General features: G+C 36.5%; 1 protein-coding gene across 2 annotated transcripts; it reads right to left on the minus strand.

The window, feature by feature from the left end:
• Window positions 1-23,668: 23,668 nt before the first annotated feature.
• LOC145681998 (protein sll1483-like) lies at window positions 23,669-42,813 on the minus strand. Of its 2 annotated transcripts, none has more exons than XM_081753601.1 (2): window positions 42,695-42,813; window positions 23,669-23,978 (listed from the first exon to the last, which is right to left on the minus strand). In XM_081753601.1, exons 1-2 carry the CDS (start codon window positions 42,785-42,787, stop codon window positions 23,877-23,879), a joined length of 195 nt encoding a protein of 64 aa, XP_081609727.1. In that variant the 5' UTR covers window positions 42,788-42,813; the 3' UTR covers window positions 23,669-23,876. The 2 variants fall into 2 exon arrangements, with proteins under 2 accessions (XP_081609727.1, XP_081609726.1); XM_081753600.1 differs by having other exon boundaries at window positions 42,659-42,813.
• Between the last annotated feature and the right edge of the window lie 29,276 nt (window positions 42,814-72,089).

Here is a 72,089-nt window from a genome sequence, read left to right on the forward strand (position 1 = left end):
CGCTGACTCCCTGGAAGAACAGTTCCAGCCTAACAGATCACGTCTTGATCCCTATCTCAAACAGCACATCCGAACCACACTACATAGCCTAACTACACAAAACCCTATACATGACATCATCTTAGTTACACCTCGAGAAATAGAAAGACATATCAAATGTCTGCCGGCGAAGACAGCATCCGGACCCGACAGAATTCGATCTGATATCCTAAAACATCCAACCAGAAAACTACTGGTCTTCCTAACCTATTTATTTAATGCCATCTTTCACTTATGCTATTTCCCGAAGACCTGGAAGGAAGCTCGTATTATCACCATCCCCAATCCCGGGAAGAATCCACTTCTCCCGGAAAACTATAGGCCAATAAGTCTTCTGTCACATCTAAGTAAACTCTTTGAACGTGTGTTTCTCTGGAGGCTGAAACAGCATGTAGCTACTAGAGACCTTCTACCATTTCATCAGTTCGGGTTTCGTGCACAACATAGCACTACTACACAACTCGTGCGAGTAGTGGATCATTTAACAGTGGCTTTCAACAGAAAACAACACACCCTTGGGGTCTATCTGGATGTCTCAAAAGCCTTTGATAAAGTATGGTTAGCTGGACTTTTATATAAACTATACACGCAAGGTTTTTCAGATCGTCTTCTGCATTTACTGCGTTCCTACCTCATTGGCAGAAAATTCCATGTGTCTGTTGACGGAGTTAAATCCACGTCTAGACCTATTAAAGCAGGTGTTCCACAAGGCGCTGTACTTTCACCGCTTTTATATAATCTGTACACAGCAGATATCCCGACCTTACCCCATTGCTTTGTTGCAACATACGCCGACGATACTGCCTTTTTCACGACCAGTAGCTCACTTGCACAGTGTTACATATACATGCAACGCCAACTCATAGGTTTTCAAGAATGGGCAAGACGTTGGAGAATCAAAATAAATGCAGACAAAAGCTGTGCTGTCATCCATAGTCGGAGACGCATCCGCGTCCATCGAAATCTAACCTATGAGAACACACGCATTCCTCATGCTACGCACGCAAAATATTTGGGTGTAACTTTAGATCGTGGTCTAACGTTTGCCGCACACATCAGAGACATAAAACAGAGAGCATTACGAAAAATCTCAGCGTTGTACCCCATCTTGCGCTGTAGCTCCCTTTCTCATGAGGTCCGAGCTCACATCTTCAAAATGATAATCCTGTCTACCATCTCTTATGCATGCCCTGCCTGGCAACATGCTTCACATAGTCACGTACAAACTCTCGAAAGTGTGCAAACTCGAGCTGGTCGTATAATCACTGGTCACGACAAATATACACGAAACAGCCAGATCCTGGAAGACTTAGAGCTACCCACTGTCAGAGACGTACTACGGCATCTCCACAATAAGTTCTGGCGTACTTTACCCAGACATATAAATCCAGCTATAGCTAATATCGGCACCGATTGCGCACTGCGGAACGTCCATCGAACACCACGCATTTAAAATCTCTCCAGGACTGGTAAAGAATTCATAATCAGCTACTCTGCGACAGTTGCAGATGTAGTCTCCCATACATACCAAAACAATAGTAACATCCAACAAACCACCAGCACATCTTGATATATTCTTTCTAACATATTACTCATGGAGTCAGGGGCTCTGGCCCGATACTCTATACATAACCACAAAATTACCGTGACCGTGACCGTGACCGTTCATCATCGATCTTTCAGGTCGATAGGCATATCGACACCATCAGCTGTGACGTACCAAACGTCAACACGGCTGTTTTTTGTGTACCTGTCCTCGATCCTGGGACTTGCTCGTCAGATATTCGGTGAGCAACAGCTATCAGACTTATCTCAGCCAAGGGTAGCTTGTTGCGACACGTTTAGACTGGGGCATTTCCTCACCTAGACCACTATCCGAATGGGTGGTCTTTAACCTACAACCTGATACCCATATTTGTTGTATCATCTTTGTGTTTGCTCTCGCTATGTCTTCTACAGGACGAACATCTGTTGATGTAGACACTTCTGTTGTATCCACTAAGGTGGATAAGAGAAAAGAACGCCGTTCTAATCCAAGTCCTGAGCGTTCACGATCGCCTCATTCTAAAGAGGACCCCCAGTCTCTTTCACCACGAGCTAAACGTCATCACACACTTAGTGAATCATCTTCATCAACCACTTCTGGTCACTTCAACATGGATACAGACTTTCCATCACTACCTCGTTCGCAAAATCGATCTTCAGTCAGTAACCTACAGGCTCCAGCAACTACTTCCTTCCTACTTTCTAATTACGACCCGAAATATCAAGATCTCAAACAGCTTTACCTTCGTCTCACCAAATACGTTCCTCGTTCACAAATAACCCAAATCGTCTCGACCCGTAAGGGTATCATCATTAAGTCTCCTGATTCAAATCTGGCTGCTTCACTTCTTAACACCCACTCATATGAAGTCTTTGGCAGAAACGCAAATCTTACTAAGCTGGCTCCCTCTCGCACCAAACAACCACCACCACCTCGACGTTCACCAGCACTCTCTGTTGTCATTAGAGGAGTTCCACCTGACTACACAGACGACGAGATTGCAGAGGAACTCAAACTCGACGGGCACTCTATTCTTAAGTGCATCCGCATTAAAAACGCTTCTGGGAACACCTACATGGTCCGTGTACTCACAAATTCCTCAACCACTATTGACAATCTTCTCTCGCACGGAGCCTATATTTATCGCAAACGACACAGGGTTGAACCATCTAAATCTCCGGCACCCCTCCCTGTCAGATGTGAAACCTGTCAAACGTACAACTCGCACCATACTTCTCAGTGCCCGAACACACCCAAGTGCGGTTTCTGCTCCGGACCTCATAATACCAAAACCTGCACGAATCTTCAGCAACCTCCACTCTGTAGTACCTGTGGTTCTCATGAACATCCCACATACAGTTACAAATGCAAAGCCAGACCCACAGCCGAACCTTTCAAGCCAGAACTCGTTGTCCCTCTGCGTCCTCACGGCACTCAAGATACTACTGTTCCTCCGCCATCATCTGTATACCAACCAATCTCTATTAATCAATTCCTGTCTTTCATTACTGTTACTCTTCAGAATATCCAACCTTTCCTTCGACATCACATCTTACAACAGGTTCAACAAACAGCTAAAACTATCCTTAACGTCGACTTCCAAGCAACCTATTCCGGTCCAACTGTATATTTTCACTCTGATGTGCTCCAGACGGCAGTGTAACCATTTTAGGTATCCCCACCAGAAACTCAAATCTTTCATTGCCTTCATCATGGAATTGAACTTTCTATTTTTGAATATTCGTTCCTTGTGCCAACACCAACCTCTCTTTGAACAACTGCTCCGAGAAGAACATGTTAGTACGTTTCTCCTCAACAAAACTTATCTGACTCCACGTCTCCATCCCCGCATCTCTGGCTATCAGATAGTTCGCCATGATAATGCACTCCCGGCACGCCGTGCAAATGGTGGGGTTGCCATTGGCTTTCCTCCCAGCATTCCTTTCCGACAACATACTTCTGCTGTTGCCAATCTCCCTGAGCATCTCATTCTCACTCTCTATTTTAGAAATATATCTGTCACTGTCGCTACTCTCTATGTTCGCCCTGGCCATCCCATTCCGCACGACTTTTTTCACTTCATCTCTAGAAATTTCCGCTCTTTCATAATTATGGCCGATATCAACTTTCATAGCCGCTCAGCCCAACAACAGCAGGATTTTCGAACTTTTATTACCACTCATACTACTGGGTTTATTCATACTCTTCCGAAACCAACTCGCCCTGTCAGTAATACCACACCTGACGTGGTGATCACATCATCCAATCTCTCTAACCGTTGCACGATCTCAGTCTTAGATCCGCTTGGAAGCGATCATGTTCCCATTAAACTGTCTCTGCTCCTGCAACGCACTCCTGTCAATTATCAATCTCTTCCCGCTCGCACCACCCCTCGTTTCGACAAGGCCGATTGGGTTAGTTACCGCTCCCACATTGATATAGCTCTCGAACCTCTTCTGCCCCCGACAACCGAAACAGAACTTTATACAACTCTTGACACAATCACCGACACCATTCATCTTGCATCTACGAAATACATACCTCAGTCTACCATTCATCCACACAAACCGCCCCTCCCGCCTCAATACCTTCCTTTAATCAGGCGTTCTAGACAACTCTATCGTGATTTCACCCGTACCGGCAATCCCGAATCCCTTAGGCTCCATCGTCAATACCAACGTACTGTCCATAATTACCTAGTAGCTTACAAACGCCGAAATTGGATCAAAACTTGCAATTCTCTCTCTGATAACTCCCACCCCACCAAATTCTGGAAGCGTTTTCATCAGCTTACCGGCAAATCCACACGTACTTCCTATCCACTTCTAGATGATGCACTACCTCTTCCCGACGATACTGCTAAAGCCAACGCTTTTGCCACCTACCTCCAGGAAATATTCACTCCTTCTGCACCAGATCCAGTATTTCGCCGACATCCCACTGACACTTTAGATCTTTCGTCACCCGATCTTCAACCTCACCCCGATCATCCATTACCTCTTCACAATCCACTTACAGCTCCTATCACCGTTTCTGATATCCAGCAGACCATCTCCCGAAAGAAGAACACTGCTCCTGGGATAGACAAAATCACCTACCGCCACATCAAGGAAGGTCCATATGTCTTGCTTTACCTTCTCTCTATCATTTTTACTTTCATTCTTCGCACTGGCTTCTATCCTCTACCTTGGAAAACTTCTACTACCTTAATGTTTCTCAAACCTGGCAAACCCCCACAATCTGTCTCTTCATACCGCCCTATCCAACTCACCCTTGTGTTTAGCAAGATTCTCGAACGTATCCTCGTCACTCGCCTTCACACCCATCTTTCAGCATATAATTTACTCCCTCTCCATCAAGCAGGTTTTCGTCCTTCATTTAGCATTTCCGATCAACTCCTCCGCCTTACTACTTTCATCACTAATCAGTTTAACACATCCAAACCTTCCTGCCTCATCTTATTTGACCTCGAGAAAGCTTTTGATAAAGTCTGGCATCTTGGCCTCCTCTATAAACTTTTCTCCTTTCACCTGCCCTACTGTTATATTCTCCTCATCTATCAATTTCTCTCCTGCAGACTTAGCTATATATCAATTAATAATCACCTTTCCTATCCTATCTTCCTTCATTCCGGAGTCCCCCAAGGATCAGCCCTATCCCCCCTGCTCTACCTACTATATGTCGCAGACTTTCCTACACTACCCCCGAACGTTACCCTCTTTCAATATGCAGACGACACTGCCTTTTTAGCCACAGGGAATACGATTCAACGCATTAATTCTTCTCTCCAACCTGCCATAGATTCCTTTCTTTCTTGGTGTCAGCCGTGGCGTCTTACCATCAATGCCGCTAAAACGCAAGCGATTATTTTCTTACCACCTGGAAAGCGCTCCCGTGTTCATCGCAATCCTACCAATCTCCATCTCCGAATATCCCATACTCCTGTCACTATCAGCAAAACAGTCACGTATTTAGGCATTACTTTCGACCAACATCTTAAATGGACTCCATACCTCAAGTACATCTGTACCAAGGCTTACTCACGCCTTAACCTTCTTCGCCGCCTTACGGGCACTACTTGGGGTCTTTCTGTTGTCACTCTTCTTAATACTTATAAATCCTTCCTCCGACCAGTCCTTACCTACGGCTTTACAGCTTGGATCGACGCTCCCTCTTCTTTCTATAAACGCCTTCAAATTCTAGAACGCCACGCACTCCGACTTGCCTTTCGTATCCGTCTTCCCAGCCCTACTCGAGATCTGTATGACCGTACTCCATTTCCACATATTCTCTACCACCTTGAAACACTCCGCCTACGCTATATTTCTCAACGCTTCCAGAACCACCACCCCTTACTTTTTGACACCATGCACGCCGACGCCACTTTCCCAAAACGAGAACTCCTTCGTCATACACCGTTGTCTCTGCTTTTCTCACTGTATCAATATTCACTGCCACCTGACAGCATTGATCTTCCTCTCGTTTCCGATTTCATCACTCATCTCGATTCACCTTACATTTTCCCATCTACTGCACAGTAGTCCTACTGTCTCAACAGGCCTCCCACTGTCTTCATCACGATCCAGAGTAGCCCTGGATCAGAAGATAATCAGCATTTGTCCAACTAACCAAATACCTTGTGTTGTGACGTCTTCTGCACTTCATCCTCATCTCATCATCACCTAATAGTATGATCATGGTTAAAGGCCATGATGTCCTGCAGCTCCTCCAGTCAGTACCAGAGCTGAAAATTGATGCTTCCCCCCTAATGTTATTATGATTTTGAAATAAAATAAAGATTTAATAAATAAATTAAACCTCACTTAACCCATCTATCTTTCTCCTCACCCGAGATTTCCTTAATTCCTCATCCCCTAATAAAGGGTATGACCCTTTGGGCGGGGCTAGTCGTGCGCGGCTAGCAAAAAAAAAAAAAAAAAAATCGCTTTTCATAGATGGACGGTTTTCAGAGAAGTTATAACTTTTTGGAAGGAGTGCTGGTTGTAGTCATTTCGGTTGTTCCCAGCTCTTCTTAAAGCTCACGATAGGGTGTCAACATTGACATAAGTACTGATGGGCCGAATCGAATTCTTTAGCGAATCGAGTTGAGTTGAGTTGATTTTAGTTTAGCGTCCCTTTCAGCAGCGAGGCTATATGAGACGTGGACCTACTGATTAACGTGGAATCCGAACCACATGAGCTTCTGCCGGGAATCGAACCCGGGTCTCCCACGCCAAAGGCGCGTATGCTAACCGCTTAGCCACGGAGGAGCTCTTTAGCGAATCGAATACTTTAAAAACGAATCGAGTTCAAATTCGAATACTACGAATACACCCTATTATATATATATATATATATATATATATATATATATATATATATATATATATATATATATATATATATATGTGTGTGTGTGTGTGTGTGTGTGTCACCAATTAATATTGCACATTCTTAATCATCTTAAGGGATTTATGGGGAAATGATTGAAGAAATCTCAATAAATTATTTGTATTCAAACGTTTTCATGGTAGCTTGTGTACACATACACACAGTTGTTTATTATTGCTTCGCGATTCTTTATCAGTTTTCACAGCTGACTGGCTAAATAGTTAGAAAGTAGATGTAACAATATTTGCTGAATTTATTAAAGACAAGATGAGGTTGAAACCAGCTTTTCACTACAAGCTCTCATCTCACACTGAACCAGTGTTGTCAGATTCATAATAACAAATTTCCCGCTCAAACCCCTGAAATTTCCCGATCGCTCGCAAAATTTCCCGCCAAGGAAGAATATCAATAATTAATTTAATTAATAATAAATTATGAAATTATTAATATAATGATTAATTAATTAAAGTTAAAATCAAATAGCTATGAGCAATCAATCAGAAGTACATCTTTTCCTGCGGAAGGAGAAATTTATCATAGGGCTATTCTTCTGTTTTCTAACTGTAGTTTATTTGGTATAGTGAGAAATATACATTTTGTGTGTGTGTGTGTGTGTGTGTGTGTGTGTGTGTGTGTGTGTGTGTGTGTGTGTGTGTGTGTGTGTGTGTGTGTGTGTGTGTGTGTGTTCTACTTCCAAGCATATTCTATCTTCCTACCCCTCACTTCAACTTAACATTCCATTAATATATAGTAAGAGAGGGGTCCTCCCTTCTTTCTTTTTGCAGAAAATGGATATTGGCGCGATTAACATTCAGTTCCATTTGGTTCGGTTTATAAACCTCTCTTGCTGTTCTGGTTCTCTTGATCTTCAAAGACGCTTCCAATCTATGTATTATTCCAAGTAATGAGAGATAAAGACAAGGAGTGAGAAAGAGATGACATAAAAAGGAAGAAAAGTTGACAGAATTTCCCGTTTTCAACCAGAATTTCCCACATTCCCGCCAATGTTAAAAATTTCCCGTTTTGCGGGAAATTTCCCGCCATCTGACAACACTGCACTGAACTCGGATTCGGGCAGCTGGACTCAGAAGAACTCGATGAATTCGAATTCACGGAAAGAAATGGGGCCGAGGAAGAGGGTTCTTTCACGCGCGCAGTGGATTGGTTGGATGTTGAACTGTTGTTTCTTGTGCTGCACGAGAGTGAACCTTGCTGCCTTGGCAATAAGGGATAATTTTGCAAACAGTAGGAGACGTTGACAAGTAGGTCAAGGCGGATGGGAACACATGAATGAACCAAGTTCTTACTTCTGCTAGGCACCGCGCTTATTGTATTCGGTGTATTCGATTCAAGAAGCGAATTCTTTACCCGAATTCGCAGTCTTACGCTGGCGCAACGGGAGTATTACCAACGATAGATAAATTACAAAAGATAAAGTATAAGCCAAGAACAGTTCTTTAATTTCTCAATAAAAAGAGAGATCAATCACTGCGAAAGATTAGCATTAGGATTTAGATTTCTGGGCTTTCGGCATCTAAGGCCATTTAGCCCTTCACGATTTGAGGGATGACGTCCCTCGGCGAGCACACAATCCGGGGAAAGCGAAGGAAGAAAGGATTGGGGAAGGAAGGAAGCGGCCTGGGACCTATAAGTTAGGTATCACCCCGGCATTTGCCTGGTGTGAATGGAGAAATCCCAGGAAAACCTCAACGAGTACTTGTAGCTAAACGAAATGTAGAAAAGGTAAATTAAATAAACAAAAAAAAAAAATAAAAACTTAATTAGTAACACCGTAAGATGAATCGAAAAACACCATGCTTGACAGCGCATGCTCGAAATGTATAGTCAGTGACAAAAGTTCTTTCTCTTTTAAACATCCTCTTGCGAATAACTTTGGAATGGATTTGAGTACAGCTTTCACTATATTAGAGAGGGCGTGATTTTCTGCAAATTACAAAAAAACTGTACTCAAATTAGTCAATTCGTTCGAAACTTATAAACAAAAGAAATTTCACCGAAGGGAAAGAACTTTTGTACATCTGGACGCTAGTGTCACTGATAGGAGAAAAACATAATAAAAATATGTATGTTTCAACCAGATGAAATAAAAGTGATTTACATTATTTTGAAATCATTTATGCCAATTTAAAACTAGTCCATATAGCCTACTGTATTAAGTTCCATTTAGCTACATTGTTATAAAAATAGCAAAAATATTATCTTTGTAATCATATTCTCGGCATTTAAAAAAAAAAAATATTTCCTTACTAAAGCTTATAACCTCGGCCTCAGCCCGTCAAGTCTGATAGATTATGTCCTTCGGCGATTACTCTTTCCGGAATAGGGATGAGAAAGGCAGCAGTCTGAGCGTTTGTGAGATAATCACACTGGTGCAAATCTCGAGTGATGTCCTTCGGTGTGTGGTACATGTCCCCCCCCCCCAAATCTTGGAACTGTGGGGCTGTTCCCCAATAATCCGATTTGAAATGTTTTTTTTTGGGGGGGGGGTAATTTGTACCCAACTGCCACAAAGGACAGTGAGATGAAATTAATGAATCTCGCTTGTTTTATTTTTAGAAAAGAATCGTATTCTTTAATATTTCAAACTGAACTTCGTGTCCTGGCGTATTTAGGTCGCATCAATCTGTATTAATTCCGCTCCCGCTACTTGGACACAAATTGCAATAAGTGGCAATGGAGGATATGCCTCATGCTGGAAAATTGTCTCAGCTGTAGATACGGGCTCAAATCCCGGGGGAATGGGGGACCTTCCCCCAATATTGGAACTGGGGGACTTCCCCAATAACATCTCTGTTTCCCTTATCCTCCACAGCATTGTTTTCCAACTTCATAAATATTTTGAACATCGCTTAAAAAAAAGATTATAGGAACGGTCTTATGGGGAGAGTAAGAGAAAGATAGAAAGAGGGGTCCCAAGAATTAGAAAAACATTTCTAGGGGACCCAAATACGCGTATTAATGCTCGCTCCCAAGAAAAAATCTAAGTTACGGCGCTGGCTAAATATATAATGAATTTATATAAAATACAAACAGCGTAAGAGTCGGTAAAATTACTGTACAAGAGAAAGAGCAAGGAGCAATGTATATGTGTGTAACATTTTGTTTGTCGGATTCTTCTGCATGGAGTACGGCCCGGACCAAGGTTCGGCCTGGACTAGTGTATTCGGTGTATTCGATTCAAGAAGCGAATTCTTCACCCGAATTCGCGCTCTTGCGCAGGCGCAACAGGAACAATGTTGCCAACGATAGCTGCACGAAAAGGAAAGAAAGAAAAGACTAAAGCGAAGTCAGAAATTATTTGTTATTGTATGTTTGCGATCGTTTCTTTCGTTTTTGTATTTTAAACTAATGAGGTCTAGGAACCCTGTAAAAGAATAAAAGTCATCATTTCTTGTAGCTGAATTAAGATGTGGGATAAAATAGATAACCTAAAATATGACTGAATTGGTAACACTGCAGATAAATTCGAATACTAAAGTATCCAAGTCTTCTCTGTCTGCTTTGCAGCTTGCTTGCGTTACAGTCAACTTTAGCAGTGGAAGTCTGTTGCTTTTTCGGGCTGGAGGCAAGGAAATGAGATAACCGTGTAATTCTTTGTTATTTGTGATATTCTCATTATGCGTGGTACGGAATATTAAACAACAGCTTTTCTTCCGAAAATAAATTGTGAAAGAATTAGTACAGCACAAAGTAACAAAAGTAAATACAAAAAGAATTCGAATTCTTTTTCGTAGTACTCGCGGTATCCGAATTCTTAGGTGAATCGAATGAATCGAATTCGCTTTATTCGATTCGGCCCATCACTAGACATAAGTGATGGGAATTCTGATTCATTTTTGGTATTCGATTCCTTTGGATTCGTTGAGTTAAAGGAATCATATAAAGTAACGACTATTTTCGTTACTTTGATTACAAGGACTCATGTGTCCCTCTGAATCCCTGTACTCAGTTGCCTTTTGGGTTTCTTTCCCTCAGTTCTGATTACCCGTACTCAAACACGTTTTCAAAAGCTTGTTCATCGTTTTCGTCAATGTATTCAGTTTGGCTTCATAGTAGTTCGCATATCTTCGGCACCATACTATTCATAAAGCAATCAAGTACAATTTTGCTTCGGGTGAGCGAAAGGAACAAACGGAAAGTATATGCTGCTGAAGTCGTCTGCTGTGAATTTTAGTGGGCGCTGCCATATTGGTTACAAACAACCTGTTGCTAAGGCAGACTCAATAGCGTTGTATGTGGCAGCTGTGAGTCTTGTTAAAGACGAACTTAAAATCATGAATAAAAGGCTACATTTTCACGAATAGCAGTGAATATATTTACTTTATACGTATAGGAAGGCTATATTTATCATAATATGAAACAAAATTACTCCACATTTTAATTCCTTCAATCGCCAGTAACTGCTGGACAACAAGTGAGTGAGGATCCCAAGCATGTACATGAGCGCCCCTTAATAATAATTTTAGATTGAGTTTAATTAAAATTATTGAAAATTGTTATGCTATATACTTCTGTCATATTGTTTGTTTAGCTTCAGTGAAAATGTTTAATATGGAAGAAACTTGATTTTTATAAAATCAGTAATCCGATATTCGGAACAAAGGAGTACAGCGCTAGAATAACCAATGCATTTTAAAGCATACAATTACGAATTCATAATCCCAGAAACTTAGCATCTTCGTGGAAATAATTTCCTAATTTATTCTTCATTCTTTTGTTAGAAGGTGTCCATTCTTTGCTTGGCACTGGTAAAGTTGAAATGCATCACCAGAAATAATTAAATAATTTAAAAGGTATAACTCTCTAACTATCCTATATAATGTCCTAATGTTATCTGAATTATTTTCTTTGCGTCTACCACAAACAACGTACAGATTTGTAACATACCAGCATATACATGTATCAAAATTCATAAGGAGAACACGTATCAACTTACGCTGAATGGTCACTTCACGTAACACTACATCTATGATGATTAAGGGCAGCTTGAAGCTCGAGCGAATGTAACGATGCATCTGTAGGGAGCAGGCGGATCAGTGAAGTTGGGTATGCGTGAAAGAAAGACAGGTACGAAAAGCCTACAATAGCCAGGGCTAGCAATCACTAAAGTGGATTTGCATTTCAATTTCTTAGTAACCATGGTACATTTTTAACTAACGCTGTTTCTATGTTCTTCCTCTATATAAATAATTTTCTTGCACAGAAGTATTTTCGTGGATTAGACAAATTTTATACATAAATTTTCAAATAATGATCTCGTATTTTTCATGCGTTCTTAGCGTAGATCGATAGGATGGAGCAATTATATTTTATGTCAAACGGAATGAGACAAATTAAAAAGTCTGGCTTAAACTTTACTATATTGCCTGTACTATACTCTTACCGAATTTCATATGTGGTAAGGTACGGTTAGGTTAGCTTGTGATTACTTAAATGAGGTTGTCTTACATATATGCCGATTTACCAATTTTAAAATCATCCATTGCCTGCAAATCTCAATTGTATCAAGGGTTTCAAATTTTTACACATATGTGTAATCACAAACGTATAATTGTTATCAACTTACCCTGGTGAGGATCAGAAAGAGCGGAGACAGGCAGGCAAGTACACACTCCATGCTAGGGCAGGCACCGTTCGAAGGTTATATTATGACTTTAAACGTGTGATTCAATTATCAGTTCACTAAGAAACGATTTTACAGTGTTCTGAGTATTAATATATATTAAAAAGCAAAATTAGCCTAAAAATGTCACAAGCAAGCAAACAAGAAAAGATAGAGCAAGGGAGCTTTGTTAAAAATGTGTGTATTTTAATTTCTTTCCGGCAGAATATGCAAGGAGAGAAAGTGTTCTTCAAAAATATTGAGATAAATCTGTTCGCCCAATAAGTAATTAATCATTATATCGCTTGTTGTAGAGTGTGGCATTGTTTTTGTTTCTCTTTAATATGTTATATAGTACAATATTTTTATTTTCATTCTTGGGAAAACAAAAAGCGTTGCATGTACCTCTTAAACTGTTATGGTTATATCGAAAAACGAAACAAATCATTTTCATAGGCGAGTACCATGTAAACTTCTTCATATAGTCCGCTCAAAGCTGGTTTGTTTGTAACCAGCTAGCTGAACAGAAAGCGGAAATGACGTTTACTTCACCAGCGTATATTTTTAGGCAACTGACTTTAAAAGAAAATAGCACCTCCCGCTTCATCCTTTTTAGAGGGAGTGACACCAGCGAGCGGTGGAAAATAGTTATTTTCATTTTTCCTTCCTTAATGAACATCCAACGTAGTACTGCCATAAATTTGATAGTACTATTGTGAACAACTGTGGAGCTGCTAAATAAGACAAAGAATGAAGGGCTGTGTTTCACTGTATTTTAATATACTTTTTTCTTTAAAAACTAGTGTTGGTTATTTACATGAATTTGAAGTGAATTATCCTTCGAAAGTAAGGAAATATTGGGAAAATAGAATCAAATTTGAGATAACAAAATGTAGAACGCAAAACTTTCTGGGCTCCACTATAAATCAAGCCTTTACAAACAACAGCTACAAGCAGTGTGCGGACTGCTTGGAGAATACCTTGGAATTCCTCCCCCGGAAGAATTGAAATCTTCCGTGACTAAATAGAACTTGGGTTCTGTCCTCCCTAAATAAATTAATTAGCATACTGACTACAAGTGACAAATTCGACAAGGTTCAAAAATTTAAGGTACCGGTACAGGGGCGTCATTTAGGGGGCAGGGAGGGGAATTCCCCCCCTGAGTTTGACATTTATATAGATTTTATGAATGGAATAGTAGTAAGTCAGTGAAAACCGCGAAATTTTACTTATATCAGGGTGTCTTCCCCCCCCCCCCAAGCCAAATCTGAAATGACGCTACTGTACCGGTACTTTTTGCGCAAGCATTGTAAGAGTGGCCTCGCATAGCATAGTCGCTAACACTCTCTCGCCTTTGGTGCGAGCGGTCCCGGGTTCTATTCCCGATGGGGATACTCGGTAGAAAAAGTAAAATCTTTCTGAGGCCAGCCATCCTGATTGGATTTTCCTGTTTCTTCCTCATTCACACCAGACAAATTCCGGGATGGTACCCAATATATAGTTCCTAGGACGCTTAATTCCTTCCCCTTCCCTCGGTTAGCCGAGGACGTCATCCCTCGTACGTGACGGGCTAACGTAGCCATCCATGCTGAAAGCCCAGAATCCTATAATCCTAAGGATGAAATAGAATCTTTGAGAGCAGGTAATACGTCGAATCTGATAACATTTTAACGTTTTTGTCTTTTGTCTCTTAGTTTGTCAAGAATGAAAGCAACTACTGGAATGTGAATAACCATAATCATAGATAATGTTGTTATGCACCAGAAAAGATGCATAAAAGCAAGCATTAGCGTTGATATCTGTTGACATTTGCAGTGTTACCACAAATTACGATTCAAACAATCTATGTGAAGAAAGGGACTAGATCAATGAATTTAACGGCATTAAATGAGAAATTGTTATCTTTGAGGTATTTTTAAATATTATATCTACTTAATTCTAATAATTGTATTTCAAAACGATTTTGCTTATTACAAACGCAATAAAAGTACGAGACAATTAGAACACAGCCGTATATTTGACAATTAGAACACAGCCGTATAAGGATTCAAATTGAATTGGAGCTGCTCAAAATGGCAACAGATGGAGACATTATGTTTCTGCTGCTGTGAACTATCTGGTCCCTTAAGCCATAGCCGGAGAGGGGGCTAGCGTGTAGTTAGCCTCCTGCTAAATATAGCTTATATTTATGTTACTAAAGCTGATCAAACGTTAAAAATTGGTGATCAAATGATTGACAAACGTTGATCAAATGATTGACATAAGAAAAAGTCGAATCGGCGGTGTAGGAGGACTGACCCCTATTTTCTAACCATTATTTCTCTGTTAGTGAAGTTGATCAAACGTTGAAAATCGTTGATCAAACCTGATCGAACAATTGGCACAGGGGCGTCATTTAGGGGGGAGGCAGGGAGAGGCATTTGCCCAACCCTTAGTTTGAGATTTATATAGATTTTACCAATAGAATAGTAGTAAGTCAGTGAAAAACGCGAAATTTTACATATATCAAGAGGTCTTGCCCCCCAAGCCAAATTTGAAATGACGCTACTGCATTGGCATCGAAAAATTCAGAATCAGGCGTGAAGGGGGACTAGCATGTAGTTAGTCCCCCCTACTAAATATAGTTATATTTATGTTAGTAAAACTGATCAAACCGTAAAAATTGTTGAGCATACCTGATGACACGATTGACATAAAAATAATTTTATTTTTATTTTATTTTATTTTATTTATTTATTTATTTTTTTTTGTAAGGGGGGTGCTAACTGCACGCAGGTGATTGCAATCTTCCAAAGTCCCCCAAATTCTGTTTTTATATGCAAATATGTAAGAAAGACTGCCAGTGTAAATAGTTGTAAATACATTTAAAAACAATTTGTATATAACTAGAGAATAGACGGCACCACACTTTTTTTTATTACCTTGTTGTTTGTTCGCTTGTATGGTTAAAGCCGTGGATTCTGACCGCTGGATGTTAAAAGTTGCCGTGCCGTGAGAAAGGGAAGGGAAACAGTTTAGCTTCGTCGTCCTGTTTACGAAGCGTGCATAAGGGTGAAGAGGAGAGACCACTCAACAAGCAGAAGAATCAAGCAATGAAGTTTTTTTTTCTTAACTTATGCGCACTATAATAGCCAGGGATGTATTTGTAGCCAGGGAAGCTCGGGAATTTCCCCCCTTCTAAGTTTTGGTTTCCCTGTCTCTAGGTTTAATTTAATCTTCCCTGCCTGGGAAGATATTTTACACCTTTCTTAGGCTATACAATCTGTTTGGAAGTACAATAATTCAACTCCATATTTTAGTAACAATTCTTTACTTTTTAGTATATTTATTGTCGCGAGCTATGCTGGTCTTGTTTATAGAATTGTTTCCCGAAGAAAAATCTTGCAGCTGATACCACTGATTATCATACTTCATCTGAGTAGCACAATAATAATAATAATAATAATAATAATAATAATAATAATAATAATAATAATAATAATAATAATAATAATAATAATAATAATAATAATAATATTTTCAGTTATTAGTGAGCAGTCACTGCAGTTGTGAATTGGTAGTTCTTCGTTGACAAGCACCTTGAAAAGAACATAAGAAAATGGATATTAGACTATATTTTAGTAAAGGAAAAGCTCCTGACGATTAAAAGGCAAGTAATTCCGGTACACAAAGAAAGAGGCTCTCTTGTTAATTGTGAATGAAATTGGTGTTGAAAAGACAACTGAGATATTTAGAACTGTCTATGTTATTGCCCAAAATCGTCTGTCGTTTACCGTGCATCTTATTAAATAGTAAGAAATAAATGGAATGAACCTCGAACAAGTTCTCTACTCTAATGTTACGTGTTCAAATATTATTGACTTTGTAGCTACAGAAATGAACGAAAAATGACCCAGTATCTTGCGAATTCCTATGAACACTTCGCGCTAATGATGGACGAATCCTCCACTGTGTCTCATAAACCTGTTCCCATTGTGTATATTCGTACTGTAGTTAATCAGGTGTGTAGCAATATATTTTTAGGTTTATTTGAGTTATAGGTATAACAGACAGAGGGGTTTGTGATTCCATAGTTAAAATATGTGAAAGTATGAATCTTTCCAAAATGATATTACGGGAAAGACTTATAGCAGTTTGTATTGATGGCGCAAATAACATGCAAGGCGAAATAATGGTGCCGTTTCTTTACTCCAGCGAGAATTAGATACCAATTTATTCGTGTTCCACTGCATGAGTCATAAGCTGGTATTGGCTGTTCACAACGTTGTAAATACGATTTCAGATATGGTTCATTTTTAAAGCCTTGTAGAGCGATTGCACAGTGTTTACTCAATGTCCCCGAAGAACAGGAGAGAAATCGAATTAATATCACGAGAACTAAGTATTCGCTTCTATAATATTACTAAAGTTTTTGATGTACGGTGATTAGGCTCTTCATACCGTTCAGTAGAAGCATTGCGGAAGTCCTACCCTGCGATAGTGGAACACTTTCGAGAAGCTACTACAAACTTGTAAAGAAGCTTTTAGCAGCGTGCAATATTTTCAGATCTGTACGTAAAACTCACTAAGTGGGATTTTATTTATGAAATTTCCATGATCCGAGATGCGCTGGAACCGTTACATATCCTTAACCTGTTTCTACAAGAAAGGTCTGCATCCCTTGTACAGGTAATAAGCAAAATTGAAAAACTGTAAATGTTCTGGAAGAAAAAGGCTGCATGTCCATGGAACAATTACGTCAGTTTGAAGAAACTGGTCAGTTTTGTGGAGTTTCACTGGCAAAACCCTTAGACAATGCTCTTGTGAAGTACCAGAAAATAAGATTGCAAGGGTCTAGTAGATAACATACGCTCGAAACATTCAGTGGGGCCGAGGTTTTGCTACAATCCAATTGGCGAGAATAATTGTCTGCAAGAAAGTTAAACGGTGACAAAGAAGTAATGCAAATTTCGAAAATAAAATATAATAAAAAATAAAAGAATTACAATATTCCTCTAATGATTCAGCCAAAATTCTGCAGGAACTTCGAGAGCATAAGATGAAACCTAATATTGGCCCAAATCTACAAAATTTTACCATGGAAATCAGTATTCTTCCAGTTTCTTCTGTAGAGTGTGAGAGAGGCTTTTCCAACTTAAACTTCCAGCATACTGATACTAGAAAGCATTTATCTGTAAAAACCCTCGAATTTATTCTTTTCATAAACGTTAGTGAACCAGATATTACCTCGTTCAATGCCATCAGCTGGATAAAAAATGAACATCATCACATCATGCTACTACCAACAAACCAACTAGGTAAAAGACGGTATCTGATGTAAAACAATCTCGTATTGCTACACTATTCTAATGAGAGGTACGGTGTGACAGTATTGTTAATTTCTAAAGACAGTGTTAGATAATGCCATAAATCATGCTTCAGCTTAACCCTGTCTTTGTTCAATTCTGGATACATTTTAATGCCAGTATGTTTTGTTGGCCAGAAGTTTACTTTTAGCAGAACATTGATAGGTGCACACACCCCTGAATCTAATTTTAAGGAGCAAAATGGTACTAAAACTTATTTATGATAATGAAGAATGACATTTAGTAGCGTCTTTCCCCTTCTATTTAATAAAATTAGGCTCAAGTATATGTGCACCTATCACTGTTTTGCCCAAAGTAAACTCTTAGCTTTTGTTGTATTTATTGTTCGGGCGGGGAATTTGATCTTTAAGGACCAAATTAGAACAAACTAAAGAATTAATTGTCATAGCAAAATCGTTTTACGTAGGAGTGTGACACTTGTTATGACAAGGTGTGCAGATTGCAATGCAAATATTGGGCTTTTACTGGATGCTCTACACTTGTCCTCAGCAGTAGGACAAAAAGAGTAAGGTAACTAACGCATGCAATCTAATCTATCCAAACGCATGCAATCTAACCAAATCTTATCTAACGTACCTATCCGTATTCATCATAAAATTGTTTTTTAAAAAGTTTTAAAAATGATGAACTTTGGGGTCTCATATCAAATTAGTACCATAATTTCAAAGTAGGTAGGTTTAAAAATAACGTTGTCCCAACCCCACTTTAAAGTTGTTCTGTTATACAGAACATGATCTTGCATAAATAGTCCCCCCTTCTACAAAATCAACAAATAAATCACTGATAATAGCCATATGCTTCCAACGTGTCTTGTCTGTTTCGTGTGAGTATTCCTTACTAAATCTTGTCAATCTCTCCAATGCAGACGCGAATTGATTCCAGGAATCATATGTCTAACTTTAAATCTGAATCCAAATGAATACTTTGAGTCCTTGGATTCAAAAGATTCCGAAGTGAATCCGAGTCCTTTGAGTTGTTTTGAGTATTCGTTCCTTTGAGTACTCAAGAAGAGTCGTTACTTTGTAACGACTCCGCAAGTAACGACCCATCACTAATTGACAATATACCTGAATCATATGCCAATATCATTCTCTCTAAGAGAATGTGTCCTTAAGAAATGGGAAATCAGTCTTAATTGCCAAATTTCATCCACACTGTTAAAGTAGTGGTTTAACAATAGAGTACGTACTGACTTTTTGAAACTTTCATGTTTGATGAAAGACTTAATTTGATTACACAAAGAGTTAAAGAGTTGTACTCCTTTGTCGGCAATTATTTTTGAAAACGAAGTGGTGTTATGAACGAGGAACTTAGAGATGTGAAGGAACTTCGTTCTGGTATTATATCCATGTTTATCTGACTTCTTTTCGAGCAGTTCTTCTCTTTCTTTCAACCATAAGTAATGTTTCGTATGTATACAATGTAGGAAGTGGAAGAATATTTAATTCTTTGAATAGCGTTCTGCAAGAAGTAGAAAATAAAGTATTAGTGACTATTCTTGTCACCTTCTTTTGGAGTATAAAAATTTTCTTAAATTCACTGGACGAACCCCAAAAGGCTTTCCATATCTGATTTTGCTGCGGAACAGTGCACGGTAAGCTGTTATTACTCCTTTTCTGCTTAAAATGGAAACAAGTTACGTTATTAGGAATATTACAGAGAATAACTCATGTCATAATTTTGCAATGTGTTCAGACCAGGACAAATTATTATCTATCAGAAGACCAAGAAACTTGACCGTTTCGGTTGGCTTTGTTATTTTTTCGTCTGTTCGAAGTACTGGGTATGTTGTGAATTTAGCGTGGTTAGAATGAAAGTATAAGCAGGATATTTTGTCAGAGTTTAGAAACAGTTTATTGTTTGCAAACCAGGAAAAAATCTGCGACATTCTGTTATCTATTTTCTTTTGGATGGTTCTGATTTTATAATGATGTTTGTATCGTCTACATTTAAAATAAATTTGGCCTCTCTAAGTTGGTCTGGCAGATCATTTATGTAGAGAAGAAACAGTATAGGTCTTAAAATTGATCGTTGTGGAAAACCTACGTTGATGTATTCATGTTTTGATTTGTGCTTACCCATATTTCAAGTCTTTGTTTAAGTAGAATACTTCTACAATTTGTATTTGTTCGAGAGATAGGATTCTATCTACGATAATGGAATACCCCTGATCAGGGCCGGTGCGAGGGGCGGTCGAGCCGTGCCACCGCCCAGGGCGGCAAGCCTAATGGGCGGCAAAAATTGAAAAGGAAAAGAATACGATCAAAATATAATACTTCGTAATGGGCCCACATGCAAAAATAAAACTGTGTTCATCTGAGAATATAATTGAACTTACTTCACTCACTTTTAGGAAAATACTCACTCAGGGAATTCGGAGCATTTTTTCTCATTTTCAATTATCAAACAGGTATAGTTCAATATTTCCCTTGCAGCGACGTAGATAAGATTTTCAGCTAGGGTGAATAAGATTATCAAGGTATATTTTATGTTTTTCTATTCAACAATGTTCTAACGCTCCACTCCAAGTATGCAAAAGGTACATCCCCACTTGAGATCCATGGGAGGACCAAATAAATACCACCATTACTTAGAAAAAGATGTCCGAACTAGAATCATTCAGATTCTTAGTGAACAAATAAAAAGTAAAATACTGTCTTTGTTGAGAGTTGCAAAATATTATGGTATAATACTAGACTGTACGCCAGATATTTCTGGTACTGAGCAAATTACAATAATCGTTCATGTACAAATTACATACAGTAATGGAGAATGCCCTGTAAAAATTTGAGATCACTTTCTTGGTTTCGTGGCGGTAACAGACACCACTAGTCTAGGACTGACAGAGCTAATAATTAAACATATAAAGGAAATTAACATTCCTATCGAAGACATAAGGGGCCAAGGATATGACAATGTTTCCAATATGAAAAGCAAACATTCAGATATTCAGAAGAGAATTTTAGAAATAAATTCCCGCGTCTTCTATGTTCTTTGCAATAGCCATTCACTAAATTTTGTCGTTAATGATGCAGCCACAACATTTCAATACGCCGTTCCATTTTTTGTATAGCTAAAAAAGTTTGATTTTTTTTCTGCATCGGTTCAACATTGGGCTATACTAAAGGAATATATTAGCTATACTCATAATCTCACTTTAAAACCATTGAGCACCACAAGATGCGAGAGCCGAATTGATGCTCCGACTCCATTCAGATACGAGTCCCTCGTATCAAACAGGGAAAGTTTATGATGCCTTATTTCAAATAAGTAATGGCAATAGAACAGATAGAATGGTCGCCGTCGATGCTCTGTGTATAGCAAACCAGCTGCATAACTTCCCTTTCCTTTACCCACTAGTTATTTGGCATGATTTTTTACTCCATATGAACACAGTAATTAAAAGTCTCCAAAGCATTGATTCTCGTGTGTTGGATGCAGTTGGGGTTTCTTGACAATATATCTGAATACTTTGAGAGGAGCAGAAATGTTGCAAAGTTTCAATCTTATTTAGTTCATATGATGGAGTTGTCATCAGCATTAGACATGGATGACCCGCGGATAGGTAATACAGTGCAAGCTCGAAGTCGAAAGAGGAAGAGACAATTTCAGTACGAGGCAGAGGATGAAGCTATTGAAGATCCAGAAAAAAGATACAAGAGCGATTTTTATTACAAAGTTCTAGACGTGATTGTGTTAGCTTTAAGAGAAAACTTAAACATTACATCGAGTATTTCTATTTTCATTACGATATAAGTAATCTTAAAGATATATCACCTGAACTTTTGTCTGAAAAGGTACTAAACTTGCCGGCATTTTAACACACGAAGAATCGAAAGATATTAACTCCAGTGATTTGAAAGACGAACTAAAAGTGTTATCCGCTATAGTTCAACGTAAAAGTTCAACAAAAGAAACTTTAAGGAACATGACTCTACTCCCAATGTTAGTGTTGCACTTAGGATTTTGTTAACCTTACCGGTAACCGTGGCAAGTGGAGAAAGAAGCATTTCGAAACTTAAGCTTATTAAAAACTATCTACGTCTTCCATGTCTGAAACACTCTTGAGTGGCCTAGCGATGATATCAATACAACACTAATTAGCTGAAACATTGGACTACGCGAATGTTATACAGAAATTTGCTCATATCTAAGCAAGAAAAGTTTCTTTCAATTAAGGTATGTTAAATTCATGTATCACTATTGTGTTCTAGTACATCATAAGGCTTAGGCTAATCACTTAGTTTTGCCGTAATAGCTGATTCACTATTATTTTCATGCTTCATACTCTATTGGAAACACCTTTGGCGTGGGATACCCGGGTTCGATTCCCGGCGGGAGCTCATGTGGTTCGAATTTCACGTTAATCAGTAGGTCCACGTCTCATATAGCCTCGCTGGCGAAACGGACGCTAAACTAAAAATCAACTCACTCAACGAACTCGATTGGAAACACCTTTTGATATAAAATAAGTTCAAAAATTAAAATTCTTAGTTGTGACTAAAGCATTTTTTTTTAAATTTTATTTTCTATATGCGCTGCTGTATATCACAGGTATACAGTGAAATCGAGCATACTGAATATTGTGTTATATATGGAGTCATTTAAATATTACGTAATCATTCGAGAGAGGTAGTTCAATTTTTTGTTTACTTTTACATTTCATACATGTTTTTAAACGGGGCATCCTACTTTCTCGTGACACTTGAACGTTTTCTGTCAAAATAAGGTTGCGGATTAAAAGGGCGGCATGTGAAAGTACCGCCCAGGGCGGCAAAACTGCTAGCGCCGGCCCTGCCCCTGATACCGTATCTATACAACTTATTTAATAAAATCTAGTGGTCCATGCAATTAAATTCATTCGTCAAGTCACAGAAGACACCGAAAGAATAGCATTTTATATCCATGGCATATATGACGTACGTAACCAAATCGTAGATAGCAGTTTGAGTTCTTTTAAGCCATTTTGAGATGAGCAAATAATATTTTTACATTTTAAGTGTTGGTGTGACCTAGAAAGTAAACCATTTTCAAGTATCTTAGAGAACAGTTACCTAAGAGAAATTGGTCTGTAGTCTTACACTTTATCCCTGCCAGTAAGTACGCTAGAAATATTTACTTGGAAGGGTGTTCAAAACAAAAGAGGGGTGCTCTCAGAATAGTAATACACATTTTTAAACAAACACAAAGAAGACAGTATATTTTGTTACGCAACTATTGCAATACTACTAATGCTGCTATTACTACTACTACTACTACTACTGCTAATACTACTACTACTACTACTAATAATAATAATAATATCAGCTCTTCGGAGGGGTAGGTTCAATAAAGGAAGTTCACACATTTGAGCATTTATTATTATTATTAAACTAAGTCAAATCGCAAATGAATATATTGCAAATAAAAAAAATATATGAGAGAAAAAGAGTGCTTATCAAAAGTAAAACTGGTCATTTTGTGAGAAAAGATTTTCCACACACACACACACACACACACACACACACACACACACTTTATAATACATTTTATAATGCTCGGTAGTCGAATTTAGACTTACAAGTTGATTCCTTTCTAGAGAATATTTTTCTCTCGCAACTGGTTACTGTCTAGATGGAATCGAGTCCTGTATACGAATTTCTTCCCAACGCAAATAAAACATGAGAACTGATTCGAATAAGATGACATGTATCTAGTATATTGTTTTGTGCAAAAATTTACAAATATGAGAATTTTTATAAAATGCATTGTAGTTTTTTTTAATTAAACATAAATTTTGTAAAAGTGGCAGTGAGAGGATTTGAGGCTTTCTGTTTTCTCTTTCTGTTTATTAGTTTTATTCTTCTTCTTCTTCTTCTTCTTTTCACTCCGTTTCTTGATCAATGAAAACAAATACAATTCCCTTTGTTTTTCAACCTCGAAGATTCTGATCAGGAAGTAATACTCTGTTAATCACATGAATTACACCATTTGTGTTCAAAATGTCACTGTTGATCACCGTGGCATCATTCACCTGAAAACAAAGAAAACAGTTGTTTAAACATCTTGACTTACCTTTCATTATAACAATATATACTATATGTATTGTTGTATGTAAGTTTAACCATTGTAATTCATACGATAATGACATATGCAAACTCATGAATCTGCAGCTCGCTCTGAACTGACCCTAACCTTTTCATTAAGTGCAAGCCCCATTGAACTTGCATAGAGGGAGCCTGTGTATAGGATCCTCATTAAGTTTAGCGAGATGGACTCCGTGAGTTAAGAGGCTCCATTGAGATTGGCGAGAGAAATTCTGAGATAGCACTGGCGAGACAGAATCCATGCGCTTCCAAGTCCCATTAAGGTTAGCGAGACAGACTCTGAGGTAGCACTTGTTTCATTAAGCTTAGCGAGACTAAGTTCAAGAGAGACTAGACTTCATTGAGGTTAGCAAGAGAAATTCTGATGGAACAATAGTACCATTAAAACTTTGCGAGACGGTGTATGAGTAAGTGCAAGTACCATTGAGGTTAGCGAGAGGAAGTCCGTGCGAACGCTACTTCCATTGAAGTTAACAAGCAAGAATACTATCCCACATAGCACGGAATGTCCTTTGGACCTTACAGAGACTTCATATCTGTAATGAAACATTCAGGTTCACAGCAGAAATTTTAAGAATAATGGAAATATCCATAAGATCTTCCTTGCATTTCAATGAGATATGCCTATCATAGTAGAGACTTTAAAGATAACGGAAATGTCCATGGGAATTCATTTTGATTTCAATGGAATACCTGTCATATTAGAAACTTTAAGGATAATGGAAGTAGCCATAAGAATTCCATTTCCTCTCAATGGGATATCTATCAAAATAGAAACATTAAAAATGATGGAAATTTCCACGGGAATTCCTTTGAATTTCAATGGAATGCTTATTACAGGAGAAACTTAAGGATAATGGAAATATTCATGTGAGTTCCTTTGAATTTCAATGGAAAGTTTCTGTCACAGTAGAACTTTTAAAGATATTGAAAACATTCGTGGGATATCCTTCGGATTTCAATCGAATGCCCCTGTCGCAGTAGAAACTTTAAGGATGATGGAATTATCCATGGGAATTCATTTTCATTTCAATGGAATACCTATCATATTAGAAACTTTAAGGATAATGGAAGTAGCCATAAGAATTCCATTTCCTCTCAATGGGATATCTATCAAAATAGAAACATTAAAAATGATGGAAATTTCCACGGGAATTCCTTTGAATTTCAATGGAATGCTTATTACAGGAGAAACTTAAGGATAATGGAAATATTCATGTGAGTTCCTTTGAATTTCAATGGAAAGTTTCTGTCACAGTAGAACTTTTAAAGATATTGAAAACATTCGTGGGATATCCTTCGGATTTCAATCGAATGCCCCTGTCGCAGTAGAAACTTTAAGGATGATGGAATTATCCATGGGAATTCATTTTCATTTCAATGGAATACCTATCATATTAGAAACTTTAAGGATAATGGAAGTAGCCATAAAAATTCCATTTCCTCTCAATGGGATATCTATCAAAATAGAAACATTAAAAATGATGGAAATTTCCACGGGAATTCCTTTGAATTTCAATGGAATGCTTATTACAGGAGAAACTTAAGGATAATGGAAATATTCATGTGAGTTCCTTTGAATTTCAATGGAAAGTTTCTGTCACAGTAGAACTTTTAAAGATATTGAAAACATTCGTGGGATATCCTTCGGATTTCAATCGAATGCCCCTGTCGCAGTAGAAACTTTAAGGATGATGGAATTATCCATGGGAATTCATTTTCATTTCAATGGAATACCTATCATATTAGAAACTTTAAGGATAATGGAAGTAGCCATAAGAATTCCATTTCCTCTCAATGGGATATCTATCAAAATAGAAACATTAAAAATGATGGAAATTTTCACGGGAATTCCTTTGAATTTCAATGGAATGCTTATTACAGGAGAAACTTAAGGATAATGGAAATATTCATGTGAGTTCCTTTGAATTTCAATGGAAAGTTTCTGTCACAGTAGAACTTTTAAAGATATTGAAAACATTCGTGGGATATCCTTCGGATTTCAATCGAATGCCCCTGTCGCAGTAGAAACTTTAAGGATGATGGAATTATCCATGGGAATTCATTTTCATTTCAATGGAATACCTATCATATTAGAAACTTTAAGGATAATGGAAGTAGCCATAAGAATTCCATTTCCTCTCAATGGGATATCTATCAAAATAGAAACATTAAAAATGATGGAAATTTTCACGGGAATTCCTTTGAATTTCAATGGAAAGTTTCTGTCACAGTAGAACTTTTAAAGATATCGAAAACATTTATGGGGTTTTCTTCAGATTTCAATCGAATGTCCCTGTCGCAGTAGAAACTTTAAGGATGATGGAATTATCCATGGGAATTACTTTAGATCTTAAAGGGATGTCTATTGGCAGTAGAAACCTTGAGGAGCCAAGTAGCTCAAGTGGTAGAGCGTTAGCTTCGCATTCGGTGGGTTCGATTCCCGCTGCCGACCATCCTGACTGAGGTTTTCCAGGGTTTCCCTCAGTCCTACCAGGCAAATGCCGGGATGGTACCTACTAAACAGGCCCTGGCCGATACCTTCCCAAATCCTTTCCATTGTTATTGTTGTTGGATTCATGGGCCTCTGAGCTGTAAAATGGCCTCTGAACTGTATCTGGTGATTGTTAAATAAATAAATAAATAAATATCCATGGTGCTTCGTTTGAATTTTAGTGGAATGTTTCTCTCACAGTAGAAGTTCAAAAGGTATTTAAAATATGCATGGGACTCCCCTTGGATTTGAATGGGATGCCTGTCAGTAGAAACTTGGGGAATAATGGAAATTTACACGGAAATTGCTTTGGACTTTAATGGGATATGCCTGATACAAGACAATATTTGGATATTCAAATTTTATTCTATTACTGATGTAGATGGTAGAACAAAAACCATCCCACAAGAATCTCGCAGAAAGTCTTGTTTCTGGGATATAATGGGATGTCTAATATTCTACAGAATGTCCACTGGTAAAAATGTGTCTCTTATGAATATCGCAATGATCTGGGTCATGTTCCTGTTCCACATGAGGTTGAGGTTTGCGAACGCAATTTGGTGTGAAGTTGGATTTTTATCCGTATGATATTGACTATTGTTAGTGGTGGGTGGAAAAGTCGAAGATAGGCTATATACGTCACTCGCATAGGAAATGCGAGAGTATTTCGAAACATTTCCGATTCTGAAACTGAAATATCGCGTTACTTGTAATAAACAGTTCATAGCATATAGTGCCACCTGTGCAAGAAATAATGTATCAGTTCCAACTGTCTAATTGCGCCAGTTCGCTGAAGAAAGTCATTTGAATGAGTCGATGTGCACTGAACTCGCTTTCTGCATGACAATACTCCAGTTCATACGGCTGTTGTTGCAAAAGCTCAAGTGTTAAATCTGGGTTGTAGGGTGGGTGCTGTATCTCCTCAAAGCCATAGCCTTTTGTTGTAGTATTGGCAACAAAAGCAGTGTATATGACAAGCTGAATATCTTTCAATGCATAACCCTTGTGTTGCCCTTTTACTGTTTATTTCATGAACGTTACTTATTTATGGTCGTTTCCGTTAGCCTATAGGACAGAACCATAGCGCGTAAAATTCATAAATAAGTAAATTAGAAAGTGAAACAAATGTGTTACCTTTATCCGCCCTCAACAATGAATACGTATAACTCTGATCCAGATCCTAGAAAACAGCTCTCTTAAAGTCTAATAATATTTGACGAAGTGCACAGTCATATCCACTTCTCTCAAATATTAGTCTGGTCACCTTTTGGATATCTCAGCTTGCGCTCACTAACTTGCATAGGACTCGCGCTTACTAACTTCGATGGGACTCCCGCTCACTAACTTCCACGGGATACGCGCATACTGACTTTATGGGACTCGTGGTCACTAACTTCCAAGGGATACGCGCATACTAACTTCGATGGGACTCGCTCCCACAAATTTCGATGGGATTCGCGCTCACCAACTTCAATGGAACTCACGCTCAGTAATTTTGATGGAGCTTGTGGCCTCTAACTTCAATGGGATTCACGGTTATTAACTTTGATGGTGCCTGAGCTCTCTGATTTCTATGAGTATCGCAGTTTCTCGAACTCAAACTTACTAATTTTAATGGGGATCTTGCTCAATAACTGAACACTACTTCTGGATTTACGAGTTTGGACGCTTCTGGTCTGATATAAAATATTTGTCCAGTGTTAGTCTATTACATCTGAAAAGACATTGATTTTTTAAGCATTTTTTTTTAAATAGTGTGACTAATGGAACTCCTTTTCTTTTAAATGTTGTAAAGCCCAGTGAATCAGATACTTTTCTTTCAAAGGGGAATTCATTTTTTCTAAATAGACGGGTTCAGAAGGTTAGACCTCGTCTCTAGATGTCTGAAATCGATAGGTTCATTAGATAGACCCATCCTTGACAGGAGTCTGAGACAAGAATACACAGTTCTGTTACTACCAAGGATGATTTCAGGAAGTGGCCTGAGAAGATTCTCCCCGAGGCCATATCTCCGATCTTGCTCAATATGGGTTACCAATATTTTTTCAGTACTTTTCATGGCTCATATATTTAAATTGTTCCCCTAGAAAAATTTTGAAATCATAATTATTTCCCATTATACGGATGAGAAACAACGATCAACAATACGGTAACAAATACAGAGAATTGTTTTCCATTATTTATGTTGTGATTTATTAATAGGAAGTAAGGAAAATTCAGCTGCTGCTTGAGTTTTCATTGCATTTTTTCTTAATACCAAGTGCTTAATTCTTCTCTTTTAACAACCAGAGTATTTTAGTCACACATCTCAAAAAGTTACTCTATCACTAACTGACATCAGTGGCGTACGGAAGGGGGATTCCGGTTTTAACCCCTTCTTGAACAAGATATGAAAAAATAAGTATTTACATACTAAGATATAAATAAATCCTGAAATAATATGAATTTTGGAACTTGAACTTTTCTGATTAAATTATGTGTATGCTACTGCTTAACATGACTAATGGAGAAAAAATAACTTCTTTACTTTCAAATAACTTTAGTTTTGGAGATATTCAGGTTGAAATATCATACTTTAGGAGTTAATTGATAACATAACACAGTCAATCTTGAGCTTTATGTAAGTATCATGTTAATACGTTGTGATGGAACGTCTGAAGTCCATAGTAGAGAATTGTGTTTGCATGTTTTAGTTATGGTGATAAGTTTTATTAGTTTTATTACTAAATACCAGTTGCGTCATTTCAAATTTGGCTTGGGGGGGCAAGACCCCTTGATATAAGTAAAATTTCACGTTTTTCACTGACTTACTACTACTTTATTGATAATATATATATATATATATATATATATATATATATATATATATATATATATATATATATATATATATATATATCAAACTTAGGGGAAATGCCCCTCCCTGCCCCCCTAAATGACGCCCCTGCTAAACACATGCTACATTTCCGTAGCTTTTACTACCGGCCTGGCCCAACTCTCGCTGACCAGGTAGCACGTGGACTTAATGTTGCGTTGGAATTTAGTGAACGCCCCTACACTTTTCCAATCAGTTACGACTGCATGGCACTTGCTTATTGACGTGTCGTGGCAACCGCTGAGTGCTTTCAACGACCTGAAGGCATCAGCAGCCAACGACGAGCTTTTCGAAGAGTTCATTTTTCCTCCCGAGTGTAAATGTCTGAATTATCGATGTATGGCTAGATGAGAGTAGTATGTTAAATAAAAGTAAAGTAAGTTCCTAATTATGTATTCATAACACGTAGTAAGCTGCTTTACTTTTTTGCATGTTAAAATCAAACTTGACATTGATGAATAGCTTTGAATTACATATTCCGTGGAGATGTTGTACTAATAATTGTTTTTACGGGCGGTCTTTTTTATAGTATGACAGTTTGAAGAATGGATACACCTTTTTTCCGGTGAAAAGAAATGTTAATTGGACAAGCAGAATACAGAAAAGACCTTTCGGAAATAAAATATGCAGATCACACACGTAGAACAAGGTAATTCATTAATATGCAGCACATGTAACGCGGCAGCTGCTGTTGGAGAATATGCTAGAAATTTTGATCGTCGGAATGAGTGAAAGAAAGTACTAGAAACTTCCAGATCTTTTTCTAAGCTTATTATTGTTGGAATAGGGGAAAGAACACACACGAAACTTCTGGAAAGATTGAAGGGTATAAAAAATACTGATGCATTTGCATGATGTGTATATTTAGAAAGAATACAGCAGGAACATCAAGTGTTAAGTTTGCGAAGAAGATATTTTACTACTAGGAGAGATTGGAAGATTGGTAAGTACTAACGTTGTAGTTTTCTTGTATTATACTTGTTTACTTTTATATGGGAAAGGGACATATTGTAATTGTTTGGAGTATAAGGGGGACGGAACTGTTTGGTTTTATCGGGAATTGATTGCGGATTTTCCGGCATTGAAAATGATATGACTCGGTGTACTTTTATGGAATTATAACGTGACTAAGATATAGTATAATGTAATATGGAGGGTAGATGGAATCATCATTAATGATTGCACCGGGAATTGAACCAGAGCTTTTCCACGTGAAAAGCCGTACGACAAACATTTTGCTTAGCAGATGTTGTTAATTATATGTAGCTATGAATTGTGTAAGACATAACAGGTATATAAAAATATATTGTACAGAAAGTTAGCAGAATGCGCCCCCGGGACTCGAATTACTATTCTCCCACGTGGAGAACCGTACGACAATCATCTTGCTTGCAGTGCGAACTTGTTACTTATATATAGTTATGAATTGTGTAAGACATAACAGGTATATATAAATTATATTGTACAGGAAGTTAGCAGAATGCGCCCCCGGGAATCGAATGAGTATTCTCCCAGGTGAAGAACCGTACGATAAATTTTATGCTTGAAGTGTGAACTTATTACTTATATGTAGCTATGAATAGTGTATGACATAACCGGTATATATAAATTATATTGTACAGAAAGTTAGCAGAATGCGCTCCCGGGAATCGAACCAGGGCTATTCCACGTGAAAAGCCGTACGATAAACCTTTTGCTTAGCAGATATTGTTACTTATATGTAGCTATGAATTGTGTAAGATATAACAGGTATATATAAATTATATTGTACAGAAAGTTAGCAGAATGCGCCCCCGGGAATTGAACCAGGGCTATCCCACGTGGAGAACCGTACGCTAATTTTTATGCTTGCAGTGTGAACTTGTTACTTATACATAGCTATGAATTGTGTATGACATAACAGGTATATATAAATTATATTGTACAGAAAGTTAGCAGAATGCGCCCCCGGGAATCAAACCAGGGCTATCCCACGTGGAGAACCGTACGCTTGCTTGCACTGTAGACTTTTCTCAGTTATAAATGGTATATTTTACAAACTTATATTGGATAGGTAGTTAACAGAATCTGCACCGCGAATCGAACCATGGCTCTCTTACATGCAAAGCCAATATTTTTGTAATTTGAAAGGTCGTAATACGGTAACTAATTGCATTTTTTTCTTTTCTGTTTTAGGTGCTGAAGCAAATAAGTGATAGAATCGAGAAAAGCAGAGAGCACGAAGGACGTGGATTGTAATTGGATCATCACTTAAACAGGGATAAACTAATATTTGGTAAGTATTATTATTATTATTATTATTATTATTATTATTATTATTATTATTATTATTATTGTAAACTTTTGTGTTTTGTTTCATAAACGCTAGTGTAACAATGAGGTTATATGGCGACAGAAAGTTTAACGTTACCGCAGATTGAACTTAAGGGTTTTTCATGTTGAAAGCTAATGCAATAAAAAGAGACCCGAGATTGTTTGAACATATTACCCAGGGCGAAATGTAGTAGTGAAGTTGAAAGGAAACTTTATACGTATATTTTGTAATTGGAAGTCGTAATACAGCAAGTAACTAATTCTTAATTTCTTTTATTGTTTTAGGTGGTGAAGGAAATAAAAAATCTTAATAGAAATACTGGAGAATAAACCTTATTTTCCTGAATTGTTTGCTTTTGAAATATAGCGGTGTTTTTTTTTTAGTGAAAAGGAGTTATAGATTGGTTTTAAAACATGGATTCAATGAAACCGTTGGATCTTAGTACAAGAGGTGAAAGTGATTTTACAGAATTGTCATCTTTGCAGGGAACAGAGGTTTTATTCCAACCGGTGGTGATTTCGCACTTTCCACCACTGGAAACAGAAGTTACCCCGGCCAACTTGGATGTATTACCGGGAACAGAAGTTTCATCCCAACCGGTGGTGAGCCCACAACCTCCGCCATTGGAAACAGAAGTTTTCCCGTTACTTGATGTTGAAAACGAAATAGAAGAATATCCCCCTACACCTTCACCAACAGTGAGTAATTCCCCGGTGCAGAATTGGAAGTTGGAAGAATTTTTGAAGTTACTATGTGAGTGTATTGTGGAACGTACATCATTGGATTGTATAAATGAGTGTATAATATATTGGAAACCAGACGATATTTGTATTTGTATTGCATGCGTTTTTTTGGAAGGTGGACAGTTAAAGCATGATTGTTTGATGTTGGATACGGAATGTCTTGAACGGAAAACTATAGAAACCATAACAAAAGTTGAGGTTCGTAAAGAATTATTATCAATTTACAGAAAAAAGCATGGACATTTGTTTTTGATTACATGGAATTTTATTGAACGTTTCCGAGATCTTGTGTGTGACTTTGAATACAGGCCCACTCTATTAAAAATTTTACTAGAAAAAGATTTTGGGAAATATAGTGAGGAAAAGATTTATTTTGTATTGCCTTGAAACATATTATTAAACAGAGAATTTGAATAAAATATTATTTGATTGTAATATAAGACACAGAATGCATAGAACACTTTATTAAATGTAAGGAAAAAAATGTGTTTTACACATGCGCAGAAGCTTTTATTGTAGGTATATAAATAGATGTATCACACTTGAAAAAAGTATTTATTTGATTTGTTTTTGCTGAAGAGCAGAAAAATGAGTAACATGGAGACTGTTTATGTTTCACCTAGAGAAAAAGAAATTCAGCGTGAAAAACGAAAAACCTATACTGTTAATTCAGCCGTCTGACCCCGATTTGCCAGATGAATTACGTGATAAAGTGAGAATCATATATCCAACACAGGAAATAGAAGAAGTGTATTATTTTAGACGTTATAATAGATATAATGATGAAATACTCCCGGAAAGTGATGATGATGACAGTGTTTTAAATATTAACTGTTTTGAACTGGAAGCCAATGAGTGCGAGTGTACTAGTGAAACTATTAGTCATACATGTGTTATACAATTATTTAATAAGTATACACCAAATTCAGTATTATTATGTGAAGCATGTGTTGAACATAATGTAAATGAAAAAGATCACAACTGTTTGTTGCAGTATGATTACGAATTATTACAAAAGGTGTGGACGATCTTAATTAAACGTGAAATGAGAGAGAAAATCTATAAACTTTATTTAAAGAAGCATTTTAAAGATTATAATATTAAGAACACTTATACTTTGGAGAAAAAATTTAATCTGGTATATGAATACATTACAGAGTGTGATTGTTATATCAAAGAAATAGTAGAAATGTTTTTAGAGAAAGATAAACAATTATTTAATTTTGTAAATGAACACTGAGACACTGTAGCATATGCATTTGATTGTGTATGAATAGAAGAACATATTTAACCTCATATATATATATATATTAGGGCTAAATACTTTGATGTAAGTTGAGAAATTACAAATTGTTACAGAGAATTGAACTGTTATCTATATTATTTTATAAATGGATCAATTTGTAGTATTGTAATATTAAGAATTTAATAGATTACAAACATTGGACTAACACATGTTAATAATAGTTAGAGCTAAAATACTGAATTACTGGCAACTGAATTGTCAGTGAGAGTAATGTATTTTAAAGAAATAAACTGATATTAGAAAAAATAATCTTAGTTGTTTGTATGCTATATGAAGAAACTAGTGTTTAAGAAGAATATGGTAGGAAACTTAAACTATTTAATACTTTATTTTAGATTATTAGAGACATTACCAACGTAAGTAAATGATGAACTATTGTCGATTGAACGGGAATCACTGAGGTTGATACCTTGTGTTTAGTTTATGATATGAAGACTTTAACATTCTTGTTTACACAGTTACTTTTAAATGAATACTACATATAATCTTGTATGCAGAATGGATTGAATTAAGGGCATACTTACGCGAGGGATTCATTGGATGCGGACCACATTTAAAACTTTATAACCCAACAAACATTTCAACACTTTCTTAAGAGAATTATGGTTGCAGTAGGAGAGAAATGTGTGATATACTGTAGAAAACTCGATGTTACAGTACCCTTGTACTCTTTATGTCTTATAAAAAGAAGTTAGTGTACTCTTTTGCTGAGAATATAGATGACAATATTGCAACTAGAATAATGTTACTTCAATAATGCTTAAACGCAGTCACTGTTAGTGCAGAATCCACCCTCCAACAATTTTCAGGATGTGCAGACCCTTACTTGGTATATGATTTTAAAAAGAATAAACATTGTACGGTAACCTCTTGAAACTTGTAGACCCACAGTGAGGTATAGTCGGATATGGGGGAGGGCACGGTGACTCAGTGGTAGAAGAGATTTTGATGTTTGTGATTTAAAAACCGAGCAAGTGAACTTTGTGGTGGACAACATCTCTTTTCTCCTGGTACTTCCATTTCCTACATTTATTTAATGGCTTAAATAGCTTATCCGATCTTTCTCTTTTGTAATAGAATCATTGCAAGGCTATGATCATACCTTATAATTATTATTAAATAATCCTTATTGAAGGTTTAATTTACTTCATGATTTCCTTGGAACAATAAAAATTTTTTGCTTGAGATGGATTGTTTTCTCAGGGAGGAAATGTTAGAATCATGAGAACTTGCTTACATGCTGCGTGCCAAACATAATAAGCCCTTGGCGGGCTAAGATCGAACCATGGACCCATCACGCGCCAGAGGTGAACGATTTGAAGGCGATGAAGAATATTTTATAATCCCACAGTAGTATTAATAATTGTTTGAGATTCTTAGTATACTATGTGATACACAGGTTACACGAATTTTATTTTGTTCTTTTTGAACTAATGTTTAAGAGGACCAGAAGGATAGATTTCAAGAACCACCTATGGTTCAAGGATTACAGTTTTAAATTTTACAGCTTTATACACATGCATTCAAAATTATATGGCCATTAGATGGTTGTATAAGATTCTTGTTGGACTTGATTTGATTTGAGTTTAACGTTTCTTTTCATCAGCGAAGCTATATGAGACGTGGACCTACTGATTAACGTGGAATCCGAATCACATGAGCTCCCGCCGGCAATCGAACATGGGTAGACTTTTGTTGGAATAAATGTTTTCGCTGGAACCTTTTTTTTTAATTTAATGTAAAACTTTAAACAGAATGAAGAAAATAAGAACATACTGAGGTGAAATAAACTTGAAAACTCCCACCGTGCAAAAGAATTAAGGAAAACAGCCTCTGTTTTCAAGCTGAGACTATCCATGGTTGAGATTGACCACCAAATATAACGATTATTTTTCTCAGATATGCTCACTTTGTATGCTTATGCCAGTAGCTAAAACTGGAAAAGTGAACCAGGTAGTGTTTGCAAAATGTATCTCCTCACGTCCAAGTCTATCAATTCGCTGACGACACAGCATTTCTAACAACGGCTCGTACTATCCAACGTATCAACAGACTAATGCAGCCAGCCATCAACACATTTGTCCACTGGTGTGACTTAATCTCAGAACATGTGCAATTGTGATGGACAAAAATTCCATGGGTAGTGGGGCTGGTGGACAACAACAACAACTTCACGAAACATCTGTTGGTATTAAAATTAACGACATGAACTTTCAAAAGACGAAATGTTTCTTTATCTGGACTGTTAATACTTTTTCGAAATTTCATCGGAACAAGCATTCAACTTAAACTATAATAAACGAACGAACTATCTAGTTGCATTATAGGAGGGCGATACAGGTGTGGATGAAAAGTTTATGTCCATCACAATTGCACATGTTCTGAGATTAAGTCACACCAGTGGACAAATGTGTTGATGGCTGGCTGCATTAGTCTGTTGATACGTTGGATAGTACGAGCCGTTGTTAGAAATGCTGTGTCGTCAGCGAATTGATAGACTTGGACGTGAGGAGATACATTTTGCAAACACTACCTGGTTCACTTTTCCAGTTTTAGCTACTGGCATAAGCATACAAACTGAGCATATCTGAGAAAAATAATCGTTATATTTGGTGGTCAATCTCAACCATGGATAGTCTCAGCTTGAAAACAGAGGCTGTTTTCCTTAATTCTTTTGCACGGTGGGAGTTTTCAAGTTTATTTCACCTCAGTATGTTCTTATTTTCTTCATTCTGTTTAAAGTTTTACATTAAATTTAAAAAAAAAGGTTCCAGCGAAAACATTTATTCCAACAAAAGTCTACCCATGTTCGATTGCCGGCGGGAGCTCATGTGATTCGGATTCCACGTTAATCAGTAGGTCCACGTCTCATATAGCTTCGCTGATGAAAAGAAACGTTAAACTCAAATCAAATCAAGTCCAACAAGAATCTTATACAACCATCTAATGGCCATATAATTTTGAATGCATGTGTATAAAGCTGTAAAATTTAAAACTGTAATCCTTGAACCATAGGTGGTTCTTGAAATCTATCCTTCTGGTCCTCTTAAACATTAGTTCAAAAAGAACAAAATAAAATTCGTGTAACCTTTGTATCACATAGTATACTAAGAATCTCAAACAATTATTAATACTACTGTGGGATTATAAAATATTCTTCATCGCCTTCAAATCGTTCACCTCTGGCGCGTGATGGGTCCATGGTTCGATCTTAGCCCGCCAAGGGCTTATTATGTTTGGCACGCAGCATGTAAGCAAGTTCTCATGATTCTAACATTTCCTCCCTGAGAAAACAATCCATCTCAAGCAAAAAATTTTTATTGTTCCAAGGAAATCATGAAGTAAATTAAACCTTCAATAAGGATTATTTAATAATAATTATAAGGTATGATCATAGCCTTGCAATGATTCTATTACAAAAGAGAAAGATCGGATAAGCTATTTAAGCCATTAAATAAATGTAGGAAATGGAAGTACCAGGAGAAAAGAGATGTTGTCCACCACAAAGTTCACTTGCTCGGTTTTTAAATCACAAACATCAAAATCTCTTCTACCACTGAGTCACCGTGCCCTCCCCCATATCCGACTATACCTCACTGTGGGTCTACAAGTTTCAAGAGGTTACCGTACAATGTTTATTCTTTTTAAAATCATATACCAAGTAAGGGTCTGCACATCCTGAAAATTGTTGGAGGGTGGATTCTGCACTAACAGTGACTGCGTTTAAGCATTATTGAAGTAACATTATTCTAGTTGCAATATTGTCATCTATATTCTCAGCAAAAGAGTACACTAACTTCTTTTTATAAGACATAAAGAGTACAAGGGTACTGTAACATCGAGTTTTCTACAGTATATCACACATTTCTCTCCTACTGCAACCATAATTCTCTTAAGAAAGTGTTGAAATGTTTGTTGGGTTATAAAGTTTTAAATGTGGTCCGCATCCAATGAATCCCTCGCGTAAGTATGCCCTTAATTCAATCCATTCTGCATACAAGATTATATGTAGTATTCATTTAAAAGTAACTGTGTAAACAAGAATGTTAAAGTCTTCATATCATAAACTAAACACAAGGTATCAACCTCAGTGATTCCCGTTCAATCGACAATAGTTCATCATTTACTTACGTTGGTAATGTCTCTAAAAATCTAAAATAAAGTATTAAATAGTTTAAGTTTCCTACCATATTCTTCTTAAACACTAGTTTCTTCATATAGCATACAAACAACTAAGATTATTTTTTTCTAATATCAGTTTATTTCTTTAAAATACATTACTCTCACTGACAATTCAGTTGCCAGTAATTCAGTATTTTAGCTCTAACTATTATTTACATGTGTTAGTCCAATGTTTGTAATCTATTAAATTCTTAATATTACAATACTACAAATTGATCCATTTATAAAATAATATAGATAACAGTTCAATTCTCTGTAACAATTTGTAATTTCTCAACTTACATCAAAGTATTTAGCCCTAATATATATATATATGAGGTTAAATATGTTCTTCTATTCATACACAATCAAATGCATATGCTACAGTGTCTCAGTGTTCATTTACAAAATTAAATAATTGTTTATCTTTCTCTAAAAACATTTCTACTATTTCTTTGATATAACAATCACACTCTGTAATGTATTCATATACCAGATTAAATTTTTTCTCCAAAGTATAAGTGTTCTTAATATTATAATCTTTAAAATGCTTCTTTAAATAAAGTTTATAGATTTTCTCTCTCATTTCACGTTTAATTAAGATCGTCCACACCTTTTGTAATAATTCGTAATCATACTGCAACAAACAGTTGTGATCTTTTTCATTTACATTATGTTCAACACATGCTTCACATAATAATACTGAATTTGGTGTGTACTTATTAAATAATTGTATAACACATGTATGACTAATAGTTTCACTAGTACACTCGCACTCATTGGCTTCCAGTTCAAAACAGTTAATATTTAAAACACTGTCATCATCATCACTTTCCGGGAGTATTTCATCATTATATCTATTATAACGTCTAAAATAATACACTTCTTCTATTTCCTGTGTTGGATATATGATTCTCACTTTATCACGTAATTCATCTGGCAAATCGGGGTCAGACGGCTGAATTAACAGTATAGGTTTTTCGTTTTTCACGCTGAATTTCTTTTTCTCTAGGTGAAACATAAACAGTCTCCATGTTACTCATTTTTCTGCTCTTCAGCAAAAACAAATCAAATAAATACTTTTTTCAAGTGTGATACATCTATTTATATACCTACAATAAAAGCTTCTGCGCATGTGTAAAACACATTTTTTTCCTTACATTTAATAAAGTGTTCTATGCATTCTGTGTCATATATTACAATGAAATAATATTTTATTCAAATTCTCTGTTTAATAATATGTTTCAAGGCAATACAAAATAAATCTTTTCCTCACTATATTTCCCAAAATCTTTTTCAAGTAAAATTTTTAATAGAGTGGGCCTGTATTCAAAGTCACACACAAGATCTCGGAAACGTTCAATAAAATTCCATGTAATCAAAAACAAATGTCCATGCTTTTTTCTGTAAATTGATAATAATTCTTTACGAACCTCAACTTTTGTTATGGTTTCTATAGCTTTCCGTTCAAGACATTCCGTATCCAACATCAAACAATCATGCTTTAACTGTCCACCTTCCAAAAAAACGCATGCAATACAAATACAAATATCGTCTGGTTTCCAATATATTATACACTCATTTATACAATCCAATGATGTACGTTCCACAATACACTCACATAGTAACTTCAAAAATTCTTCCAACTCCCAATTCTGCACCGGGGAATTACTCACTGTTGGTGAAGGTGTAGGGGGATATTCTTCTATTTCGTTTTCAACATCAAGTAACGGGAAAACTTCTGTTTCCAATGGCGGAGGTTGTGGGCTCACCACCGGTTGGGATGAAACTTCTGTTCCCGGTAATACATCCAAGTTGGCCGGGGTAACTTCTGTTTCCAGTGGTGGAAAGTGCGAAATCACCACCGGTTGGAATAAAACCTCTGTTCCCTGCAAAGATGACAATTCTGTAAAATCACTTTCACCTCTTGTACTAAGATCCAACGGTTTCATTGAATCCATGTTTTAAAACCAATCTATAACTCCTTTTCACTAAAAAAACACCGCTATATTTCAACAGCAAACAATTCAGGAAAATAAGGTTTATTCTCCAGTATTTCTATTAAGATTTTTTATTTCCTTCACCACCTAAAACAATAAAAGAAATTAAGAATTAGTTACTTGCTGTATTACGACTTCCAATTACAAAATATACGTATAAAGTTTCCTTTCAACTTCACTACTACATTTCGCCCTGGGTAATATGTTCAAACAATCTCGGGTCTCTTTTTATTGCATTAGCTTTCAACATGAAAAACCCTTAAGTTCAATCTGCGGTAACGTTAAACTTTCTGTCGCCATATAACCTCATTGTTACACTAGCGTTTATGAAACAAAACACAAAAGTTTACAATAATAATAATAATAATAATAATAATAATAATAATAATAATAATAATAATAATAATAATAATAATAATAATACTTACCAAATATTAGTTTATCTCTGTTTAAGTGATGATCCAATTACAATCCACGTCCTTCGTGCTCTCTGCTTTTCTCGATTCTATCACTTATTTGCTTCAGCACCTAAAACAGAAAAGAAAAAAATGCAATTAGTTACCGTATTACGACTTTTCAAATTACAAAAATATTGGCTTTGCATGTAAGAGAGCCATGGTTCGATTCGCGGTGCAGATTCTGTTAACTACCTATCCAATATAAGTTTGTAAAATATACCATTTATAACTGAGAAAAGTCTACAGTGCAAGCAAGCGTACGGTTCTCCACGTGGGATAGCCCTGGTTCGATTCCCGGGGGCGCATTCTGCTAACTTTCTGTACAATATAATTTATATATACCTGTTATGTCATACACAATTCATAGCTATGTATAAGTAACAAGTTCACACTGCAAGCATAAAAATTAGCGTACGGTTCTCCACGTGGGATAGCCCTGGTTCAATTCCCGGGGGCGCATTCTGCTAACTTTCTGTACAATATAATTTATATATACCTGTTATATCTTACACAATTCATAGCTACATATAAGTAACAATATCTGCTAAGCAAAAGGTTTATCGTACGGCTTTTCACGTGGAATAGCCCTGGTTCGATTCCCGGGAGCGCATTCTGCTAACTTTCTGTACAATATAATTTATATATACCTGTTATGTCATACACAATTCATAGCTACATATAAGTAATAAGTTCACACTTCAAGCATAAAATTTAGCGTACTTTTCTCCACCTGGGAGAATACTCATTCGATTCCCGGGGGCGCATTCTGCTAACTTCCTGTATAATATAATTTATATATACCTGTTATGTCTTACACAATTCATAACTATATATAAGTAACAAGTTCGCACTGCAAGCAAAATGATTGTCGTACGGTTCTCCACGTGGGAGAATAGTAATTCGAGTCCCGGGGGCGCATTCTGCTAACTTTCTGTACAATATATTTTTATATACCTGTTATGTCTTACACAATTCATAGCTACATATAAGTAACAACATCTGCTAAGCAAAATGTTTGTCGTACGGCTTTTCACGTGGAAAAGCTCTGGTTCAATTCCCGGTGCAATCATTAATGATGATTCCATCTACCCTCCATATTACATTATACTATATCTTAGTCACGTTATAATTCCATAAAAGTACACCGAGTCATATCATTTTCAATGCCGGAAAATCCGCAATCAATTCCCGATAAAACCAAACAGTTCCGTCCCCCTTATACTCCAAACAATTACAATATGTCCCTTTCCCATATAAAAGTAAACAAGTATAATACAAGAAAACTACAACGTTAGTACTTACCAATCTTCTAATCTCTCCTAGTAGTAAAATATCTTCTTCGCAAACTTAACACTTGATGTTCCTGCTGTATTCTTTCTAAATATACACATCATGCAAATGCATCAGTATTTTTTATACCCTTCAATCTTTCCAGAAGTTTCGAGTGTGTTCTTTCCCCTATTCCAACAATAATAAGCTTAGAAAAAGATCTGGAAGTTTCTAGTACTTTCTTTCACTCATTCCGACGATCAAAATTTCTAGCATATTCTCCAACAGCAGCTGCCGCGTTACATGTGCTGCATATTAATGAATTACCTTGTTCTACGTGTGTGATCTGCATATTTTATTTCCGAAAGGTCTTTTCTGTATTCTGCTTGTCCAATTAACATTTCTTTTCACCGGAAAAAAGGTGTATCCATTCTTCAAACTGTCATACTATAAAAAAGACCGCCCGTAAAAACAATTATTAGTACAACATCTCCACGGAATATGTAATTCAAAGCTATTCATCAATGTCAAGTTTGATTTTAACATGCAAAAAAGTAAAGCAGCTTACTACGTGTTATGAATACATAATTAGGAACTTACTTTACTTTTATTTAACATACTACTGATGAGGCATATGGTAATTGTACGTTAACTGTAATACTTGCGTTTAATTTTCAAATACAAATCCTAGAACTTAGAAGTCTACGTGCAGAGGAATTTTAAAAATTTAAATACGTAAGATTTCATTTCCCTTTAGTGAACCTTTTCAAGTTAGTGTACAACGTCATTTTCGTATCTTGTTACCCGTGTTGAGTTATTGGGAGGAAAATGTAAATTAGGAAATGCTTGAACTTGATGTCAACTAAATTCTACTAACCAAATCAAAGTCAAGTAAAATCAGGCACTTCATGTAAACAAAGCAATGTTAATAAAAGTGCAACGCAACAGAAAAAAAGAGAATAAAAATCATGCAGGTGCATTGTTTACCCATGCGGTGCTGTTCTTCATACTCCGACACTTCACCTTCAGCTTTCCGTTCTTTCGAACAATGTCTACCGGGTTCTGTCTCGTTTGGACGTCGTAGTATAAACCTGGCTTAAATGCTTCTGCTGCCATAATATTCTCTACAACGTGATTTTTTATGGTCTGTAATGAAACAAAACAAAATTTAATAATATACTATTGCGTTTATCACAAAATGCAGGATAAATTCAGACATCTTTATTTGAAATTATTATTTTAATAGGGATTATATTGCGGTAGGATACTAGTGCAGTGAGATAAACAACCAATCAGTGATCATTGACTCACTGGTAGTCAAGTGGATTTGTTTACATCTACTTTTTTCTAAGGGTGGAAAGAGAATACAATTAAAGAAACTTTGAAGTTTTAATAACAATGGAGAAATCACCCCACAACAAAAAGCTTCCCGGAATTTATATTATATATATATATCACGAGCTTAAATTGCTACTAGCAAAATTGTCTAAATCGCCTAGTATACCACCATTTTTCTTTCAGTATTAAACTAACCTAATCAAAATTCAAAGTTGTTTGGGCTGTACACTCTTTATGCGCCTAATGTTAAATGAAAATGCAACGTTGCCACTTACAGGGAGGTGGATAGATTTTGCAAGAGTATGATGAATGGGGCATGTTTGAAATGGGGGCTGTCCATCTTGACGTTAGCGTGAAAGACAGTAGCATCATTTACTTATGTTGTGGGTCCCAATTATAGCTTATAACAAATGAAGATTAAGGATAATTTAGTAAACTATAATTACTGCAGTCATAGAACTGTTATGCGACAGATCAAACATTTGTAGCATATAGGAATGTTACTTGTCTGGTGCAACTATTATTAACACCAATAAAGGTGATGAATGAAATGCAGCCAGTTTCCTTTGAAAGGTCTGTTAAAGGAAATAAAATACGATGGAACACCGAAAGTTTAATTTATTTAATTAAACATATATCCGTGAAATTGTGAGGAATATATAACTACTAATTAATTTAGCACAGAAACTATAAATTAAGATGTAATGCAAATGTTCATATACATCAATAACGCTTTAAAAATCTTTTCAAGGCAAAAAACTGAAATGGATGTTATTTGATTAGCCTTCTAGCTAGATCTTCTTGTTGCAGCGCCACTACTGAACTGTTTAATTATAGACATCCTGAATGCATAATTGTTACAAATTAAACTACAAATTGAGAGTCGTAGACAATATTGAAGATAACAGAGGGGTATGTCACGTGAATATCACCAACGAAATAAAGTATTATTATTATTATTATTATTATTATTATTATTATTATTATTATTATTGTTTGCGTCTATTAGAAAAATTTCAACAATATATCTCTATAGTAAGACTATTCTTTATATCAAAGGGAACAAAATTTTTGTTATAAACATGGTGTTACAAGATCCTGTTCTAGAGTGAGGGTTGTGCGAATATGTTGCCTAGAATTCCAAAATGAAACTCATCTAATATACAAGACTAAAACAATTTGAATTAACATTTGTAGGAAATGTATCGACCTCCGATTGAATCATTATTATTATTTTAAATATTTGTAAACAATCATATATTCAGCCGAGGTTTTCATCAAAGAATGTCGGAAAATTAATTGTTGTAGAAACGTTATATTCAAATTTCTATCTGTTTTTGTAATTTTAAATTTTTAAATACACTATAAAATTTCTCATGTAATTCTAAAAAAATGGTAATAAAAAAATTGAATTAAACTGATTTATATTAAGGACGTATAGAATTAGAAACCACTTTTCGAGGCAAGATTGAAAACTTGTTCACTTTTCTTCGTAGAGTACTGCTGAAAATTTGGGAATACTTTATATGACACTTCTAACTTAAAGATCAAGATAAATACTGTGATAGTAACACTATCCATGGCTGTGGATTGATCATTTTAATAAAAAGCACTGACCAAAGCTTAAAACACACTTTATTTTAAATTATAATATGTAACGGTTTCGGATATCCAACATATCCTTCTTCGCACACTATTGAACATAAATGAAAATACAGTCATATATGTAGTCATTGTTATGAAAAAGTTTAAATTATTTTAACAGGCATATACATAGTCATTGATATAAAAAATGTATTCTATTTGCTGAGGCCTTCAGCCAATCCCATAAGTCTTCGTGTTCACTTTCCAACTAATCACGTTCCTTCATTTTTGGTTCTTATAAGTGCCTTTCTTATTTTCTTTTTCTCTATGCTATTCAAACTTCCTTGCCATAATTCATTAATAGGTAAGCTCCCTATCCAGTTCATCAGTTTATCTTTTCCTACCTTCTTTATCCAATCTGCTTCTTTCCACTTCCTTATTATCATTCTTTTCTCCATCTCCAATACTTCCGTCTTATCCTAATTAATTCCATGATTAGTCTCCTTAACATGTTTGTATATGGCATTGGTATCTTTCTTCCTCCTCGCATCATGTTTATGGTGTTTTATCCTGTCTTTCATTCCGTAGATGACTCCTTCTTCCTCTTCATTAATCTTTTTGGTGTATTTTCTATTCTTCTTTATTCATCTTAATAAACTTTCTCCACTCTTTCTACGTATAAGTTCTGACCCCTCCTTTTTTCAACAAATTCTTCAGTTTCTCCGTCTCTTCTTCCATGCTTTCTATACCATGCCATTTTCTACTCTCATCATCTTTGTTCTTCTTTCCCCCTCTCTTCCTCTTTCTGCATTCTTCTTCCTTCTCTAACTCGTTCTTGCTGTAACCGTTCTTCTCTGTCTATAGAATTTCTCTATGCATTCCTTCTTTCCCTCCTCTTCGTTCTCCAGCATTTCTATTCTTCTTATCATATTTGTTATAAATGGAAGAATAAACGTTTTAGATATGACCATAGTAAAACAAGGACAAGGACTGGTTACGAGGTGGTACCAGAAAGAGTGCTCAGCGGGGGTGTACTGCCATGAGAGGAGCGATGTGGATAGGAGTACAAAAAGAAATTTCATAACAAATATGACAAGGAGAATAGAAATGCTGGAGGACAAAGAGGAGGTAAGGAAGGAAAGCATACAGAAATTCTATAGACAATTAGAGAAGAACGGTTACAGCAACAACGAGTGAGAGAAGGAAGAAGAATGCAGAAAGAGGAAGAGAGGGGGAAAGAAGAACGAAGATGATGAGAGTAGAAAATGGCATGGTATAGAAAGCTTGGAAGAAGAAACGGAGAAACTGAAGAATTTGTTGAAAAAAGGAGGGGTCAGAACTTATACGTAGAAAGAGTGGAGAAAGTTTATTAAGATCAATAAAGAAGAAGAATAGAAAAGACACCAAAAGATTAATGAAGAGGAAGAAGGAATCCTACAGGGTATGGTGTGAGGACTGCGATATGTCATATATAGGAGAGAAGGAAAGAGAATGAAAGAAAGGATAAAACACCATAAAGATGATGTGACGAGGAAGGAAGATACCAACGCCATATACAAACATGTTAAAAAGACTTATTATGGAATTAATTAGGATAAGACGGAAGTATTGGAGATGGAGAAAAGAATGATAATAAGGAAGTTGAAAGAAGCAGATTAGATAAAGAAGGTAGGAAGAGATAAACTGATGAACTGAATACGGGGCTTACCTATTAATGAATTATGGCAAGGAAGTTTGAATAGCATAGAGAAAAAGAAAGTAAGAAAGGCCCTTATAAGAACCAAAAATGGAGGAACGTGATTAGTTGGAAAGTGAACACGAAGACTTATGGGATTGCCTGAAGGCCTCAGCAAATAGAATAATTTTTTTATATGAATGACTATGTATATGTCTTAAAGAATTTAAACTTTGTCATAACAATGACTATACAGTATATATGACTGTATTTTCATTTATGTTCAATAGTGTGTGAAGAAGGATATGTTAGATATCCGAAACCGTTACATATTATAATTTAAAATACAGTGTGTTTTAAGATTTGGTCAGTGCTTTTTATTAAAATAATCAATCCACCATGGATAGTGTTACTATCACAGTATTTATATTGATCTTTAAGTTAGAAGTGTCATATAAATTATTCCTAAATTTTCAGCAGTACTTTACGAAGAAAAGTGTACAACTTTTCAATCTTGCCTCGAAAAGTGATTTCTAATTCTATACGTCCTTAATATAAATCAGTTTAATTCAAATTGTTTTAGTCTTGTATATTAGATAATTTTGATTTTGGAATTCTAGGCAACATATTCGCAGAACCCTAACTCTAGAACAGGACTTTGTAACACCATGTTTATAACAAAAATTTTGTTCCTTTTGATATAAAGAATAGTCTTACTATAGAGACATATATTTTTGAATTTTTTGTAATAGACGCAAATATTAATATTAATAATAATAATAATAATAATAATAATAATAATAATAATAATAATAATAATAATAATAAGGATAAGGATAATAATAATAATAAAATAATTTATTTCATTGTTGATATTCACGTGACATTCCCCCTGTATTATCTTCAATATTGTCTATGACTCTCAATTTGTAGTTTAATTTGTAAGAATTATGCATTCAGGATGTCTATAATTAAACAGTTCAGTAGTGGCGCTGCAACAAGAAGATGCAGTTAGAAGGCTAATCGAAATGACATCCACTCCATTTTTTCGCCTTGAAAAGATTTTTAAAGCGTTATTGATGTATATGAACATTTGCATTACGTCTTATTTATAGTTTTTGTGCTAAATTAATTATTAGTTATATATTCCACACAATTTCACGGAGATATGTTTAATTAAATAAATTAAACTTTCAGTGTTCCATCGTATTATATTTACTTTAACAGACGTTTTAAAGTCAACTGACTGCATTTCATTCATCACCGTTATTGGTGTTAATAATAGTTGCACCAGACAAGTAACATTCCTATATGCTACAAATGTTTGATCTGTCGCATAATAATTCTATGACTGCAGTAATTATAGTTTACTAAATTATCCTTAATCTTCATTTGTTATAAGCTATAATTGGGACCCACAACATAAGTAAATGATGCTACTGTCTTTCACGCTAACGTCAAGATGGACAGCCCCCATTTCAAACATGCCCCATTCATCATACTCTTGCAAAATCTATCCACCTCCCGGTAAATGGCAACGTTGCATTTTCATTTAACATTAGGCACATAAAGAGTGTACATCCCAAACAACTCTTCTGATTAAAAACAAAACAAAAACAAAAAAATTGAATTTAGATTAAAAAAAAATATATATTGACTTTAGATTGAAAACATCATATTTGGAGACGGTTTCCCCTCTTGCATTTTGTTGTACGTAATTCCGACAATAAAACTGTTGTACGTAACTCTGATAGAATTGCTGTTTCAACAGGCTTATTTGCTTGTTTAGAAGCATCAGTAAATAAAAGTTTTCAGTCTTTTGCAAGTTGATCAATATCATATTGCCTTTTATAGAATTGAATATAATTTATTCTTTGAATTTTGATTAGGTTAGTTTAATACTGAAAGAAAAATGGTGGATACTAGGCGATTTAGACATTTTTGCTAGTAGGAATTTAAGCTCGTGATATATATACAGTATTGGCACAATTATTCTGGATTTTTGATGGAGACAAAACTTTTGTGAAAAAATGTCTTGCAAACAATTTTATTAACTAATACTTTATTTACTTTACCACACCAGTACAAAACAAATATTTATTAGTTATTTTAAGTGGATTTTACAGTCTTATATGGGAGTGTCTGGCAATACAGAGAGAAAACGTCTGACAACCCTGACACAATCACTGCATTGTCTGGAGAGAGTTCAGTAATAATCTGGCATTTGCGTGGAGAAATGTGTGTTTATTGCATTGCCTGCCTGTCATTTGCATGTGATCACTTTAGTTCTGTATATTTGTGCATTTAAGTTTAAGGCCAACTTTTTTTTCAGATTTTCTAATGTGTTTATGCAATTGAGCAGACATGGGCAAAGTTCGTGATTTGAGTCCTCGCAAGGTTGGACAGATTAGTGTTTTATTCAAAGAAACCACCTTAAAACAGAAAGAAATAGCAAAGGAACTTAAAGTTTCAACTCAAACCGTTAGTAATATCAAGAAGAAATTAGAATATGGCACAGTTTGGCATGAAATAGGGTTGGAAAATGTGGTAGACCTAAGAAAACAACACCGAGAATGGGCAGAAAAATAATTAAATTGGTAATTAACAACAGAAGAGCATCTTGCAGAATGATTTCCAACCAACTTGCAGCACAGGTCATTACCATTGCTCGCAAAACAGTAAATAAGATACTATTTGAAGGTGGACTAAAAACATATCGTCCCAGAAAAAAGCCTCGCCTTACTGACAAGATGAAACAGGCTCGTAATGCCTGGGCAGAAGCTCACGTTGACTGGACATCTGAGCAATGGGAGAAGGGAAGAGTTTAAAATATTCATGTAAAAACGTTAATAAATATTAAATGATTAAAATTATGCAAGATATTAAACTTTACTTCCAATTTTAAGCCTTGCAGACTTTCATGTCATTAAGTCTACTCGTTATTCAATTGCTGTTCAACGCCTTATTTTGTGTTCTGTATTGTTGTAAGTTGTGTTTTCTGACGAGTCTTCCATTGCAGTGCATGACGACCGTGGGCAGACTGTAAGAAGGCGATCAGGTGAGCAATTTACACCGGAATGTTTAAAGAAGACTGTAAAATTCCCTCAGAAGGTCATGGTCTGGGGAGCCATTTCTGTGCATGGAACATGTCGTTTGGAGATTGTTGATGGCACCATGGACCAGTATAAGTACAAAGAAGTACTACAAAGACGTTTGCTACCTCAAACAAGGGACTGGTTTGCGGATAGACGTTGGATTTTTCAACAGGACTTTGCCCCGTGTCACACGGCAAGGTCAGTGAAGACCTGGTTTGAAGAAAATGGTGTAGAAGTGCTCTCATGGCCTGGAAATTCCCCGGATATGAATCCGATTGAAAGTTTATGGTCTGTATTGGAAGATGAAATACATGAAATTCCCATAACGACCAAAACAGAACTCATACAACGTCTTATCAAAGTATAGATTCAGTCAGGTAGAATCAGGGAATTGTGCAGAAAGTTGATCACTGGAACACCCAGACGTGTTAAAGCACTTGTTAATGCAAAGGGTGGACAAACTAAATATTAAAATAGTTGTTTACTATTGACGTACTCACTATTTGTGAATAAAATTGATTTTCATAATTATTTGTTTGCTTAAATGTCGTTTTTGTAGAAAAATTATGTTTTTTCAAAAATCCATAATAATTGTGCCAGTACTGTATATATATCTATATCTATATCTATATATCTATATCTATCTATCTATCTATCTATATATATATATATATATATATATATATATATATATATATATATATATAGATAGATAGATAGATAGATAGATAGATAGATATATATATCCAAAGCACGTCTTAGAATTCTTCTTGTCATTATTTTATTGTAATTATATGTTATTACTAATTATATATAAATTCCGGGAAGCTTTTTGTTGTGGGGTGGTTGTTTGGTTCTTTTTGCATAAAGACAGAAGGAAATCTTCTGGTTTATAAGTTGATTTTATTATTTTGCCCTTGATATTGGGAATCTTGGTGCTTTTTTTCTCTGATTTTGTCTGATTTTTAAATATAATAGTGTATATAAATATATCTTTTTAAAAACGCATAAATAATTCATGTTAAGTTTTGATATTTTCCCCGTATTTGAATTATGTTGTCGACACTCGTTTATTTAACATTTTTCTTAGATTACTTTTTGTTACATAGGGCTAATTCATGAGTCAATACGTTTCTGTTACGGTTTTCTCAATGACTTTCTCTACAAGCAAGAACATATGGTGTCCATACATTTTCAAGTATAAAATATGACAACATTAGCCCTCAGCACGTGCAGAAAACACTTTTGTGGTTACTTGTGGTCATGCTTGCGGAAGGGGCTGTTTCTTACGTAGGGTATGGGTAAGGGTCGCTTATCGATGGCCGCGACGTTAAATTTAATAAGTACCTAGGAGCAATTTCTAGTAGCTCCCTCCTAATTTTTACATGCCAGAGAGACCATGGGCATCCGAAGGGGAGCGTCCGGGACCCCTGGTTCACGAAAATATGTACATAATATAGCAAACGATGTATATTAAATACCAGAAATACCATACCTAATATAGCAACCATGGAGATGTTCGCCGTACAAAATTTTCTTCGGCCGCCCCTCAGAGAGAGACCCATGCTTTTCATGTAGTCGCATTAACATAAAACATGACTACGAAAACAAATTTTGACTTGAAAGCAATTCTTCCAGTAGTTAATATCTAGTCAGCAGATGGCAGCACAAACGAAGACTTAAATATTCTTTAAATATATAAAAACCAAAAGAAGAATATAACATTATTCTATAAAATATTAAGGACACTTTTTTTTTGCCTTTTACAGAAGATATACGCTTTTAATATAGTGTAAAACCTGTACAAAGCTTATAATATTTATTTTGTAGCTCACAGGATTTAGAATATTCTTAGGTTATATATACAATTAAAGGGGTCCACGTGATCTAATATAATAATATTCTTTCAATTTTTGGGGAAAGAAGTGTTGGTTGTAGTCACTTCGGCGATTCCTAACTCTTCTTTGAATAAGTCAATACTTTTGTAGCAAACGTAATATGAATAAGGCAATTTTTCTGGGATGTTAAATTTCAACTATTCCAGAAAAATTTACTTTTGAGTTTAGGGTACTTGGCAGCCAAGCAGTTCGTTTACCTTCCCGTGTTTTATGATTGCAGTTACACAGTGAAATATACTGTGTTAAATGAACAATAAGACAGTGGCGTAATTAACGTGTTGCCTAGTGATGGGCATAACGATTCACTTTTGTGAACTGATTCATTTGCTCTGATTCTCAACAATGATTCGCTCATATTAATCGTTTAAATTTCTGCGTTTTCCCTTCGCGCAATTATTTGTTTCGATCAGATCAATTGGTTGGGATGATTCGCTCATTGACTCATTTAGTTTCCGCGCATGCATTTTGCGCAGGTGAGTTATTCGATCATATGAATTGTTTGTCTGCAGCAAATCAATAAATTGCTTCTGACGAAATGCGATCTCTCTTCCTCTTGTTAACCACCTTTGCCATTTGACACGGGCAGCATTGCATTGGGGCCACAACAGCTCTGAAACATGTTTCAAGCTTCATTGTCACTACGAAGTTAGCTGGTTCAGAAACTAGCATTTGCGTCGGAGCGGTCAAAACTTGAAAGTGTTGCAATCTTCATTTTGTATTGCCAAGTTCAATTTCCGAGAAATCATGCTTTATTCAAAGTGATCCATCAGAGGCCCGTTGTAAGTGTGCATTCCTGTTATATATATATATATATATATATATATATATATATATATATATATATATATATATATATATATATATAAAGAGAACGCACAAAATCCTTTGTCCGCTCATCACGCTAATACGGCTGAACCGATTTCTTTCATTTTTGGGGGGTTGTTAGGATTTGGACCCTAGATGGTTTTTATCATATCACTTTAATTTTCAATTAGCAGTGTCTTGAGATAATTGACCAATCAGGTGTTCATACGTAGAAAAAATCCTTTGTCCGCTCATCACGCTAATACGGTTGAACCGATTTCTTTCATTTTTGGGGGGTTGTTAGGATTTGGACCCTAGATGGTTTTTATCATATCACTTTAATTTTCAATTACCAGTGTCTTGAGATAATTGACCATTCAGGTGTCCATACGTACAAATCCTTTGTTATTAGTTCATCATATAAAAATAAACGTACTTATATGCAACCCGCATGACCCTGTGACTCGGCGGGTTAACATAAATGACAGGCGCTATAAATCACTTGAAAGCGAAAAAGTAAAAATTATCTAAGTAACAAAGTTTATTGCGTTCCGGGATGACCGCAGCGAAGCGGGGCGGGTTGGGGTGACCGCAGCGAAGCGGGGCGGGTTAACATAAATGACAGGCGATATAATGTTAACATTAGTGCAATCTTCTATGGTTTTTATCATATCACTTGAAAGCGAAAAAGTAAAAATTATCTAAGTAACAAAGTTTATTGCGTTCCGGGGTGACCGCAGCGAAGCGGGGTGAACGCTGCTAGTATATATATATATATATATATATATATATATATATATATATATAAAACTTTTTAAATCAGAAACCAGTAAGGTAAACGGACATCTTCTGGTCAACTGCAAGATAGTCTGTTTCGAGTAATCTATGGCTGAACTTGTGTGAATTTGTATTAGTGTGAATAGACCTTCCGGTGCAAAATCACATCCTAATTTAGTTAAAAAATGCAGCAAGGAATCGTGAGCAGACTTGCGGAGGACTACAATGTCTTTGTGAAAAATAGTTCTTACAAATATCATCAATCATCGTAATATAACTATCAAAATATTAAAATTAGCTACCTTTTCCTTCAATATTGATTCATCAAGTTCAAAAAATACATATAATTAGTAAATTAGTTATATCACGTGTAAATAATGTATGATGTGGAAGTTTAGTAGTGGAAGACAATCAAAGAAATGCACACAAACTTACTCTGAATATCACGCGAAAAAGAGGAGTAAGAGATGTACGAGAGTACTTCAGACATTATGTAAAAGTAGTGAAAAGAAAGATCATAACAAGTTAAATTAATACTAAACTTGTTTGTACTTTTATAGTGATCACTAAAGTTTATCGAATATGTGAACTAATAATAAATAGTGCGAATTCCACGTCCGTTATCGTGATTGTTCGTGGGCGTGTTGCGTCGGTGTATTGTAATATGGGCTGAAAAACTTCTATTCACATAATACAGGTTTGAATTGGAAATTAATGTTATAAAGTTCACTCGATAATATTGTGAATTATAAAACATGTAAGTATTTGTGAACAGTAAAGAGGGCAGTAAAACAAATGTCACTAAGACAGCCCGAAAATATACATGTTAAACTAAATTGATTTTGTTTAGTGAAAGTGTTCCTATTTAATTACATGGTTAGTTTTAAGCTATGTGCATGTTAAATTAGTAATGTTTGTGCTTCAATGTGGATAACTGAATGAAAATCGTACCGGAATTTCATACAGTTATTCACATGATGATTTTCAGTATGTTCGCGCTCTATTGAAGGATCTGATCACTAAGTAGTTCACAGTTTTGGTTCGAATCCCAATGTGGTAATATAGCGCACCGAACAGAATCTGAACCACGACGGTTACGAATAATGGCATGCCGAACAGGAATATGTAAGAATCGAACCCCGAACGGACACAAAAAGGACTTTCCGAACAAGGACGTACAAGAATCAAACCCTAAACGGTTACACCGTATACCGTGAATCATATTTAGTCCTTTAAACCAGAACGTTGTCCAGAAATGTTAAATTGAAGCAAAAACTTGAATTTTATTAAGTAGCACATTTTATTCGTTTCTGTATAATGATCTGTTTCTTGCTGCAAGCACCGAACATCTCCCATTACCTTCTTACCGATCGAAAAATGTCAAACTCAAGTACCCTAGTACTGCAAAATGACAAGCACGAAGTATGTGGAGCAGATATACTTCCATCGAGGTACACATCGTTAACAGTGAACGTAAAAAAAGTGTAGAGTTGGTCACACCCGTATCCACGGGGGCTAGGGGGCCGTCGCCCTTAATTCTTACTGCTCCCCCTAAGATTCTCACGGTAGGGTCGCAAATGTATTATAATATAGTGATGAACTATGATATGATTGGATCGCCGCCTAACTTCTACCGGGCCCCCCTAAAATTTGTGGCTGGCTACGAGCCTGGAACAGGCCCGTAGTTAGGAAGGGCCACCGACCAGGAGTCTTAATATCCCCTGTGGGCAACTGAAGCCCCCGCGATCACCTTGAACTTCCCCTGAAAGTATCAGTTGTTTCTTTAGATAAATATGTCTTAAAAATAACCACTCAAGAATAAGAGCGACAAGGGTCAAGGGAATCGGGCTAGTTACAGACCTGATTTATGAACTTTCTCCGATATAATTTTAGAACAACTGTCTTTCTACTGTGACGATGGGGCAGCTCTCTAGTTTCATCTTGCTCGATTTTTCCATATATTTGGAGATCTGCTCACGCTAACACAGCGGTTGTCACAAGAGAAAAATAACGAAATACACCAAGAGTTACTTGGGAATAATGGAAACTTAAGTCTAGGGGTTGAATAAAGGCTCTAGTTAATATTAATTGAATTTTATTTACATGATTGATTAAGCATCATGCAGCTCGTTACTTGATTGTTATCAAGTATTTACTACAGATTTTACTATCAACATTTCTCTTAGGACAGACGGCGAAATGCAATTATTCGACTGTCATTCTTAATCGTGAGAGCTTTATCGTAGGGAGACAAAAAATAATTGAGTCTGGTATGACATCCCCAATACAAGAAAACGGTACTATAAGAATCTGTTACGTAACTTGCTGAATTCTTGTAAGGCTGAATAGGTCGTTACTCCTATGGTCGTCACACTCACTGTGGAACACTCTTGAATCACCCAGGGGCTGGGGATCCTAAGACTTTTAAAGGATATCGGGTCACACCCAAATCTTGTGGTGATCAGACCATAATTTGCGTCAGATTGCTAAATATTGAAACCTATTGCCCTTTTAGCCTTCTCATTGGTTCTTACCAACTACCGCACCCAGGATACGATACAGATGATACATGTACAATATCCGACGCATGATGCAATATCAAGCGTCCAAGCATCCGTAAGCACTGACTAAATTTCCTATGTTACTGCGTTGTTGCGTTCATAGTTAAATTCTTCAGGTATCCTGGTTTGTAATATCAATTATCTTCACTGAGTAAGCTTCCTATAATATTGCGTCGTTGTGATAATATCAATTGTCTTCATCGTTTTCATATTTCTCTTCTCTTGTTGCTAACTCTAAGCAAACCAAGAGAACAAAAGTGACTGAATAAACCCATTAATTCAACTTTAATCAATTAAGGGCAAAAGAGAACCATATTTTAAGTTTATTGCCACAGTACCTCTAGCTTCGTTTTATTGTATTATTATGGATAGAGATATAAAGGCCAAAGGTGGATGTGTAACTTTCATGTTTTTACTTGTAAATACTGATAGCACTCCAGTATAGTGTGCGCTCATTTCTGGTATGTAGCTTCTTACATTTTCTTATCCCGTATCTTACGAACTCTATAAAGGATAAACCGTGTTCATGAACACTAGCGTAAATCCTGGGGGATGAGGGGCATATGTCGCCTCCAATCTTGGAACTGTTAGATACTGTCCCCCCAATAATCAGATTTCAAATGTGTTTTTTTTTTTTAGGTAGAAATGTGATTATTTGTGTCCGATTGCCACAAAGGAAAGTGAGATAAAATTGATGTCACCGCAGAATAAGCCTCAAATCTGCCCACCTCCCAATGTTGAAGACAACTCTGCTCCCCTGATCCTCGACACCATTTCTTTTCAACTTCATAAATTTTTTGAAGATAGTTTTAATAAAAGATTATGGGAACGGTCATATCGTTCGTCCCTCCCAATGTTGGAGACAAATTTGCGCAGGGGCGGACCAAGGCAAAATTTTTACCCAGGCAAAGTGACTTTTTGGCGACTCATAATCCTAGCCTAATTTTATATTTTATTAGAATGATTTTAATATTTAACCCTATTTGTCAAAAATACCTTACTCAAATACATGATATATTTATATTTAGTTCTTAAAAATATACATATTTATCAATTACATTGTATTATTAATATTATTATTATTACTTATGTATCGATATGCGTAAGCAAAAACAATATCGAAAAATATTTATTGAATACTACTAATAGTGGCATGGTTACCGCAATATTGCAAATTGTTTTGGTAAATCAATAACATCAGGAGTCATTCTATCATATATGTACCCAACTATGTAACAATATATTCTAATAACGTAAAATACTAATAAATGCATTTCACATATCTTGAACATGTTTTACGCACAGCAATATAACAACCCTTTTTATGTAGGTCCTAGTAGCCGAAGTCCATTCATAAAACGTATTTCATGAATTGGTACAAAAGCTAAACACTCTTACAAGACTAGAGTTTAATAACTGATTATGTTAAGTATTTGAAATCCTCCAACTTTCGTAAAAGTTTGATAAGTAAAAAATATCAAAGTCAATTTAGGGAACTTTATGAAAAAGCGTCCATACCATTTTCTTCTATAGAAACAGTGCCGGTACCTTAAAATCTAGAATTATTTAGACAAATTATTTTCCTAATTTTACAATCTTTGGAGTCAGGCGTGATAATTAATAGCATAACGAAACTTAAGAAAACTATATTACACTAATACTGAAAATTAGCAACACATTAAACAATTTTAAATACATTTGTTTTCAACACCTCACAATAATTACAATATAACCTTTGGAGCTTTTTTGTCTGCAAAACCTCTAACAATGGCATCTATGTCAATGTCTTGAACAATGTCCAATTGAATCTACATCATGGCGAGTCCCGCGAGGCGTCTTTGGCACATGGGAGATCTCAAATAATTGTAATTTTGAGAAGCTCCTTTCGCCTGAAGCCACGCTGACAGGAAGAGTAAGGGTAATTCTCTGTGCAATTGATACATTAGGGAAATTTTCTGTCAGCTGTTTACTCGTCAAGTATTTTAATGCTTAAGGGGGGCTTCTAGCATTTTTTACCTGATAATATTGAGAGTAAAACTCTCAATATCAAAATGCTCTTCATCTGTTAAAGCCAAATGAAGGTCAGCACATTTCTTCATCAAGGAACCTTTTTTTCATTCTTGATGCTGTATATAAAAACCCAAAATGGTCATGATGGTTGTTTAATTGAGAAGACCGAACTTGTAGTTGACTTATGGCTTGATTCAAAAAATGAAAACAAAGATTACTTTTGAAAGAAATTTTGGTATCCGCAATGTGCTCATCAGGGATCTCATATTTAAACTGACGTTTGGGTTTCCGTGGTCGTAATTGTAACTCACTTGGAAATGGAGGTCGATTTCGAGAGCTCTGTAATTTCTCTTCCATCCACTAGTAGCTCCTCAAACCCTCTATCAGTTCGCATTGCTTCAAAATGACTTATCACTTTTGGGATCATATCAACTGCTTCTGAAATGTCAATTTCTTCTTTTTGAAGCATTATGCTGAAAACATTGATTCTGAGTAGAACTTATGGCTAAGTACGAGACAGCAAAAATGAATTTGTAACTCTTAATTTCGTGGGCTAGACTATCAGCTTTAATTTTACGAAACGTATCACTTCTGGAATCAATCAGTGGCGAAGAGTGGTAAGAGGCCTTGAGGTCCGGCCTACCTATTTACTTTCAGAAATTATAATTTATAATTAATTCGTTTCTCTTGCACAGAATGTATGTTAATTTTCTAAGTTAAAAAAATATTGTTTCATAAAGAAATCGTGGTTAGCATCACTGCTCGGACGTTCACTGAGCAGTGTCTCAGGCGGTAGAAGAACTACAGCCAAGCTACTATGAAAATCCCGCGAGAGAACGTGTTGGTTATTACCTGCGAAAGAGACCGGCCTCAGCGCTTATCGACTGTCGTTTTTAGATAAAGCGTTTCTCTCGAGACCTTCGATTTGGATTCGACATGTCAAACAAATATAGAACAAGTGAACGTAGGGCCCGATTCCGTACCAATTTTGCTTAAATTTGCGGACTATAACGCAATGCAGAAGCTGGGACAAGCAATTCAAAAGGTGCTACACCTATTATCGCAAACTAACGCCCTTTATTCTGTTACGTTGTTCCTATTAAAGAATCTTCTATGTCAGTATTCTTTTGAAAATTAGTGTGTTATTAAGGGACGAAGACCAACGCCTGTGTTGAAAATAGAGCAGAGTGCAAGAGAATTCTGCATGCATTGGTACAAAAAATTATTTCGGGTTGCTGACATATAAAGAGCAGCGTATGAAAAAATTTAAGTATGATTCTGCTTTAAAAGGAGAATTAAGTGACGCACAAAATAACTTGATTGAATGCTTGTCATGTGTTTTGAACAATATAATTAAAGATGAAATTTTACCCGCAGAGTTTGTTTCAGTATAGGTAGACTAAATAATATGGGCCTTATGTAGAGTCGTTCTGACGCGTAATTAGAGCTATACTAAAGATATCGACTAACATTTATCCTGCAGTTGTCAGAACTTTAGTATGATGCTAATCATATGTCAAATCGACTCTGCATAAGGCGGCATATGTTTCTTGTAAAGCGCAGATAATGTGATAATCCATCTTTCCCACCCGATAACGCCCAATTAAAACAATTAAACTGCATTACGGCGAATTAAGATTAAGTGAGAATCACATACGTGAATTTCATTATGAAAATTGAGATCCGGGCGAATACGTGCTGCTGTCAATGGACTACAGTCACGTTAAATTTTTGTGAATTTGTCTTCTTGTGTTTCTGTAGTAAAATATTTATGTATAATCTTTTTCATTATTATTATTATTATTATTATTATTATTATTAGTAGTAGTAGTAGTAGTAGTAGTAGTAGTAGTAGTAGTAGTAGTAGTAGTAGTAGTAGTAGAGCCAGTGTCATAAGTCTCTGCCGCGGGTTGCGCGAAGGGGTGGGACTCTCTTCGTGAGAAAGTGTTGCCACCTTAATAGGCAAAGGAAATATATTTCATATCAAAATGTTCGCAGAAAAAAAATAGAATAGCAAGAAAAGATGCGACATACCTTTAAACTGTGCTCTTAAGTGTACGTCCACTATATTTCCTATTAATCAGAATCCAGTGCTTCTATTCTTGACAAGTACTCCTCAGATGTGTTAGAAGATTCAGACCCCAGATTGATGATGAAGGGTGATGTTGCAGCAGCGTCTTCGTAATTGTCTATCAGTGCCTCGTTCTCCATATACTGACGTTCTACCTTTTCTACATGACGACATACTGAAAACCATTCTTCGGAGTAACATTGTTAAATTTTTCTTCTGCAATTTTCATAATTTCGTCCAATTTGAACGTCACATTATGTGATGCCACCCAGTTCTTTACCAGTGCCCAAATTTTTTCTATATGATTTAATTCTGGATGGTAAGGGAGAAGCCTCAAAACGCAACGCCAATGTTCATTCATTAATGAGTCTACTTTGTACGTTACGTGTTTTGGTTAGTGGAATTTTAAATACAATTCATACAATTCTGGTTTTGTCATATCAGGGGCGAAATTGACGCCTCTTTCCTGTAACCAACGCTGCATATCCTTTTTCAATGAGTCTTGAGTAGGGGCAGGGTTTATTTGAGCGTTATGATATGATGCATTGTCAAGAACGATCACAGAACTTGGGGGGAGATTTGGAATTAATTTTTCGCGAAGCCATTGTGTTCATTTCATCGTGATAGTCTCCCGATTTGGTGTTAGATTTGAACGTGAGCAAATCGTTTGGAACGAAGCCATTCTTGCTTCCTGCATGCACTATTATAACACGTCGTCCTTTAGACAAAGGCATTCGAAGACTTTTCTCGGAATCGTCCGACCAAGAATACGACGCGGTGATTCTGAGTAGAACTTATGGCTAAGTACGAGACAGCAAAAATGAATTTGAAACTCTTTATCTTGTGGGCTAAGCTATTAGCTTTACTTTTACGAAACGTATCACTTCTGGAATCAATCACTGGCGAAGGGTCGTAAGGGGCCTTGAATTCCAGCCTACCCATTTACTTTCAGAAATTATAATTTATAATTAATTCATTTCTAATTACGCGTTAGAACGACTCTACATAAGGCCTATGTTGTTTAGTCTACCTATACTGAAACAAACTCTGCTGGTAAAATTTCGTCTTTAATTATATTGTTCAAAACACATGACAAGCATTCAATCAAGTTATTTTGTGTGTCACCTAATTCTGCTTTAAAAGCAGAATCATACTTAAATTTTTTCATACGCTGCTCTTTATATGTCAACAACCCGAAATATTTTTTTGTACCAATGCATGCAGAATTCTCTTGCACTCTGCTCTATTTTCAACACAGGCGTTGGTCTTCGTCCCTTAATAACATTAATTTTCAAAAGACTACTGACATAGAAGATTCTTTAATAGAAACAACGTAACGGAATAAAGGGGCGTTAGTTTGCGATAATAGGCGTAGCACCTTTTGAATTGCTTGTCCCAGCTTCTGCGTTGCGTTAGAGTCCGCCAAATTAAGCAAAGTTGGTACGGAATCGGGCCCTACGTTCACTTGTTCTATATTTGTTTGACATATCGAATCCAAATCGAAGGTCTCGAGAGAAACGCTTTATCTAAAAACGACAGTCGATAAGCGCTGAGACTTGTCTCTTACGCAGGTAATAACCAACACGTTCTCTCGCGGGATTTTCATAGTAGCTTGGCTGTAGTTCTTCTACCGCCTGAGACACTGCTCAGTGAGCGTCCCAGCAGTGGTGCTAAGCACGATTTCTTTATGAAAGAATATTTTTTAACTTAGAAAACTAACATACATTCTGTGCAAGAGAAACGAATTAATTATAAATTATAATTTCTGAAAGTAAATGGGTAGGGCGGACCTCAAGGGCTCTTACCACCGTTCGCCACTGATTGATTCCAGAAGTGATACGTTTCGTAAAAGTAAAGCTAATAGTCTAGCCCACAAGATTAAGAGTTTCAAATTTATTTTTGCTATCTCGTATTAGATTGGGCCGGGGGGCCAAGCCCCCTTGCTCAAAATCTTGGCCCTCCTAGCGCCCCCCCCACAGAGTGAGACTGCTCTAGGTCGACAAGCGGTGAGTTAATAGTGGCCGCAAGTTAAACTTCTACCGAAACATATCTCGACAACAAAGTTACCAATTGCAGAATATCGTATGTTGCAATAGTCTGCGGTCCGAACAAAAATCGTGAGGCTCCTTTTTTGTGATGTGGCGTCCAGAGCACTGCACTCCATCTTAATCTACTTCTCTGCCCACTGCATTCTGCACTAAAATCATTCAGTTTTGCTTCTCCATAATTCAGCACGGCATGCTAATAAATGTATTATTTTCTACAGTATTATTGTGGCACACTTGGCCTCCCATCATATTATGTTTGATCCTCATTATATGTTATTTTTCACCCTTCAATCACCTCTCTGTATGTATGTGTACTCAATAAATGAATAAATATTAAATATGTACAACTCTTGGACACACCACATTAAAGTGCAATCAACTTTTCTACCTATGAAGCACTTACCCGAAGAAAGGGCAAAACCCTTTAAACGGGACGACGGACAAAAAGCTTAAGTGTTCATCTTCTGGGTCGATAGCAATATTGACTGTATCAACTGTGACGTACCAAACGTCAGAACAGTTGTCTTTTGAGAAACCTTTTCCCACTTCCTGGTCGAAGAAGCTTCATACTGTGTGTAACCGCTGAAAGACTCATCAAGCCCACCTCAGCTGATACCAACGCAGTTGCCAAGCGTCTTCAGGCCCACCTAGACCACTATCCGAACGGGTGGTCTTCATATTACCTTACTTTACCTAGTACATCTGGCGGCTTCATAAGCTTGAGTAATGAATCCTGGACCGGGTCAAGGGCATCCCGAATTACCACACCAAGTTGTTCAGGGCCCCTCTATTCCATCAGCGAAAGGGCATAAGCGGAAGTATCTGCATGAAGTCAATTCGAATACTACAGGAACTTCAAATTTGCCATCCAATGCATCCCCTCCTATAAGTACTGACCAAATCAAGCAAGCTTCAAAAGGTCCTCAAACATTGAGTGAATATTCTTCTTCTAATGAGCTCATGGACGCAGACTTCCCACCGCTCAAGTCATCTCCTAAACCACCAATTTATGACTTCCTTCTAACGAACTATGCTGCTACATACCAGGATCTTCGTCAGCTATATTTATGAATTTTGAAATACGTTCCTAGAACTAACATCAAACAACTCATCCATACCAAGAATGGTATCATTATCCGCTTGCCAGATCCAAATCTAGCTTCTACCATTCGTAATAATTACTCTTATGAAATTTTCGGACCATCAGCTGATCTCAAGAAACTAACTCCCAAACAAGCAAATCAACCTCCACCTCCTCGTAAACCGCCGGCACTTTCTGTTGTCATACGAGGCCTCGACCCACAATTCAGCGATGAGGAAATCGCCAAAGAATTACAGCTAGAAGGACATTCAATAATAAAGTGCATTCATATTAAGAACGCAAGTGGTTCTACCTATATGGTACGGGTTCTTACGAATTCCCAAGACACGATAGACAATCTTCTTAGCGATGGTGCTTATATCTATTTAAAACGTCATAGAGTTGAACAATCCCGCTCCTCGCCACCTCTGCCTGTTCGATGCGATCGCTGTCAGTCATATAATTCACATTCTACGTCTGGGTGTAAAAATGAATTAAAGTGCGGCTTCTGTTCAGGACCTCACTCAACGAAGGCCTGTACGAATCTCCAAAACCCTCCTAAATGCTCGACTTGTAACGCGCAGCATCCCACTTACAGTTATAAGTGTAAGGCGAAACCGGGAGCAGAACCTCTTAAACCCGAACTCATTGTACCTATTCGTCCGCATGAATCGCCAGACAATACCCCTGCTCCAGCTTCAGCTTCTCAACCTCTCACGATCAATCAATTTCTCACATTTCTCACAGTCTCTTTACAAAACATCCATCCATTTCTCAGACAACATATCCTTCAGCAAATTCATCTCGCAGCCAAAACCATCTTCCACATTAATTTCACTGGCACATACTCTGGCAACTATGTTCATTTTCATTCAACTCCTTATAAAACTGCCGTTTAACACCTTGCTACACCCACTGCTTATCACTGTGATTATGGCCATTAATTTCTTATTTCTAAATATTCGTTCATTAGCTAAACATAAACCCTTGTTTGAACAACTGCTCTTGGAGGAACACATTCTTTGCTTCTTACTAAATGAAACCTATCTTAATACTGCCTCGCTCTGCAAAATTCCCTCATACCATCTACTCCGTCAAGACTGCCTCCTGCCATCACGTCGCGCCAACGGCGGGGTAGCTATCGGATTTCCTCCTTCAGTTCCCCATAGACTCCATAGCTCTGGGATACAATCTTTGCCTGAACATCTGATCACTACTTTATATTTTCCACAATGTTATGTAACAGTAGCCACCATATACATCCGACCTGGACGTCGCATTCCTTTGCAGTTCTTCCAGTTAATTTCGGACTCCTTTCGCAACTATGTTATCATGGCTGACATCAACTTCCACAGTCGCTCTGACAGACAAAAATCTCACTTTCGAACATATATCCAAACCCATACTACTGGCTTATCCATCACCTTCCAAAACCTACCCAACCTACCAGTAACACTACAACCGATATCGTTATTAGTTCATCCAGCTTACTCTCCCAGATGCAAGTGGCTGTCCTTGATCCCATGGGCAGCGACCACGTGCCCATAACACTTACCATTACTGCAAACGGCCAGCATCATCTAGTTCCTTCCGCCATGCCTCCCAGACTCATACTTCGTTACGACAATGCGGATTGGCCGAACTATCGATCTTATCTCACCACTCACTTAGAAAACATCGCTGCTCCCACCACTGAACAAGATCTATACGACACTCTCCACACGATCACCCAAAGCATCCATCAAGCCTCCTCTAAATATATACCGCAGACGTCTCTTCATGCCTACAAACCGACATTACCGCCTTAATATTTGCCTCTGATTCGTCCCTCGCGACAATTCTATAGGGACTACAAACGTGCCGGTAATCTGGAATCGCTTCGATTATCTCGTCAATACAAACAAACTGTTCATAATTACATTGTAGCGTACAATAAACGAACCTGGATCAAAACCTGTAATAACTTCGCAGAAAACATGCATCCCACAAAATTCTGGAAGCGGTTTAATCGACTAACTGGTAAATCTTCTAGCACTACTTATCCGTTACTTGAGAATAACACTCCTATCCTTACTGATATCGAGAAAGCCGATTCATTTGCACATTATCATCAGGATATTTTCACCCCACTCCCACCTGCCGCACCGAATCGTCTCCATCCTGCTGATCATCTTAATTTTCATGCCCCTGCTTTGCAACCAAATCTCAATCACACTCTCCTACCCAATTCACCTCTCACCGTTCCCATCACAGATGCTAAAATTCATAACACCCTTGCTCGTAAACGCAATATAGCTCCTGAAATTCATACTATCACTTATCGACATATTAAAGAGGGTCCTTATGTTCTACTTTATTTACTCTCCCTAATTTTCACTTTTGCTCTCCGCACAGGATTTATTCCTGCCGACTGGAAGACTTCTAAAACCTTAATGTTTCTGAAACCCGGTAATACAACATCATCTGTTTCATCCTACCGCCCTATACAACTTACTCTAGTCTTCAGCAAAATCCTTGAGCGGATACTAGTCTCCCGCCTTCATATTCATCTCACTACTCATGACTCCATCCCCATTCATCAAGCAGGCTTTAGACCATCCTTCAGTATTAATGATCAACTTCTTCGTCTCACTACACATATCACTAATCATTACAATCTCTGGAAACCTTCTTGTCTTGTGCTCTTTGATTTAGAAAAAGCATTCGATGAAGTTTGGCACATAGGCCTCCTATATAATCTTTCCTTCTTTCGCCTTTCCTATTGCTATATTCGCTTCATCTTTCACTTTCTTTTTTGTCGCTTGACATATGTCTCCATTAACAATCATCTCTCGCATCATGTCTTCATTAATTCAAGTGTTCCACAAGGTTCCGCCCTTTCACTTTTACTCTATCTCTTATACGTGGCGGACTTCCCTCGCCTTCCCTCAAATGTTAGTCTCTTTCAATACGCTGATGACACAGTATTCCTAGCCACTGGTACCACCATTCTTCAGATCAACCATACTCTCCAACAGGTCATAAATTCTTTCTACTCCTGGTGTGAACACTGGCGTCTCAAAATCAATACAGATAAAACTCAGGCAATTGTTTTTCTTCCTCCACGTACCCGCAGCCGTATCCATCGTAACCCCACCAGGCTCCACGTCCAAATCGATAATTCAACTATATCTACAAGTAAAACAGTTACATATCTCGGCATAACCTTCGATTCCCAGCTGAAATGGAATGCTCATCTTAAACGCATTACCACCAAAGCCACAAACCGCTTTAACCTCCTCCGCCGCCTCATAGGTACCACTTGGGGACTCCAAGCAACTACCGTCTTAAACACCTACAAAGTATTCATGCGTCCTATCTTGACGTATGAGTATACAGCTTGGGTCGATGCACCAACTTCCTTTTACAAACGCTTACTCATTTTAGAACGCCATGCACTACGTCTTGCTTACCTATCAGGCTTCCTAGTCCTACACGAGACATATATGCTCGGAACCCCTTCGCCAACCTTCTGTAGCACCTTGAAGACTTGCGACTTCGCTATATAACGAAGCGGTTCCCGACTCACCAACCTATGCTATTCCACACCATGCATCGTGATGCTACTTTCCGCAAGACCTCTGCTCTCTTACGCCATACACTGTTATCTATATTATTCACTCTTTACCATTACACTCTACCGCCCAATAGTCCATTCCTACCCATCATCGAAGATTACATCACCGACTTGCACTCACCTTACATTCTTCCATCATATGTCGCACAGTAATCCTTCCGTCCTAACAGGGCTCCACATGTCTCCATTATATCCAGAGCAGCCCCTGGATAAGAAGATAACCTGCATTCGTCCGACTAACATTTCCCACATGTTGTATCGTCAATCGCACCTCACTCTCATCTCATCACATGATCATCATTTTCTATAGTATCGCTCATACATATATTAATTTGTATTGTATATATTAATTTGTATTGTATATATTAATTTGTTTTGTATATATTAATTTGTATTGTATATATTAATTTGTGTTTTATATCTTACTTCGTATTGTAATACTTCTCCTCAAATCCTGGCTCACTTTACGCTCCTAATGATTATGGTCAAAAGGCCATAATGACCATTATTGATTTGGATTTATGGAAATAAATATAAAAAAATTAATAAAACCCTCTATTAACCAACCACATGTACTGTAACGTGCCCAACTTCCTTCACTTCCTCATTCCGAATGAAGGGTGTAACCCATTGGGCGGGCGCTTGCCTCGGCTAGCAAAAAAAAAAAAAAAAAAAAAAAAAAAAAAAAGACAGATAATCACTTCAGAGATTTCTAACATTTTAAATTTTTTGGGGGGGGGTAGGAATGTTGGTTGTAGTCATTTCGGTGATTCCCAACCTTTCTAAAAGGAAGTAAGTTAAATATTATGGAAAGGAAATTCTAAATTTATAACGACTTAGAATTCCACTAATAATATTCTTATTAAAGGCCATAATGAGTCATACGCTAACTTGAAATCAATCTCCATTATGAAATTTTAAACAGGCATTCTATTTTTCTAATCAGAAAAGTTAATGCTACTGAAGAAATGGTTTTTAGAGTGTCTAACAGTCAAGAATAAAACGCAAGGAAATAAGAAATGAAACACCTTTTGATTTTTTCTCTTAAGTACGTTAATTCATGCAATGTAGGGCTAATATCGAAAAAGGAAGTAGTAGTAGATTCCTTCTATTTGCGGTTTCAGTAAACCTATTAGATTGGAGACTTAGTATATTCTTGGGATGCTTAATTCCTCACGTAAAACTGCTTCCCTTTATCTATTACCTATTTCATACTCCCTTTATTTATTACTTATTTCACTCTACAGCAATCACCATTAAAACTGGAAGTAATTAATTTCAGCCAGTTTCAGTAAAGAGGTCAGAGTAGAGATGGAATATATTCGTCGAATGCTTAACTGAAACCAGAAATCAGCTTCTGGCTATCTGTTACTGTTTTTGCTCAATAGGCATCAATGTTAAAATAATAATTGATTGATTTCTACCGCTGCCTGCAGTGCTATCAACTTTAGCGACAAATCGAAAAATCTAGGGGTTTTGGAGAGAGAAACACCGACAATTTTATTTTCTTTGCAAAAAAACTAATGAATTTCGAAGTATTGTTTGGACGTTAAATGTTCTTTGATGGTTTTTCGTTTTCTTTTTATAAAATTCCATATTACTAAATGAGCGATTGCTAAGAAATTATTAAATATAAAATGAAATCTTTTAGTTTAACGTCCCACGCTTACCCTCTTCAGGCTACAGGAGACGAATGATTAAGGAAAGTGATTGGTGGAATGAAAAATGTGAGAGAAAACCTGCGGATACAATGTTGCTCACCACAGACTTGTTTGGCCGGTGATAGAACCAATAGCCCCACGCACCTGAGGTAAGTCCTCTACCACGGCTTTACAGTGAACCTGTTAAAAAGTGAATATAACGTATGTGAATGATTATGTGAATGCCACGCGCATAATTCGGGAATGACCTGTGTAGTTTATGACATCGCCACCTGTGTACAGCATCTGATACAAATTCTGGAATTCTACTGGTGCTTCTTACAACTGACAACACAACCTCCAGGGTACGATAATGGTGTATCAGGGTAATTAACACTTGACAGTTCGGGACAGGGCGGAAAGCAAATTATTTGTGGATGGTTACTGTGTGTTCGTTTTCCAATCAGAAGAAGAAACTAGGACAGTGGTGGGCAAACTTTCGTAGATGACGGCCAAAGGGAAAGGAAAATCTTAGGCGGTCAGTATAATTTATGAAAATAAGAATGGCACATTTGATGTAACTCTTGTAATGTAAACCCTATTCATAACTGAAGTTTTTCATAAACTGGAACAAACTTGATTGATTTAATTTCCAGTTTCTACCCTTTCACTAGCTAGGCTATATGACACGCGGATCTACAGCTTAACGAGGGATTGGAACTATATAAGCTCCCGCCGGGAATAAAACCCAGGTTTCCCACGACAAAGGCACTTACGTTAAAAGCTTAGCTAGGAGGGAGCATTGGTTCGAACTTGGATGCACTAATTCTCAGAAATGAAGTTAAATGCTTATCTGCTGGTTTGTTTCTAATACAACTCTTTCGAAGAAACCCCTTTCTTTTCTTTATTCGTCAGATTAGGAATCATATCGAGAGTCATTCAGAGAAGTGCTTGTGACCCGCGAGTCATAGTTTGCTCGTTACTGAACTAGGGCATTTCTAATTATATCTAATTGCAGTGTGCACTGTACTACATAGTGCTGAGTAATTGACAAATTGACGTGACTAAAGTGTGCAATCTGTACGTTTTTTATTACCCTTAAAAGTGCTGTTTTCTTTTTTAAAAAAGGAATAGGTTGAGGTGAAGAAGGAGAAGTATGGAGGAGGAGACATTATTTGTTTGCAAATATGAATATGAGTTTATGAATATCAGTTGTTTTTATTCTTAATGATTATGTTTACTTTATGTTTACTTATGCATGTTTACTTTATGTTGTTTCGCAAAAGAGAGAAAGAAAGGAAAATTTCATTTTTAGGCGGGTAAAAAGAAATAATAACTGTTTCAGTGATCTCAGAACCTAATTAGCGACATTTTATCAACAAAAGTTGGCAATAGTGTCGTCTGATTTCAGTATTACCTCCATCAAACAACTTGATTCACAACTTTGAGTTTTCTCGTGGCTTAACGGTTAGTGTACATGCCCTTGTCCTGGGAGACCCGGGTTCGATTCTAGGCGAGATCTCATATACTTCGATTTCACGTTAAGTTGTGGATTCACGTCTCATATAGCCTCGCTGGTGAAAGGGACGCTCAACTTATAAACTCAGATCGATTACCAACTTTTGATCATCTGTATTCTGAGAAAATTTTGTGTTGATCCAGAAGATTGTTCTGGAGATTTTTTGTCTCCTGGATGCAGACGGACAGGGAGAATATGTGAAGAAGCTTTGCTAAACGAAACTCCTAAATAAAAGAAATAATAAATAAAACAAAGAAATAAAATACCAAGGAGGAACTATCAACTTCCGGAATGTTCCACACAAAATGTGTTCAGAACGAAGTTTTTCTAGAACTATCAGGCTCAGTATAAGGTGCTGGCAGAAAGGAGGTGTAGCCACAGCATTTCTATCAACAAACCATAATTGTTCTCGATTAAGAAAACACTCACAAACTGTTTCACATTCGTAGAAAGTCAAATAATCTTATTTTTGTATATTATTATTATTATCTTGTATTTAGTATGACACGGGAAATTCAGAAACCATATGCTACTTTTTGTTCTACAAATGGAGTTATATTACTTTAAAGATTGACATCACAATACCGAATGTACTAAGTTGGTGAAGGCCGTCTGGGAACAAGTCAGGGAAGGGGCACATTCCTGGACAACCTGCACCAAGATCTACCTATTATAGACTTTATTTCTCTGTGATAGAATGGAAAATAAACAAAATGTACTTAAAAAGTGCGTACGAGTTAATAAATGAAACACATCTAGGCTATTTCAATAAAAGATTGCATATATAAAAGTCTATAAATAATTAATAATGTTTTGTACATCACCTCTATAAACTTCGACCATCACTGTTAAAGTATTTATGAAATTATTTAATGTAAGAAAATAAGAAAAAAAATAGATTAAAAATTGTGTGCAATGTTTGAAACAAATGATATTTATTGAACTTCAAAAAATCGCATAATATTAATAATTTATAATTGAGTCACATTGTCGTTTCATTTTAATTGAGTTTTCTTGGTTTTCCCTTGGAATTTCTCTCAGAATTCTATCTAAATTCAAATCCCTAAAAATTTGCGATCCAATGGACAAAACTGCCAAACTGGTCAAAGTTTTTTTTTTTTTTTTTTTTGTGAATTGATGTTCTGAATTAAGTTTTTTTATCCCTTTCAAAACGGAAGAAAGTTGCTTTCTACAAGTGCCACATTCACTAGAATTGTGAATAAGCATGTTTTACAATACTTCTTGTGTGTATTTGCCAACCGAGAGTAGAATAGACACCAGTGTGGGGCCCGAGTCGAAGCAAGAGGTCTAAGTCTGTCCCCACATCACAGTTGGATCTAGAAGAATTCTGAGTATTGCATTGTACGTAAAAGAAGCAGGAAAAAAGGAAAAGAGCATAAAAAGTATTCAACTTGAGTTCTCGTTGAGAAGTACGTTGAGAAGAATGGGAAAACTTGGGTAACTGGAACTACAAACCAATATAAAACATTAGGAATGAAAGGAGTAAAACGTTATAATTTAAAACTTGTAATAGAAAAGTGTTAGCAGATTGTTCGAGAAGAAATTATACCGAGTGAAGTGCGATGAAAGGAAAACAAAGATGGCAGAGAAATATATAATTAATAGGTAGTGTTAATGATATCCGTGAAACGTGGGTTCTCTCCACCACAGCATGGCGCGTTCTCAGATTAGGGATTAGGGAGAACGTCTCTAGATACAGAGGTTAGCTGCGAATATACTTGAAAGCAGTTGGGGACAGACGACCAAGAGTGGTCCTCCAGCTTCGCGTTTGGCATGACGCTAAGCACCTCATTCTGTAGAAATGGCAGTTGTTCATAAAGATACACAAAAGCTTCGGACGGAGACTTATAACTTGGCACGATTAGTGATGGGTAAATTCCCGGTAAGATATTTTTCGGGAATGTTCCCGGGAAGATTCCCAAAATTTGGAATCTTCCGGGAATTTATATACAATCACAAAGAATATATACAATACATTCTATTACTATATAATGATTTCAGAATTGTTTCTTTTTATCACAGTATATTATTACTGTTGTCTCCAAAGGATTCTTTAAAATGTATATTTTGAACGGTATTATGTTATTTTATTAATATTTTATTATATTTAGAGAATACGCATAATTGTATATTTACTTACAATATACAAGTTAATGTGTGGAAAAGAATGGTATAGTAAGTCCACATACTATTACACCGCTAAACAGATTAAATTTATATGTAAGTGGATTTTCTAAACTTGACTCTACTACTAATATTATAAACATATTAAATTTTTAAATGTTATAAACAAATTAGGTTGGGTAACTGCCAGAAGACACATGTCTTTCTATTTTATCAACATTTACGCATACATATTTATGTTCAAAATATTTGCAAGATACTGACTTATCTTTATAATTTTGCACGTAACATTGCCACATACGATCTTTCGTTCTACCTATTTCTCGAAATTCGATGCGTTAATTCACATGTAAAAGAAGTCCCAGCACCTCTTCAGAAACTCGAGTCGTAGATAGGAGACAGGCCTACGTCTATTACTTGCGATGGTTCAGGGTGTATTTCTACTTCATCTCTATTTCTACATTATCTGTACATTACGTTACAAACTGGTTCCTTTTCATCATTTATAAATTAGTACTTTGATACTTTTTAGTGCAAATGGAAATGGAACTTAAAA

The sequence above is a fragment of the Thermobia domestica genome, chromosome 3 (genome assembly GCF_964235325.1).
Source record: "Thermobia domestica chromosome 3, izTheDome1.hap1.1, whole genome shotgun sequence".
Taxonomy (NCBI): domain Eukaryota; kingdom Metazoa; phylum Arthropoda; class Insecta; order Zygentoma; family Lepismatidae; genus Thermobia; species Thermobia domestica.

What these genes read in the sequence shown, in the direction of transcription:
- LOC145681998 (XM_081753600.1), bottom strand. Translation starts at nt 42,787, where the DNA reads ATGGCAGCAGAAGCATTTAAGCCAGGTTTATACTACGACGTCCAAACG. An exon ending in TGAAGAACAGCACCGCATGG is followed by an intron (nt 23,979 to 42,658) that starts GTAAACAATGCA and finishes CTTTGTTTTCAG; the next exon opens with GTGAATGATGCCACGGTGAT.